The sequence below is a fragment of the Bos mutus genome, chromosome 18, assembly GCF_027580195.1.
Source record: "Bos mutus isolate GX-2022 chromosome 18, NWIPB_WYAK_1.1, whole genome shotgun sequence".
Classification (NCBI taxonomy): Eukaryota; Metazoa; Chordata; class Mammalia; order Artiodactyla; family Bovidae; genus Bos; species Bos mutus.
Window position 1 is genome coordinate 4,453,474 of NC_091634.1, and position 70,949 is coordinate 4,524,422.

At 46.2% G+C, this 70,949-nt stretch overlaps 6 protein-coding genes across 8 annotated transcripts in view; 5 read left to right on the forward strand and 1 right to left on the reverse strand.

Annotated features, from left to right (window-relative positions):
* The first annotated feature begins 12,046 nt into the window (after positions 1-12,046).
* Positions 12,047-12,955, forward strand: LOC102267616 (vomeronasal type-1 receptor 4). Its single transcript, XM_014480436.2, has one exon. It carries the CDS (start codon positions 12,047-12,049, stop codon positions 12,953-12,955), a length of 909 nt encoding a protein of 302 aa, XP_014335922.2.
* A 4,516-nt stretch (positions 12,956-17,471) lies between these two features.
* LOC102267322 (vomeronasal type-1 receptor 4) lies at positions 17,472-22,360 on the forward strand. The gene is given in 3 exon segments (XM_014480435.2): positions 17,472-17,513; positions 21,465-22,137; positions 22,140-22,360. Coding segments are annotated over 3 exon segments (936 nt in total).
* A 4,426-nt stretch (positions 22,361-26,786) lies between these two features.
* On the forward strand, positions 26,787-36,799 carry RFPL4AL1 (ret finger protein like 4A like 1). The gene is given in 4 exon segments (XM_070388322.1): positions 26,787-27,015; positions 27,018-27,306; positions 27,422-27,770; positions 36,548-36,799. Coding segments are annotated over 4 exon segments (1,119 nt in total).
* A 10,952-nt stretch (positions 36,800-47,751) lies between these two features.
* Positions 47,752-48,682, forward strand: LOC102264886 (vomeronasal type-1 receptor 1). The gene is given in 2 exon segments (XM_005902692.2): positions 47,752-47,964; positions 47,966-48,682. Coding segments are annotated over 2 exon segments (930 nt in total).
* A 15,164-nt stretch (positions 48,683-63,846) lies between these two features.
* LOC102264598 (vomeronasal type-1 receptor 4-like) lies at positions 63,847-64,930 on the forward strand. The gene has a single exon (XM_014480434.2). The coding sequence runs from the start codon at positions 63,995-63,997 to the stop codon at positions 64,928-64,930; it is 936 nt and encodes a 311-aa protein (XP_014335920.2). The 5' UTR covers positions 63,847-63,994.
* Positions 64,931-68,254: 3,324 nt separating this feature from the next.
* Positions 68,255-70,949, reverse strand: part of EPN1 (epsin 1) — a 10,905-nt gene continuing 8,210 nt past the window's right edge. For all 3 annotated transcript variants that reach the window (XM_070387143.1, XM_070387140.1, XM_070387142.1), the window contains 5 exons: positions 70,221-70,524; positions 69,922-70,032; positions 69,727-69,813; positions 68,915-69,172; positions 68,255-68,839 (listed from right to left, as the gene is read on the reverse strand). In XM_070387143.1, the coding sequence (XP_070243244.1) occupies positions 68,631-68,839; positions 68,915-69,172; positions 69,727-69,813; positions 69,922-70,032; positions 70,221-70,524 (969 nt within the window). In that variant the 3' untranslated portion in view covers positions 68,255-68,630. The remainder of the gene's footprint in view (positions 68,840-68,914; positions 69,173-69,726; positions 69,814-69,921; positions 70,033-70,220; positions 70,525-70,949) is intronic.

Consider the following 70,949-nt stretch of genomic DNA (forward strand, 5'->3'; position numbering starts at 1 on the left):
CAGCTTCAGCATCAGCCCTTCCAATGAACACTCAGGACTGATCTCCTTTAGGATAGATTGGTTGGATCTCCTTGCAGTCCAAGGGACTCTCAAGACTCTTCTCCAACACCACAGTTCAAAAGCATTAATTCTTCAGTGCTCAGCTTTCTTTATGGTCCAACTCTCACATCCATACATGACTACTGGAAAGACCATAGCTTTGACTAGACGGACCTTTGTTGACAAAGTAATGTCTCTTCTTTTGAATATGCCATCTAGGTTGATCATAGGTTTTCTTGCAAGGAACAAGAATCTAATTTCATGGCTGCAGTCACTATCAGAGAAGGCAATGGCACCCCACTCCAGTATTCTTGCCTGGAAAATCCATGGACAGAGGAGCCTGGTAAGCTGCAGTCCATGGAGTCGCTAAGAGTTGGACAAGACTGAATGACTTCACTTTCACTTTCCACTTTCATGCATTGGAGGAGGAAATGGCAACCCACTCCAGTGTTCTTGCCTGGAGAATCCCAGGGACGGGGGAGCCTGGTGGGCTGCGGTCTATGGGGTTGCACAGAGTCGGACACGACTGGAGCGACTTAGCAGCAGCAGCAGCAGAAGTGATTTAGCAGCAACAGTCACCATCTGCAGTGATTTTGGAGCCCAGAAAATAAAGTCTCTCACTGTTTCCATTATTTCCCCATCTGTTTGCCATGAAGTGATGGGACTGGATACCATGATCTTAGTTTTTTGAATGTTGAGTTTGAAGCCAACTTTTTCACTCTTCTCTTTCACTTTCATCAAGAGGCTCTTTAGTTCTTCTTTGCTTTCTGCCATAAAGGTGGTGTCATCTGCATATCTGAGGTTATTGATATTTTTCCCGGCAATCTTGATTCCAGCTTGTGCTTCTTCCAGCCCAGCATTTTGCATTATGTACTCTGTGTATAAGTTAAATAAGCAGGGTGACAATATACATCCTTGATGTACTCTTTTCCCAATTTGGAACCAGTCTGTTGTTCCATGTCTGGTTCTAACTGTTGCTTCTTGACCTGCATACAGATTTCTCAGGAGGCAGGTAAGGTGGTCTGGTATTCCCATCTCTTGAAGAATTTTCCAGTTTGTTATGATCCACACAGTCAAAGGCTCTGGAGTAGTCAATAAAGCAGAAGTAGATCTTTTTCTGAAACTCTCTTGCTGTTTTAATGATCCAGGAGATGTTGGCAATTTGATCTCTGGTTCCTCTGCCTTTTCTAAAACCAGCTTGAACATCTGAAAGTTCATGGTTCACATACTGTTGCACAAACAAAACCTTGTATACACCAGGATCCAAGAGAAAGGAGCAGTAACCCCACAAGAGACTGACCCAGACTTTTCTGTGAGTGTCCAGGAATCTCTGGCAGAGGCATGGGTCAGCAGTGGCCTGCTGCAAGGTCGGGGGCACTCTGTGTGGCTGTGTGTGCACGGGACCTTTTGAAAGAGGTCACCGTTATCTTCATTGAAAGTGAAAGTGAGGTCGATCAATCGTGTCCAACTCTTTGCGACCCCATGAACCGCAGCACACCAGGCCTCCTTGTCCATCACCAACTCCCGGAGTTCACTCAAACTCATGTCCATCGAGTCGGTGATGCCATCCAGCTTTAGCATCAGTCCTTCCAATGAACACTCAGGACTGATCTCTTTTAGAATGGACTGGTTGGATCTCCTTGCAGTCCAAGGGACTCTCAAGAGTCTTCTCCAACACCACAGTTCAAAAGCATCAATTCTTCGGTGCTCAGCTTTCTTCACAGTCCAACTCTCACATCCATACATGACCACTGGAAAAACCATAGCCTTAACTAGACGGACCTTTGTTGGCAAAGTAATGTCTCTGCTTTTTAATATGCTATCTAGGTTGGTCATAACTTTCCTTCCAAGGAGTAAGCAGAAAGTTGGATTAAAGATTTATTGAGCATGGTCTGGCCCATCAGAATAAGACTCAGTTTCCCCCACAGTCAGTCTCTCCCATCAGGAAGCTTCCATAGGCTTCCTTACCTTCAGAGGGCAGACAGAATGAAAACCACAATCACAGAAAATTAATCAAACTGATCACATGGACCATAGCCTTGTCTAACTTGATGAAACTATGAGCCACGAAAGTAGTACCTGCATGAAGAAGGGGGGGACTTGAATAAATAATCCCAAAAGACTCTTCAATGTCTATTTCCTTACCAGCACAGCCCTACTTCGTGTAGTCAACTAAACAGAACAAGCAAGGTATTAATAAGCTTATTGAATATGAAAACCTAGCTATAAAAAAGCAACTGTGTGCTTAACACATGACCAGTTAATCTAGTGTGTATTAGGAAAGCACTGTGAAAGTACTGCTGCTGCTGCTGCTGCTGCTAAGTCACTTCAGTCGTGTCCGACTCTGTGCGACCCCATAGACGGCAGCCCACGAGGCTCCCCTGTCCCTGGGATTCTCCAGGCAAGAACACTGGAGTGGGTTGCCATTTCCTTCTCCAATGCATGAAAGTGAAAAGTGAAAGACACTGGCGATTGGCTTATGCCCCAAACAGCCATCCCACCAGGGTGCCCTTCTGGACCCCAAAGCTTCCCAGGGACCACCAGTTCAGGACCACCCCCACCCTGGAGCTGCCCCCTCCCCTTGTCACCGAATGTCCCCCACACAGCGGCTCAGTGGGCAGCGCAGGGATCTGCAGACCCTTCCTCCTCTTTCCCAGGCCTGCAGGCCTGGCCTGCTCCACGCCCCAGACAAGAGAAGACTCAAGACAGTGGTTACTGAGCGGCGCCCCCCCGCCCCCGCCCCGCTCAGCCAGGCAGGAGCAGTGGAGCTGGGGAGTGGCCGGCAGTGACCCCTGAAGGCAAATGGCATTCTGCTGAGGGGCCAGCCGAGGCAGCGGCAGAAAAGGGCAGGAGAAGGCACTCCCTGGTCATCCTGGGCACCCGCGGGGTCTTCAGAAAACATGCCCTCCCGTCTCTGCAGGCTCCCCCCTGCCTCAGAGTCCAGCAAGTGGGTCCAGAGCCTACGGGTGGGCAGGAGGAGCCGGCACCTGCAAGGTAGAGGGGATGGAGTCAGTGGAGGCCTCAGCCCACCCCAGCAGCCCTCCCCCCTGCCAAGCAGCCCTCCCCCCTCACCTTCCAGCCCTCTCCCTCACCTCCCAGCCCTCCCCCCTCCCTTCCCAGCCCTCCCCTCCAGACCAGCTGCTCCTCAAGGCTCCAACAGAGGGTCAGTCTTTGTGGTGGCACTGGCAGCCCAGCCCAGACCGTAGAGCTGCAGACCTTGTAGCGCCTGTCCCTTGGGAAGGTGGGCAGGCGGTCCACCCTGGCCAGACCTTGCCCTGGGTGGCGCCCCTGAAGAGGGCCAGCAGGATCTCGCTGGGGCAGCGTGTTCCACCCTGTGCGGCATGTGGGTGCTGTCACTGAGACTCCAATGCAGATGGAGCAGCCAAGACACAGGTCCACCTGGGCACATAGGTTGGCCAGAGAGGGCTCCTTGGTGGGCAGGGACTGGACCCTGGCAGTGCCCTCTCTGATCCTGGCCTGGTCCTCTTCAGGAGTAGTATCTGAGGTTTAGCTGTCCTCTGGGTCTGTTCACCCATGGTGACAAATCTGGGACAAGAAGAGCAAGGACCAAGTTTGGGGTGGAGGGCATGCAGGCCAGGTGACACACACCAGCCTCTCCCACGGGCAAGGGGCCCAGGAAGTAGAAGCAGGGAGAATTCTGCTGACTGGACAGAAGGTTGTCAGGTCCAGGGGAGCTGGGCCCCACTGACCTCGACCCAGCCAAGGCAACCCCGCCCCCCACCTCTGAAGGGTCTCAAGGGTCTTGCCTATGGAGAGTCACCTGGATGGATGGGAAGGAGGTTGCCTGGCAACAAGAGACCTGGAAACCAGGGGGAGCCAGTGATGGAGCATCAGCCCTGAGTCAAAGAACTCACCCACTGGGAAATGGAAACCTCCATAAGAGAACCAGAGACCTCAAGTCAGGTGAAAAGTGAAAGTGAAAAATCGCTCAGTCGTGTCTGACTCTTTGCAACCCCGTGGACTGTAGCCTGCCTGGCTCCTCTATCCATGGGATTCTCCAGGCCATAATACTGAAGTGGGTTGCCCGTTCCCTTCTCAGGGAGATCTTCCCAACTCAGGGATCAAACCCAGGTCTCCCACATTGCATTCAGATTCTTTACCATCTGAGCCACCAGGAAGACCCCCAAATCAAGTGGCTGTCCATAAATAAGGATGGCTAGAGCCAGCTGGGGACCAGGGTCCAGAAATCTGCGCTTCTCCTGGCCCAGCCCTGAGTCAGCCCTCCTGGCTCTGCACTAATTAATAGAAGAAAAAAAAAAGAAGAAGAAGAAAGAAAGAAAATAAAAAATATGGGCAGGAGACCTAAAACAGACATTTCTCCAAAGAAGACATACAGACAGACATACAAACACATGCAAAAATGCTCAACATTGCTCATTATCAGAGAAATGCAAATCAAAACTACAGTGAGGAACCACTCAGAATGGCATCATCAGGGATTCCCAGCGGCTCAGTGGTAAAGAACTCCCCTGCCAACGCAAGACACACGGATTCAATCTCTGGGTCAGGAAGATCGATTGAAGAAGAAAAGGACAACCCACTCCAGTATTCTTGCCTGGAGAATCCCATGGACGGAGAAGCCTGATGGGCTACAGTCCATGGGGCTACAAAGAGAGACTCTATGGATGTTAACAAGAGAATAGAGAAAATAAGAGGGTGGAGCCCAGAAAATATGCAAAATAACATAAAAGGTGCAGGAAAGCCAACTGCAACCAAAAGCTTTCCTGCCCAGAATGTCAAATCTGGGGGCAGGGCTGGGGAGTGGGGCGGGCGTGGGGGGGTTTGCCCAAAACCAAAATTTATGAATATGTTTTTTTTCTATTGCAACTTTTAAGATTTTCTTTTACCAACACCCTTTATTAATTTGACTATGGTAATGTCCACAGATGCTTCTCTTTGGCTTTCTAGGCTGCAGTCCATGGGGTCGCTGAGGGTCAGACATGACTGAGCGACTTCACTTTCACTTTTCACTTTCATGCACTGGAGAAGGAAATGGCAACCCACTCCAGTGTTCTTTCCTGGAGAATCCCAGGGACGGGGGAGCCTGGTGGGCTGCCGTCTATGGGGTCACACAGAGTGGGACATGACTGAAGTGACTTAGCAGCAGCAGCAGCAGCAGTATTTAGTTAGTTAGTTTGGGCCGTGCTGAGTCTTCGCTGCCCCTCTAGCTGTGGTGTGCGGACTTCCCGCCGTGGTGGCCTCTCTTGTTGGGGAGCATGGGCTCTAGGGCACATGGGTGTCAGTAATTGTAGGGAATGGGCTTAGTTGCTCTGCATGGAAGATCTTCCAGGACCAGGGATCGAACCTGTGTCCCTTGCATTGCCAGGTGGATTCTTAACCACTGGACCACCAGGGAAGCCCTTCTTTGCTTTTGTACTTAGAAAAGTTGGTTGAGTTTCTACTATTTTTTACCAAAATTCGGACGTCTTCAGTTGTTAGTTCTCCATTTCTGGCCATTTTCCTGTCTTGACACCATCTGTGACTCCAATGACATGTATGTCATTGATGTTGATAATACTTGATATTATCCTACAGACACTTTTCCCTCCCCACAGACATTTTTAATTTTTATTCCATCTTTTAAAACATTTTAAATTGTAGTAAAGTACACACCCCAAGGAAATTTTAAGGTACATTTTAAGTATACCATTCAGTGGAATTAGAGAGCATTCATATTGTAATCATCGCTATGATCCACGCCTAGAACGTTTTGTTTTGCAAGACTGAAACTCTGGGGACTTCCCTGATGGTCCAGTGGTTAAGGATCCACTTTGCAGTGCAGGAGACGCAGGTCCCATCCCTGGTCGAGAAACAAAGATCCCACATGCCTCAGGGAGACTAAGCCGGGGCACCGCAACTACTGATCTTGGGCGCCACAGCTAAAGAGAGCAAAGACCCGAGGCAACCGAAGATAAATAAGCAAACATGTTTTCAAAAGCAATAGAACAAGTTTCATGGCTGTAGCAATATAATTACTGTAGCCACATTAAAGAAAGTAAAAAAGAAACTATGTCAATTATTTTCACATCTTAAACTTTGTCCGCTCAAGCTATAATCAGTTCTGGAAAGATCTTGACAAAGATCAAGATGTTAAATCCCCTCTATGTTAAATCAGGCTTCCTTGGTAGCTCAGCTGGTAAAGAATCCACCTGCAATGCAGGGAAGCCCAGTTTGATTCCTGGGTCAGGAAGATGCCCTGGAGAAGGGATAGGCTACCCACTCCAGTATTCTTGGGCTTCCCTGGTGGCTCAGACGGTACAGGGGGAGGCCTGGGTTGAAACACCAGAACCAGGAGTGTTAGTATTTCTGTTGGTGTCTTTGCGACTTAGTACTAGTGATGGTAGTGACCTAGGTCCACAGTATCTCTATGGGTTGGGATTCATGGGGACAGAACCTCACAATGAATCATTTTCAACACATTATAAACATTCTCATACACATTTTCCCCAGACAGGGACAAGGTCGTACACTTCACAGAAGCAGTAGCTGTCTGACTTGCCTGGCTTCTCTTGACAAGCCCATGGCTATAAAATGTGGACTTGTTCACTGCCCAGAGAGCATCAATGCGCTGCAGGAGGAGCCCACTGTGGGGAGGTTTACATGTCCTTTTGGCGCTAGTGGTAAAAAAAAAAAAAAAAACTGGCAATGCAGGAGATATAAATGACACAGGTTCAACCCCTGGGTCAGGAAGATCCCCTGGAGGAGGGCAACCCACTCCAGTATTCTTGCCTGAAAAATCCCAAGGACAGAGGAGCCTGGCAGGCTACAGTCCATGGAGTTGCAAAGAGTGAGACACGACTCAGGGACTGAGCACACACACATATGTCCTTTCTGCTCTGTGATCTCTCAGGATGGAGACATCAGATTCATTTCCCAGAGAATATTCACAATTATCAGTTGATCATTTCTCTTTTTCTCTCTTTCCTTTTTATTTTTGAATTATGAAAGTATGATAACACATTTACAGGAGATTTGGAAAATACAGAACAAAGTTACATATGGTTCTACTATATATTATGATCATTTTTAAGTAGATAAATTATGAGTTTTAGTTGGAGTTTCAATATCAAACTGTCAAAAATTAATAGAATGAACATACAGACAGGTACAAAGATATAGTAGACCTGAAAAGCACTATAAACCAATTCAAAGTAAGTAAGATTTATACAATTTTCACACAACAGCAGGATACAAATTCTAGTCAAGTTCCCATAGACTATAAAATAGGAGACATTGGAACATATCCAGGGACATAAAACAAGGTGTAAAAATTTCATGATCTAAAGGTTCAATTGATCATTTCAATGATCAATTTCATGCATTCTAATGTTAATCTCTCTATATTTCCTATCAATGCTTTTTTAAATCCCTTTCTATATGTCCAGGAATGCTTTTTTCCAGTACTAATGGCCCAGAATGTGGTGAGAGGCTGGAGGTTCAATGAGAGACTTAAGGAGGGGGCTCCGTGGGTGACTTGGAACCAAGGACAAAGTCCTTGCAGAGTCATGTGGACGTGAGGGAGACCTGAGGATTCTGAGGAGGGAAACTCTGGTTTCAAAGGGGGCATTTTCCAGATTAAACAGACCTGAGGCCATAAATAGAAAGGGCTGTGGAACTTCAACTCAGGAGAAAGCCCAGCCTCTCCTCCAGACCCCATGCTGATGATCTGTGTGAACACATTTGGAACAGCTTGGAAAAGTGAGACCATGAGGGAAAATGCCCAACAGGAGACACAGTGAAGGGAGCCCCACTGCTCTGTGAGTGTCCCTCCCCTGGCTGTGACTTTCACTGTAAACTTGGGCTCTCCCACGGGGAACACAGAAAACTCTCCCTGCCCTCTGCTCAGCTGCTCACGGGGACCTTCTCAGTAATTGCCAGGAGTTGTCAGTAGTCCCCAGGCGTGGGTGAGGGTGATGAGCACTGGGGGTAAGATCTGCCCCTCACTGGAGACGCCCCAGACTCTCCATGCAGACAGTGTCACCTCTGCTCCAGATGACATGATAATGGCTCCTCTGTGGGGAGAGCGGGCCCAGGGACCCTGTCCCTATAACTGGGGCCCATCCTGACTGACACTTCCCTGCACAGAGTGTGGCGCCAAGTGCAGGCAGGTGAGTGCTCCCTTGTGTTCAGTCTCAGGGCAGGAAACAGGAGAGCTGGCTCTCAGCAGGAGAGGAGCTCAGAGCTGTGTTGTCAGTGCCTTGGGCAGGACAGGTGCTCCCCTGCCTTGTCCTGAGCTGCCCTGTCCATGCCCTGGCTGGCAGGTGGAAGGTGGGAATGTGCTGGGGTGTGTATCTGAGGGGGACCAGAGCTGTGAGTTCACTGCAAATCCCTGTGTCCTGGGGTCCCTGACAATGAGGGGAAAGGGAGGGGGGGTCACTGTGGAATCTGTTCCAAGTCCCTGTATGACCAGAGCCCTGGGCGTCTCAACCACATAAAAAATTATCTAGAGACCTCCTCAGACCTAATAGATTAGGGTTGAGTGTGAATAAGGTGGAATAATGATGTGCAGAGTTTGGGTTAGAACCTGAAAGTCCTGAAATAAGATCCAGTGACAGACACATACACACACAAACAGAAATACAGAGAGAAAGGCCGCCCTGTAACAACCTTCACATTTTCCTTCACGGGATGCAGTTGGCTCAGTAATTTCTGCCATAGTATCCTGTCTCGAGTCTCTCTGTGTTCTGTATTATGTATATCAATGTTGCTCATGTTTTTCTCCCTCTAATCAAACGACAAAATGCGCTCAGCCTCTTTAACATGAGGAGCAGGGGAAAGAGAAAAAAATTTTTGCACTGAGATAGAATCCAGTTAACCTCCAGTCTGCCAAATGAGTATAAAGGTTGCAAAGTAAAGTTTTTTGAAAAGATTAGAATTAGGAAGTAAAGCAGTTTCCCCTATGGTAATTCAACATTATATTTGGAAATACAGCTATCATCTGATGTGTGTATCTGCAGATATTCATATGTTGAAAACCTAAACCTTAAAGATACTGGTGTTAGAAGATGGAGCCTTTGGAAGTGCTCATATTAAGTGGGTGGGCGTTTGTGAACAGAATTCCTACCTTGTCAAAACTCATGGAAACTGACCTGCCCGCACTGGACTTCCCTCCACCCCCCCAACACCTGTGGGTGCAGAGAGGCTCCTGGGGGGCTGCAGGTTCTGGGATGTGTGTTCCTGACTCAGCACAAGAGACCTGCTCTGGGTTCATTTCTGACTCTGGCTGTGGGGGTGCCCCGTATGTGACTGTGTGGGGCTGGGGGGTCATGGGTCATGTGGGGTCAGGTATGTCCTGCAACCTGAGTCGTGGTTGCTGGTGTCAAGGAGACACCTCCCCTGTGGGGTTGGTCTCTGTATCCAGGAAATGTCCAGGTAGGAGATCTGACCACATCACTGACCCCAATAAATACTCAGCCCTATGGGAAGGAGATCCAACCAGTCCATTCTGCAGGACATCAGCCCTGGGTATTCTTTGGAAGGAATGATGCTAAAGCTGAAACTCCAGTACCTCATGCGAAGAGTTGACTCATTGGAAAAGACTCTGATGCTGGGAGGGATTGGGGGCAAGAGGAGAAGGGGACGACAGAGGATGAGATGGCTGGATGGCATCACCGACTCAATGGACGTGAGTCTCAGTGAACTCTGGGAGTTGGTGATGGACAGGGAGGCCTGGCGTGCTGCGATTCATGGGGTCGCAAAGAGTCGGACACGACTGAGCGACTGATCTGATCTGATGGGAAGGAGGTCATGGGCCATAACTGATTATTGAAATTGCAGTGTATCTGAAATGTACATCATGATTTAATATATGTACACATTGTGAGGGAGTCCACAGTTGACTGAATTGATGCATCCATCACCTCACATAGTAAGTGTCATCGCCTGTAGTCACCAGGTTCTACATTACTCCTCAGTCTTTGTTCATCTTATAACTGAGAGATTGTACCCTCTTCTCCCCTTTCCCCCAACCCCAGTTCCCAAGCAACCACCATTCGACTCTCTTTCTATGAAATTGAATTTTTTTTCAAACTCTACCTATAAGTAATAGAAGGCAGTGTTTGTGTATGAATATTTCACATACCAAAGTGTCCTTGAGTTTTACCCACGTTGTTGCAAAAGGAAAGATTTCCACCTTTTTAACCTGAGTAATATTTCACTGTGTAATATCCCACAGCTTCCTAATCGGTTTATCTATCAGCAGACCCTTGGGCTGTTTCCATGTCTCGGCTGTTGTAACAATACAGCAATGAACATAGGGGTTCATTTACAGATATTCATCTTTACAGATATTACTTCAAGATCTGATTTCATCTTGTATATATACTAGAAGCCCAATTGCTGGGTCATATGGGAGTTCTGGTTTTAACTTCTCAGGAACTTCCATAACATTCTCCACAGAGGCTGTACCCGTTAATATTCCCACCAACAGTGTGTGAAGTGTTCCTTTTTGTCAAGATCCTTGCCAATGTGTTATCTCTTCTCTTTTGGAAACTAGACACTCTAACAGGTGAGAGATGCTATCTCATTGTAATTTTGACCTGATGACTAGAGATGTTGAGCACCTGTCCACGTACCTTTAGGCTCTTTGTATGCAGTCTTTGAAAAAAAAATCTGTTCAGGTCCTTTCCCCATTTTAAACTGGATTATTTGGGGTTTTGCACAATATTATTTTACATTTTGGATATTCATTCATTCATGGATATGTGGATTGCAAATATCGTCTCCTATTGCATAGTTCCTTTGCCCTGCAGAGGCTCTTATATGATAAACTCTCACTCTTTTGCTTTTGTTGCTGTGCTTTTGTTGTCAAATCCAAACCATTACAGCCAAGATCAATTCAAGGAGCTTACTTCTTTCCTCTAGGAGTTTGATGGTTCCAGATCTTACATCCAAGTTTAATCCAGTTTAGAACATTTTTGTGTGTGGTGTAAGATAGTGTCCAGATTTTTTTTTTTTGGAATTTTAAATTTGGATATAATTGATACAACATTATGTCTGTTTCACAGGTACAAAATAACAATTAAATATTTCTCTACATTGCCAGTTGATCACGGACAGTCTAGTTTACATCTGTTATACATGTAGTTATATTTTTTTATTCGACCAGAATCTGTAAGGCTTTCTCTCTCTCTTTTCATCGTTAGATGTGGATTTCCAGTTTTCAAACACCACTTTGAAGGGACTAACATTAGTCCATTGCATACCCTTAGTGCCTTCGTCAAAAATTAATTCACCAGAAGTGTATGGGTTAATTTCTGCGCTTTCTGTTCTGTCCCATCAGTCTGTCTATTTTATGCATATTTTATGCAAATTTATGTTGCCATAAATTTGACATATGGTTTGAAATGAGGAAGTTGGATGTTTTGTTCATCTTTCATGTGATGCTTTGACTATTTGGGGTATTTTTTGGTTGTATACAGATTTGGGGATTTTTTTTTTTCTGTTTCTGTGAATACTGGCATTGGAAATAGTTGAACTGAGCCAACAATGTTGCTGAACAAGGCAGACATGTTTTCTAAGTTTATAGATCTTACATGAAGATAGAAGATCAGGTTATACAAGTAAATAGAGAGCTGTTGTATAACATAGGGAGCTCAGCTCAGTGCCCTGTGATGACCTAGAGGGGTGGGATGAGGGGATGGGAGGGAGGCTTTAGAGGAAGGAGATATAGGTGTATTCATATCTGATTCACATTGTTGTACAGCAGAAACTAACACAATATTTTAAAGCAATTAACCTCCAATTTAAAATTAAAAAAAAATAAAAGTAAATAGAAAAAATTCAGAATAGTGATGGTGAATGATTTAACTGGTATCAGAAGTATGTTATCCAGGTAAAGTCATTTCTCTGGACTATGACAGTGTCTTCCTTTTCAGGAGAAATAAAATGTGGGAATCTTTGTCCAACGGTGATTATGTAAGAAGACTGCTGATGGCATCACCAGCACAGCCTACTTTCTGCTCCAGGACACTCTGACATCCTCTCCATGTCTTTTCACAAAGATGCCCTGAGAACCACAAGCCAGACAGCCCTGAAAACCACGTATCTTATACAGATAGGAGTTGGATCTATGGCCAATATCATCCTTTTCTTTCACAATATCTCTCCGATCTTGCTTGGCCACAACCGGAGACCCACACCCACAGTTCTTGCCCACATATCCCTAGCCAATCTTTTGTTTCTTCTGTCCTCTGGAATTCCCCATATAATGACAGGTTTTGTTTTGAGAAACCCTCTCTCCAGTCTTGGGTGTAAGTTTGTGTATTACATACAGAGGGTGGCTCGCAGCACCGCCCTGTGCTCCACCTGCGTCCTGAGCACCTATCAGTCCTTCACTCTCACCCCCAGGAGATCAGAGTGGGTGATGCTCAGAGGAAGGGCCCCCAAGGTCACTGGTCCTTCCTGCTGCACCTGCTGGATGTTCAGTCTCTTAATGTACATCTACCTTCCTGTGAAAATCACTGGTCCTCAGGACACAGACAACTATACTGATTCCCAACACAATTGGTTCTGCTCAGTCTCAGGTAATGTCATAGGCTTAGGTTACTTGTGGCCCGTCTCTGATGCTATGTTTATTGGCCTCATGGTCTGGTCCAGTGGCTCCATGGTGCTTTTCCTGCTCAGACACCGCCAGAGGGTGCAGTATATCCACACCCCCACTGGACACCACAGATGCTCCCCGGAAACCAGAGCCGCCCACACCATCCTGATGCTCATGGTCACCTTCGTTGTCTTCTACCTGCTGAATTACAGTTTTGTTTTCCATATCAGTGCCTCTTTAGATTTTCGTCTGTGGTTGCTCCAGGTCTCTAATGTCTTGGTTTCTTGTTTCCCCACTATTTCCCCCTTCCTGCTGCTCCTGAGGGATCCTAGAACGCCTAGGTTCTGCTCTTGAGTCATTAGAATGTATGAATAAAGTGCTAAATATCTAGTAGACACCTTCAATAGTAACCGTAATTATTCTGTAAGTCCTCAGTATCCATTTTTTACTGAGATATAACTAACTTATATCTTTACTAACACATAGCATTGTATTAGTTCCAGATATACAACATGATGAATGTGCATTTGTATATGTTGCAAAATGATCACAATAAGTCTAGCTAGTTGCATCCCCTCACCTTCAGAGAAGATACAAATTTTTTTCTGGTGACACAAACTGCCAAGTTTATTTATTTAGCTAGTTTTTGTTATTATTTGGCTGTGTGGCATATGGGGTAATAGTTCCTGGACCGTCAATTGAACCAGCTCCCCCTCAGTGGAAGCTCATAGTCTTAACCACCAGTAAGTCCCTGTGATGAGAACTTTGAAGATTGACTCTCTTGTTGTTGTTCAATCGCTCAGTTGTATCTGAATCTATGAGACACCATAGACTGCAGGATGCTAGGCTTCCCTGTCCCTCACTCTCTCCCAGAGTTTGCTCAAATTCATGCCCATTGTGTGGATGATGCCATCCTACCATCTCATTCTCTGTTGCCCCCTCTCCTCCTGCCCTCATTCTTTCCAGCATCAGGCTCTTTCCCGATGAGTCAGCTCTTCACATCAGGTGGCCAAAATACTGGAGCTTCAGCATCAGTCCTTCCAATGAATATTCTGGGTTGACTTCCTTTAGGATTTCCTGGTTTGATCTCCTTGCAGTCCAAGAGACTCTCAAGAGTCTTCTCCAGCACCACAATTCGAAAGCATAAATTCTTTGGTGCTCAGCCTTCTTTATGATCCAACTCTCATATCCCTTTATGACTACTAGAAAAAACATAGCTTTGACTACACAGACCTTTGTTGGCAAAGTGATGTCTCTGCTTTTTAATATGCTATCTAGGTTTGTCATAGCTTTCCTTCCAAGGGGCAATCATCTTTTAATTTCATGGCTGCAGTCACTGTACGCAGTGATTTTTGAGCACAAGAAAATAAAAAATAAAAACTTCCACTTTTTCCCCTTCTATTTGCCATGAAGTGATGAACTGGGCACAGAAGAATTGATGCTTTTGAACTGTGGTGTTGGAGAAGACTCTTGAGAGTCCCTTGGACTGCAAGGAGATCAAACCAGTCCTAAATATTCATTGGAAGGACCGATGCTGAAGCTGAAGCTCCAATACTTTGGCCACCTGATGGGAAGAACTGACTCATTGGAGAAGACCCTGATGCTGGGAAATATTGAAGGCAGGATGAGAAGGGGACGACAGAGGATGAGATGGTTAGATGGCATCACCAACTCGATGAACATGAGTTTGAGCAAGCTCTGGGTGTAGGTGATGGACAAGGAAGCCTGGCAAAGCTGTAGTCCGTGGGGTCACAAGGAATCAGACATGACTGAGCAACTGAACTGAGCTGAGCTGATGGGACTGGATGCCATGATCTTTGATTATTTTTTCAAGTATGCAATGAATATAAATACTATATTCACCATGTGGTACACCATATCCCCTTGACTTGCTTGTTTTATAACTAGATATTGATAGCTTTTAATGTTTGTACTCAATACCAAATTTTTACAGAATTTCCAATAAACTGAGAAGGTTCACTTAGGAGATTTGAAAGTCAATCCATGAAATTATGAGCTCGAAAAATGTACACACCATTATTGAGGAAACCATTTCTGCCTTAACCAATGAAGCACTCTGAAAGAAATGTCCTTTCTTCCAGAACATTTCAAGAGTTTCCACAGACTTTATCTCCATGTGTTGTGGCTAATACCTGACACACATTGGCACAGAATCCAACATTGGTCTCCATAAATATTACTCTTGTGTGGGTGGAGATTTGATTTTTTAGATAAAGGTAACACACAGGAAAGTAGAGAATGTGTTCTTCTGTATTACCTTGTAAATTTAGTTCACTCCTATTTCTCCAGTATGCTATAGTGTTACACAGAAAATCGATGTTATTCAGTGTCTTGCTTCTTCTCTAAAACTGGATTGTTTACACGGTGGACCCTCAATAAATTTAATAGATAGGATGGATGACATAATCTGAAGGACAGACTAGAAGCTGTCTTCTTTTTCATTTGTCACTTGAATACATAGTGTTCATGATTGCATTTTGCAAACTTGAGATTGTTTCTATTTGTCTTATTTTCTGGGTTTTTTTGGGTCATTTTCTGTTGTGTTATTTTTAAGTTCCAATTTAAAAAATCAATGTGCTAAGGTATAACTATTTTTCAGTGATATTTTGGACATCACATATGGATCCATCAGTCCTGTATATATATATATATGTAATTACTGACAATTAATGCTATGATTGTAGCTGTCATGAACTAGTTGTGTCTTATATAAAATAAGAAATGAATAGAAAGTATAGTGTATACATGTATCAATATGATTGCCTTTTCCAAAGCTTGTAGTTCTTTTTTGTGTTTCTTTCTTATCTAAAAATATCATAATTTTACTGTTTTTCCTATTAGAGAATATAAAAAGCTAATAAAACATGATCAATAATAAAGGTATACTTAGCAACAACCTCCTCTTAAACACTAAGGAATTAAATGCCTATGAACTGTTTTTATTTTTTTAAATGATTAGAGGTAATTTCAAATCTGCTTCATTTTCACACTATTATATATAAAACAGGTAACTAATAATGACCTACTGTGTAGTAGGGTACTGGTGTATAGTTTTCGGCCAGCTATTTGACTGCCCATTCGGATCTTTTCACTGATTCTCAAGAGGTGTCCTTAATCACCCAAGAAAGAAGATGATTTACACTGGGGATATCATTTGCTCCTCACTGGAAATGCCCCAGACTCCCCATGCAGTCAGTGTCACCCACACAGCAGGTGACATGATAATGGAATCTCTGTGGAGAGACCAAGGCTACAAACACCGTCCCTATAACCATGACCTCAGGTGCTCGGCGCTCATCCTGAGTGACACGTCCCTGCACAGAGCTCTGAAGCAAAGACCAGCCAGGTGAGTGCTTCCTTCTGTTCAATCTCAGGGCAAAGACTGGGAGAGATGTTGCCTTCAGCAGGAGAGGGACTTAAGACTTAACTCACACTGGGCGGGACAGGGGCAACACAGCCTCACTTGAGCATCCACATCCATGCTCTGCTGGGTGGAGGGTGGCTGTGAGCCCAGGAGTGTCTTAGGCTGGGAGCAGGGCCAGAGCGGTCCACTGCAGATCCCTGTGCCCTGGAGTCTCTAAAGATGAGAGGAGGGATTTGGTCTCTCTGGAATGTGTGCCAAGCCTTGGATGATCCAGTCACTGAGCTCCTCTCTGTTGTTAACAAAGACTCTGCTCATTGTAGCAGACCTCACAGGTCTATGCTTGCAGGGGAAGGAGTCCCCCTGCCCCCTTTCTCAGATCATCTCCACCTGGGACCTTATTCCAGGCTCCTTTAGTCCCGTTACCCACAGCTCATGACGATGCCTCTAAACAGCTCACTCTCAGCTCTCCCTCAGCACTGGGCTACACACCAGCTCTAACTTCAGGGCTCACCTGTGATGAGTTACACACTCCTCTGTCAACACAACAGAATTAACTCCTGTTGCTTCCACTGTATTGTAAGCAGTTTTATGCACATAAGTAAAAAAAAAAGAAAGAAAAGAAAACCAAGACAAAATGAGGAAGCTATTGTAGCAGAAAGTGCTCAGAACCAAAGGAGAGACAGAACTGCCTTTAAATTGTTTTTTTGTGCAAGCACAGCTGTGTCATCAGAAAAGTTGCTGGAAAATAAGGCTTTTATGGGTTCTCTGTTTTCTTCTAAGAAAGGTTACTTCCAGCTTGTCCTGTTACATGGAGAGTGACCTGCTCACACTGGTCCCCCCACACCTGTGAGTCGGCAAGCACTGGGATATGTGTTCCTCTCACAGCACAAGGGCATCTTTTGCGGGTTCATTTTTTGGTTCTGGCTGTGGTGGTGCCCCATGTGTGACTGTGTGGGGTTGGGTGTCATGGATTGTGTGGGGGCAGGTGTGTCCTTCTGCAATTCTGGGTCACGATGGTGTCAGGGAGGCACCTCCTCTGTGGGGTTGACCTCTGTGTGTCCCACAAAATGGCAAACAGTAGCTATGACCACATCACTCACTGCAATAAATACTCAGCCCCATAGAAAGGAGATCATGGGCCATGTGTGTGGGAGGAGAGATGCAAGAGGATGAGGGGAACTGCATGTACTTAGGAGTCACTGTGATGTAGGGAGAAATGAGTGGGGTTTCAGGCAGGATCCTATGAGGATTCACTGTGCATGAGACTCATGTTCGAGCTTTTGCCAATAAAGAAAATTCAATGGGATTCATGGAGCAGCTCCATCACGAGGGCCAGGCTCAGGGCACCCCAGGATGGGCCACCGCAGCCTGAAGGAGGCTGGACGGGGATACAGAGCAAGTAGAAGTCGTGTGTGCTCACACAGGGAAGGACGCGCAGTTCAAGCACTGTCCAGCTCCACGTGCCAAGAGGTAGCTCTCCACGCAATGGTCGGGGCACGTGTCCAGGCCCACACCTCGGAAGCAATCGTGAGACCACGGCTACACGTGTCCAGGCCTGCGTTCAGGAAGCTAACGCAAGAGGAGGGACAAGCATCCAGGTCCGGGGCCGGGAGCTGTCGCAAGAACTGAGGTAACTGTCCAAGTCCTGCCTTGGGAGCTGTCGCGAGAGCAGAGGTGGTGCCTGGTCCCGGCTGCGGCGCACAGCAGCTCCAGCACGAGGAGCCGCCGCCAAAGGCCCAGAGGGCCGGGAGCCACGGTGCTCGTCGGCGGCCTCTGCATCTGCCAGGATAGTATTTCTTGTTTCCAAGAGCTCTCGATTTACCAGGAAGAGAGAGCAGAGAGGAGGAAACGAACAAAAAGGTATGAATCTCATCTTGAGGTGAAGAGAGTGAGTCAGTTGTGACTACGGAGGGGCTCACAGGAGCCAGGAGCAGGTGGAGCCAGGAGGCTGAGCCTAAAGGACGAGACCATTGAAGTGGCGGGAAGAGGGGCGACTAGGAGCTGGGAGGGGAGGCCAGGACGCGCTTCCTGCTTTGAGCGGAAGTAATGCCATGGCTCTAGTGGGAAAAGGAGCGAGGGCGGCCGTGGGGTTAGAAACGCCTTAGGTGCCCGAAGTCACTGTTTCCTCCTCACGTTGCTTCAGGTGCTCAGTGACAAGGGGAATGTTCATCTTTCAAAAACCAACTCATGGTTTCCTTGGTAGTTTCTACTTCTTTTCTGGTCTTTATTTCATTCATTTCCACTGTTTTTCCCTTATATATCTGCTAACCTTTGCCTTAGTTTTGGGTGGGTGGTTTGGTTTTGTTTGGTTTGGGTGTTTTTTTTGTTTGGTTGGTTTTTTTTTAATGTGATTTTTGGTTTGTTTTTGTTCTTTCTGGTATAAAGTTATGTTTATTAGAACCTTTTTTTTCTTAATCTCATTTGTTGTTAAACCATTCCTCTTAGAACAAAGCCTGTGCTGACTCCCGTAACCTTCGGTTTGCTGTGTTCCCACTCCACTTGCATCTCAAGGTATTTTATTTCCATTTTTATTTCCGTTTGGATTTTCTTTGACCACAGTTTGTTCTGGAGTGGTTGTTCATCTCCATGTATCTGTGATTTTTCCAGCTTTCATGCTGTTATTGGCGCCTTATTGCATATAATTACCGTGGAAAAAGACACTTCATGTGATTTCGGTGTTAAATCTGTTAAGACTTGTTTGGGGGACTTCCCCGGCATTCCAGTGATCAGGACCTCACTTTCCAAAAGAGGGTGTAGGAGTTTGATCCCTGGTCAGAGGTCTAACATTCTGCATGTCTCAGGGCCAAAATCAAGACATTAAAAAGAAAGCAATATTATAACAAATTCAATAAAGACTTTTTAAAAAAAGACCTGCTTGAGTCCTAATATGTGATGTGATCTGGTGAATGTTCTCTGTGGTCTTGAGAAGAATGTATATTTTTCTGCTCTTGGATAGATTGATCTGGTTATGTCCATAAAGTTCAACTGTGCTAATGTGTAGCTAACTCCAACATTTCCATGTTGGTTTTCTGTCTGATGAGAGTGTGAGTATTGCAGTCCCCACTATGATTATGTTTCTTGCTTTAGATATGATGTTTGCTTTATTGTTTAGATGCTCTGAGGTGAGTGAGAACTTATATATGAGGCTTGTCTTGTGCACCAGCATGATGATGACTATTGCAATCTTAAAAGACTACAACATGGTATAAATGTAATATTCATATGCACTGGGAAGCCAAAAAATTGTGTGACCCACTATATTATGACATTGAATTTATTGCTATGGTTTGGAACCAAACACAACTTCTCTGAATTACATCTGTATTTCTGCTGTGAACCTCACTATTTCTTTCCTTTGGGCTTAATTCGTTCTTCTTTTGTAGTTCCTTGAGGTGTAAAGCTATTTTGTTTGAGACCTTTCTTCCTTTTTCATATAGACATTTATCACTATCAACTTAGCTCTTAATCTGCTTCCCATAGGTTTTGTTATCTTGTATTTCCATTGTCATTTTCTGAAGATGTTTTATTTTTGATTTTTCATTTCATCCATGTAGTTTAATCTTCACACAAGTATACCAGCTCCAAGTAAATATAATATGCCTAGCCGCTGTTAACAGAGAAGGCAATGGCACCCCGCGCCAGTACTCTTGCCTGGAAAATCCCATGGACGGAGGGCCTGGTGGGCTGTAGTCCATGGGGTCGCTAAGAGTCGGACACGACTGAGCGACTTCACTTTCACTTTCACTTATTATTGAATTATCCCATTTTCTTTAATAATTTGTAGTTTCATATCATTGTGGTTGAAAAAGATGCGTGAAATGATTTCGGTCTTAAATATGTTAAGACAAATGGAGAATGGACCATATACACTTAATATATTTTCTGTTGCTGATGGATGGTGAGTCTGTTAAGTTCATGTGGTCTCATGTATAGTTTGAGTTCAATGATTCCTTATTGATTCTCTATATGATTAATCTATTGCTGAGACTAGGAAATTAATGTCCATATTATTACTGTGTGTTGTATATTTTTCCCCTTGATTTATGTGAACAAGTCCTTAGTATATTGAGGTCCTCCAATGTTGGGCTTACAAATATTTACAGTTGTTCTATTTTATTAATGAATGGATACTTTCATCATTATATAATGACTTCCTTTGTCTGTTTTTACAGTTTTTGCCCTTTAGTCTATTTTTGTCTGAGATGACTATAGTTATCCCTACTTCTTTTGGTTTCTACCTGCATAGACTATCTTTTTCCATTCCTTCTCTGTAGGTCTATGTGTGACTGTGAAAACTTCAATTCTACATAACATGGTCCTGTGGGACTCCAGTAGGCTGAGTACCCTTCACTGTTGGGGTGGGTTATTAGAGGGTCCACCCCTTTGGGGGCAGCCACAGAGGTTGGGGCATGAAATGTGTGTGGACAAGTTCCTTCCAGGCACAAGCTGAAGGCTTGGCTTCATTTTTTGAATCAAACCAGAGAGAGAATGTGGAAGCAGTGGCCACTTGTTCTTTCAGTCTCCTGAGAGCCTCCCAGTCAGCCGCTCGATGCAGTGCTTAAATGCCAGATCCTCAGGCAGTAGCTGATAGAGAGTGCAGTCAAACTCCAGCAGGGTGATGGTGTTAAAGCCTATTCATGCTGCACTGATCCTGGGGATGTGGCCGTGGTGGGTGCTAGCAGGTCATTTCACAGCTACTTTTTTATTTTCTTAGCCCTTTGAGGCTCCACAGTGCCCATCCACACTGGCTACCAGAGCTAAGTGATTTGAGGGAGCTAACGTGGTTCAGGTCCTTACTTCTCAGAGAAGCAAGTAGTTGCGTGTTTCATTGTGATTGGAATGCACTGCGCTACACGTGGGCTCATGGTGAGCAGGTGTCCCAGACGTTCCCACCTGTTTTGATGTGGGTGTTTTCAAAGTCATCTGATGTGTGCAAGTCATTCAATGATTTCCTGAATTTCTCTCAAAGGAATTGATCCACGTGTAAATATATTCACTGTGTCCATGGGAGGAGCAAGCCTCTGTGTTGCCATCTTGGTGAAATCACTCAGTACATTCTTGTAATAAGTGGGATGATCATGAATCCTAAAGTGGTAGAGCACATTCTTATCTCTGTCTTCTGTCACTCATATACCTGATACATATTATTTAATACCTATGATGGGTCATCAAATGTTGTTGAACAAGACAGACATGGTTCTTGAGTTCATGGACCTTACATACAGGTGGAGAACAGGATATACAAGTAAATAGGAGTAAATAAAAAATTATAATGGTGAAACTTGTAACTAATGTCAAGTGTATGTTCTCCAGGTAGAACTGATTATCTGGCATATGAGAGTGCCATTTTTCTCAAGAGAAGTAAAGAGTGAGAGTCCCTTCCCAGTCTTGGTTCTGTAAGAAGACTGCTGATGTCATCACCTGCACAGCTTCCTTTCTGCTCCAGGACACTCTGAAATCCTCTCCATGTCTTTTCAGAAAGATGTCCTACGAACTGCAAGCCAGGAAGCTCTGAAAACCACCTATCTCTTACAGATGGGAGTTGGGTCTCTGGTCAATGTCATCCTTTTCTTCCAAAACATCTCTCCAGTCTTGTTTGGACACAAGCAGAGACCCACAGACACTATTCTCACCCACATGGCCCTGGCCAATCTCTTGGTTCTTCTCTCCTCTGGGCTTCCCCACACAATGACAGCTTTTGTTTCAAGTAAGCCCCTGTCCAGTCCTGGGTGTAAGCTTGTATATTACATACACAGAGTGGCTCGCAGCACCACCCTGTGCTCCACCTGTGTCCTGAGCACCTATCAGTCCTTCACTCTCATCCCTAGGAGAGAAGGGAGGTCATTGCTCAGAAGAAGAGCCCTCAGGGTCACAGATTCTTCCCATTGGATCTGTTGGATATTCAGTGCCTTAGTGAATAGCTACGTTCCTGTGAACATCACTGGTCTACAGGACACGCACAACTATTCTGATGCTCAAGGCAGGTGGTTCTGCATGTCCTTGGGTCATAAATCAGGCTTTACCTTCTTGTGGTCTGTCTCAGATGCCATATTTATTAGCCTCATGATCTGGTCCAGTGGCTCCATGGTGCTTCTTCTGCACAGACACCACCAGAAAATGAAGTATATTCACACCCCCACTGGACACCACAGATGCCCCCAGAGACCAGAGCCACCCACACAATCCTGATGCTGGTGGTCACCTTTGTCATCTTCTATGTGCTGAATTCTATTTTTGCTTTTTGTATTAGTGCTTTTCACGATTTTCGTCTATGGTTGCTGCAGATCTCTAGTGTCTTAGTTTCATGTTTTCCCACTGTTTCCCCCTTCCTCTTTCTCCTCAGGGATCCTAGAGCACCTAGATTCTGCTCCTGAATTATTAAAATGTATTGTTAAAGTGCGAAATGTACAGTAGACAGCTTCAATAATGAAAGTAGTGACTCTCTTCTGTAACTATTTCCTCAGTAATAGTGTTTCTCCAGTATAATTAGTATATAACATAATGTCAGTTCCAGTTGTGCAGCATGATGAATGGGAATTTATATGTACTGCAAAATGGTCACCACAGTGTCTGATTGATATGAAGCCTGCATAAAACATTACAAATGTGTGGAACTGTATAGTCTAAGAAATTCCTACGTATTCTGTAAAATGGTCAACAGTGATTCTGAGCATAGTATAAACACTTTAGGAACTCATACAATGGCTACAAAAATCAAAGAGCACAAGTTTAGAGCCCTAACCCTGTGCTCTGCAACAAGAGAAGCCACCATAGTGAGAAACCTGCACACGGCAACTAGAGACTAGCCTCCATCACAGCAACGACACAAAACCCAGGCGTAGCAACAAAGACCCAGTGCAGCCAAGAATAAAATACATAAATAAAAATTTTTAAAAGAAAGAAATGTATCATTAAAAAAATACAAACTCTTTTTGAGGAAATCATTTCCTTGATGGCCAGTTCAGCTCTCTAAAAGAAACCTTCTTCAGGAGTTTTTGCAAATTATTTTTTCCATATGTTGCATCTAATACCTGATGTACATTGACACATAATCTATGTTTGTCTAGATAAATATTACTGTAGGGTGGATGGAAATATTTATTTCATGGATGAAGATAATAAATACAGAAAATGGAGGTGTTCTGTATTACCATATACCTTTATTCACTTGTATTTTCCAGTATGCTGTAGTGTTAATTCAGAAAATAAATGTTATTCATATGGGTTGCTTCTTCTTTCAACCTGAATTTTCTTTACGTGATTGACCATCGATAAATTTGGTTGATTGAAAGGATTAAGTAACATGAAGGAGGGAGTAAAAACTGTCTTTATATTTGTCACTTGAGTGTTTATTATTCATCACTGAAAATCAGAAACTTGGGTCTTAGTTTTCAGTTTTTCCTGTTTTTTTTTCCTCTTTTTTTGCCTTTTATTTGGATAGTCTAGTGTTTTGTTTTTTGCATTCCATTTGAAAAGTATATAGTGTTATGGTATAACTACTTTTTTATTGGTTTGATTTTTGCAGCTATTGTATGAGTTCCTAAAGTGTTTATATTCTGCTCAGAATCACTTTTGACCATTTTACAGAATATGTAGGAATTTCTTAGACTATACAGTTCCACACATTTGTAATGTTTTATAGCACTGCTTTTATAAATGCTTACTCTCGATACATATTATTACCCACAGTTAATGCTATGATTTTTGCCGTGATAAGGTAGTTATCTCTAATGCAACAAGTCTGGTAATACCAAGTGTTGAAAGGATATGGATCAAGAGGATTTCTTTTTTTCTCTCTTTTTTATTTTGTTTTTTAATTATAGTCGACATGCAATGTTATATTTGTTTCTGGTGTACATCATAGTGATTCCACATTTATTTACGTTATGAGTTGATCGCCGCAACTCCCGTTACCACTCCTCTCTGCAAAGTGTTGACTGTATTCCTTATGTTACAGCTCAGTGACTTATTCACGTCATAACTGGAGGTTTGTGCCTTAATCTGTCTCATCTGTTCATCTGTTTCATCCAACCTCCAACTTCCTCCTTCCTGAAAACCACCAGAGTATCTGCCTCTATGAGTTTGATCTTGTTTGTTTTGTTTTCTTTTGCAGACGCCCCATGTAAGTGAAGTCACGATATTTGTCTTTCTTTATCTGACTTATTTCACTTAGCATAATAGGTCTAGGTTCATCCATGTTGTTGCAGATGGCAAAATTTCATTCTTTTTCTGGCCAAGTAATATTCCTTTGTATACCACATCTTCCTTATACATTCGTCTGTTGATAGATACTTAGATTGTTTCCATTTCTTAGCTATTGTAAATAATGCTGCAGTGAACATTAAGGTGTCCATATCTTTTTGAATTAGTGTTTTTGTTTTTTGGAAATCCAGGATTGGAATTTCTGGATTGAATGGTAGTTCCATATATAATTTTTTGAGGAATCTCTATTCTGCTTTTCACAGTGACCACACCAGTTTACATTCCCACCAACGGTGCACACGAGTTGCCTTTTCTCCACATCCTCACCAACACTTGTTATTTGTTGTCTATTTAATAATAGCTTTTCTGACAAATGCGAAGTGATATCTCATTGTGGTTTTGACTTGCATTTTCCTGATGACTAGTAATGTTGAACACTCATTATTACTGCTTTATAATATTCCATTCATTACTTATTCTAGTGCTGATGGGTATTTGAGTCTTTTCTGGCTTTTTACCATTGTGAGACATGCTGCAATGAACTTTCTTACACATGTGTTCTGATGAATATGTATAAGGGTTTCTCTGGGTTATACAGCTGATCTGCATGAAGAATATAAATGTTCACGTGACAAAATAATGTCGCGTTATTTTCCAAACATGTTGAAGAAGGCTTCTCAGGCTGCCTGAGATGCTGCGTTTCCCCTGCTGACTGATTCAGCCCCTCGTACTGGGCCAGGTGCTTTGCCACAGCCAGGTAGGTTCAGCTGAGGGGCAGAAGGTCTGAGTCTGACCAGCAGCACCCAATGGAAAAAGACATTGGTCCATAGAGGTCGATTATGATTATAAATTTACATGTGGCCACGTTAAGTGTCAATTTTTTACAGTGTCAATTATTTTAATATCATAACTATTACCATTTCAAGTTGTAATCAGTTCTGAATAGTTCTTGACAAGATGGTTTAAAATCTCTGTCTTAATACTTTCTTGAAATTGAGTGTGTGTGTTACACCCACAGCCCCTCTCAGTTCAGATGAGCCCACTTAAGGAGCTCAATAGCCACAGGGAACTGGAGCATCCACACTGGACAACCCAGATGTGGACACTTTCACCAGCTCCACTAGAAGTCTGGTGGTGAACCACATCCTTCATGTGGTTCATATGAAACCAGCATTTCATATCTCAGAGCCAGGACCATGAGTATTATTTCTGTTTGCATTTTCATTACCTAGTAATGAAATTACTAGGTACACAGTAGGGTCACAGTAGCTCTATGTGTTTAAATATGTGGGGGCAGATTCCAAGGATGAATAATCATTCAACACATTAAATCATTATCATGCATATTTTCTGCAGACAGGAACTACAGTTGAACACTTTAAAGAGGCAGTGGCCGTCTTATCTGCCTGCCTTCTCTTCTCAAGCCCATGTACCTGAACTGTGGACAAGTCCGCTGGCCACAGTGCATCAACTCCCTGCAGAAGGAGCACAGTGGGGATGATTAACTGTACCACTTCTGCTCTGTGGGCTTCAGAAGGATGAACTCAGGACTATTTCCCAGCTTAGGAAACTGGTCCCCAAGAACCAATTGTAAATTGATAGTTGCTATGATCAATTTAAAGTATTCTAATGTCCCCTCTCTATTTTTTCTAATCGGTAATAATTTTTAACCCACAAAACTCTGGAGATCCCAATGCAATTGTTCTTCCTGGTGTTTCTACCCTCAGGCTCTACACACTGATCCCCCATCAACCCAAGGACAGAGTGCATGTTTTCCTGCCCCAGGTCTTGTTCCCAAGGTGTTTCTTTCCATCGTGAGTCTCTGCCCCCATAAGCTTTGATCCCCTCTATTCACTGTCCGAGTCTTCAGTCTTTGAGGCAGTGATGCCCCTGGTTTTCTCACCTCTTTTACAGATACAAGAATTTTTCCTCTGTTCAGTGTTTTTTCTTATTGTTAGAACAGAGTGGTGACTTTCAAGATCCATGCATGAAAAACCAGAAACCAGAAGTCCATGACTGGTTTCTTAACTTATATTGGGTTGAGGAATTCTGATGATATATGAGTTCTCCAATGTTGACAGCTAATTCAATTGCAGCCATGTTAAAATTAGTTGGACAGTCTTATAACCTAAGTGATATTTTTGTATTTTATTTTCTTAATACATTTTTACCATAGGCAGGATAATCATGAGTTCTGTAGGTGGTAGACTATATCCTTGACTCTATCTCCTGTCACATATTCATATACTCAGTACGTATTATTTAACACCTGTCAGAGATCAACCATATTGCTGAATAAGACAGACATGATTCCCAAGTCATGGGAAACAGATATAAATACAAAACAGTAATGGTGAATAATACAGCTGTTATGTGCTTGTTCTTCGAGTTGAGCCCCTCCTATAGGGTATAAAAGTATCTGCTTTCTCGGAAGAAAGAAGAGTAAGAATTCTTTTTTATTTTGAGAATTCTTTTCCAGTGCTGGTTCTGTAAGAAGACTGCTGATGTCATCATTAGCACAGCCTCTTTTCTGTTCCAAGACACTCTGGCGTCCTCTCCATGTCTTTTCACAAAGATGCCCTGACAATCCCAGGGGACATGGTTCTGAAAACTATCTTGTAGTTACAGACGGTGGTTGGGGCTCTGGTCAATGCCATCCTTTTCCTATACAGCATCTCTCCAATCTTTCTTGGCCACAAGAAGATATCCACATACGTGATTCTCACCCACATGGCCGTGGCCAGTCTCCTGGTTCTTCTCACTCTTGGCATTCTCCACACAATGGCAACTTTTGTGTCAAAGAACCCCCTGTCTAGTCTTGGATGTAAACTCTGTATCACTTACGGAGAGTGACTCTCAGCACCGCCCTGTGCTCCACCTGTGTCCTGAGAACCTATCAGTCCTTCACTCTCACCCCGAGGAGAGCAGAGTGGATGATGCTCAGAGGAAGGGCCCCCAAGGTCACTGGTTCTTCCTGCTGCACCTGCTGGGTGCTCAGTCTCTGAATGTGCATCACTGTCCCTCTGAAAACCGCTGCTCCACAGAACACACACAACCGTAGTGATAACCAGGGAATGCGGTTTTGCTCATCCTCAGTTCCTGCCGATGGCCCTGTCTACTTGTGGTTCATCTCTGATGCCGTGTTTCTTGGCCTCACAGAACACACACAACCGTAGTGATAACCAAGGAATGCGGTTTTGCTCATCCTCAGGTCCTGCCGATGGCCCTGTCTCCTTGTGGTTCATCTCTGATGCCGTGTTTCTTGGCCTCATGGTCCAGTCCAGTGGCTCCATGGTGCTTCTGCACAGACACCGCCAGAGGGTGCCGTATGTTCACACCCCCACTGGACACCACAGATGCCCCCCAGAGACCAGAGCCACCCACACCATCCTGATGCTGGTGGTCACCTTTGTCATCGTTTACATACTGAATTCCATTTTTTCTTTTTATATCGCTTCATTCTCAAATATTCATCTATGGTTGATACAGACCACTCATATTTTGGTTTCACATTTCCCCGCTTTTAGCCCCTTTCTGCTTATCCTTAGGGATCCTAGATTTCCTAGATTCTGCTCTCATGTTGTCAGAAGTCATGGCTGAAGTGCAAATGTGTAGAAGATAGCTTCACTAATAGCTGAGATCACTCTAGTCTGTGACTCTTTACTCAGTGCCGTTTTTATTGATATAATTAACATAAAATGTTATAGTAGTTTTAGTCGTACAATATAACGATTCTATACCTGTATATGTTGCAAAATATCACCTCAGTAAGAACAAATTGCCGTTTTCATACAGAGACACAAAAATTATTTTCCCTGTAATGAGGACTTTTAAGATTTACTCTCAGCAAATTTAAAACCATGCAATACAGTTTATTATCTATAGTCACTATATTGTATATTATATCCCTGTGACTTATTTTACAACTGAACATTTGTACTTTTTGATGTTTATAATAAGTACCAAATTTTTACATAAAGTCCAACGAACATGGAAGATCAGTGTACTAAGTTGCTGCGCTGGTATATTTGATAGTCCACCCATCAAATTATATCAGCTTGAAAAGGATACTTCAGATTTTTGAGGAAACTGATTTCTCCCTCAATCCATCCAACTGTCTGGAATAAATCTCCTTTATAAAGAAATATTTAAAGTATTTCCACAAATTTTATCTCAGTGTTACTGTGAATAATACCTGAAATACACTGGCACATAATCCAGTATTGGTCCAGATAAATTTTATTCCAGAATGGACAGAGATTTTATTTCAGTGAAGAAGATTGTTTAAAAACTGGGAAAAGGAGACGGTGTTGTTCTGTATTACCTTGAATCTTTGTTTAACTCATGTTTCTCCAGTCAGCTATAGTCTTACACAGAAAATCAGTGTTCTTCAATGGATCGCTTCACCTTGAAAGCTGCATGTTCTTTATATGGTTGAGTCTCAGTAATCTGGTTGATTGGATGGATGAAGTCATATGAAAGAAGGAGTAAAAACTGCCGTCTTTTATATTTGTCACTTAAATGTGTAGTTTTCATCTAGTCTCAGTCGTCTTCTGTTCTCTTAGGTTTTTACTCTCTTTGTTTTTCCTTCCCCCCTTGTTTTGTGACAGACTGTTGTTTTTAATAACTAGTTCAGCATTTTCTTTATTTTTAAAAAAAATTTATTTATATCAATTGGAGGCTAATTACTTCACAATATTGTATTGGCTTTGCCAATATTGTACTGGCGGATCGACATGAATCTGCACAGGTGTGCACATGTTCCCCATCTTGAACCCCCCTCCCACCTCCCTCTGGGTCCATCCCAGTGCACCAGCCCCGAGGTTTAAAATTAGAGGATAACTACTTAACAATATTATGATTTTTTTGCCATACATCCACATGAATCGGCCATAGGTATACGTATGTCCCCTCCTCTTGAACCCCCCAACTCCTGCCTCCCCATCCCACCCCTCTAGGTTGTCACAGATCACCAGCTTGGGGTTCCCTGCGTCTTACATCAAACTCCCACCAGCTATCTGTTTTGCATACGGTAACGCACATGTTTCACTGCTACTCTCTCAACTCGTCCCACCCTCTCCTCCCCCGACTGTGTCCTAAGTCTCTGCTCCGTGTGTGTGTCTCCATTGCTGCCCTGCAAATAGGTTCATCAGTACTATCTTTCTAGATCCCACGGTGATGGTGGTTTTGTCACTAACTCATGTCCAACTCTTGTGACCCAATGTACAGAGGAGCCTGACAGGCTACAGTCCATGGGATTCTTGAGGCAAGAATACTGGAGTGGGTTGCCATTTCCTTCTCCAATATTCCATACATATGCATTAATATGTGATATTTGTCTTTCTCTTTCTGACTTACTTCACTCTGTAAGGTTCATCCACCTCATTATAACTGACTCAAATGCATTCCTTTTTATAGCTTAGTAATATTCCACTGTGTATATGTACCATAACTACCTTATCCACTCATCTGTTGATGGACATCTAGGTTGCTTCCATGTCCTAGAACTGGTCTTTAGTTGCTTTACAATGTCATGTTGGTTTCTGCTCCACAGAAGTGAATCAGCTATACATATATCTCCTCTCTTTTAGATTTCCTTCCCATTTAGGTCACCACAGAGCACTGATAGAGTTTCCTGTACTATACAGTAGGTTTTCATTAGTTATCTAATTTAACATTGTATATACATCAACCCCAGTCTCCCAGTTCATCCCACCCCGCTTTCCCCTCTTTGGTGTCCATATGTTTGTTCTCTATATCTGTTCTGATTTTAGTAGTGTATTTAAAATAAATAACCAATAGGACCTACTGTATAGCACAGGGAACTCTGCTCAATATTCTGTAATAACCTAAATGGGAAAAGAATTTGAAAAAGAATAGAAAAATAATAAAAATGAATTCATATTGAGTTATCGAATGAGAGGAAACAAAACGATATTTAGGGCTTCACCAGAGGCTCAGCGGTAAAGAATTCGCCTGCAAGGCAAAAGACTCAGGTTGATCCCTGGGTCGGGAAGATCCCCTGGGAGAGGATGGCAACCCACTCCAGTGTTCTTGCCTGGAAAATTCCATGGACAGAGGAGCCTAGGAGGCTACAGTCCATGGGGTTGCCAAGAGTCGGACATGACTGTCGTGACTGAGCACACATGCATGCAAACCTTATTTATCCTTCTGAAACGTCCTGTTTTACTTAACAGTATATCAAGGATATCTTTTCACTTTAATACATAAGTCTTTTTCACCTTTCTAAGGCAAAAAATTTATTTGATAGTGTTAAGGTGTAAGTACTTTCTGTTGCTTGTGGTAGCCATTGTATATGGGTTCCCAAAGTATCATAGTCTGATCTGACTGCTTTCAACCCTTTCAAAGAACATGTAAAAACTTTTAAATAGTATAATTCTACAGGTCTTGTAATGCTTTTTGCTATTTTTTTATGTTTTCATCAAAGAATACAGATTCTTTGGAATGTGTATTGGAAGTCAGTTTTGAGAAACCAGGGTGCACTCGGCAGGGTGCACACTGCCGAGACTGTCATTGCTCTGGGGCCTCTCAGCACAAACAGCTCATAATTCGGTTTCATGAACGCACTCACACATGCAGATATACCTAGCTACACTCAACACATACACATTTTTTTTATCCAAGCATAGTTGATTTACAGTATTGTGTTAGCTACTGTGTTTAGAGTGGATAACCAATGGGAACCTATTGTATGGCACATGGAACTCTGCTCAATGTCACGTGGCAGCCTAGATGGGAGGGGAGTTTGGGGGAGAATGGATTCATGTACATGTATGGTTGAATCCCTTCACTGTTCCTCAAACTATCACAACACTGTTAATCAGATTTACCCCAATACAACAGGTGTTGGTGTTGAGAAAAATAAAAAGATGCAATATTGTTTTAGCTTCAGCTGTACAAAAAAAATAATTCAGTTATATTTAGAATGGCAAAGTCAGGATTTAAACATACATACATATAATAGTAATGAGTAAATGTAGAAGGAATGATGTAGGTAGAACGTGATTGGAAACCACCATAGGAAAAAAAAATATAGTTGTTTCCTAGCTTTTAAAACTTGTCTGGTGTTTTCTCATAACTGGATTCAACAGATCACTCTACTTCGGCCCCTAAGCCAGTTTTGGTGGAGTTCATTTCAGTCCTGACGTCATGCCATCCAAAGGCTGCGCCAGTTTCTGCACTTTCCCGTCTCTAGAGAACATGCTGTGTTGGGCCAGCTAAGGACTGGTGCTGGTTCTGCAGCATCCTCATGTGGCCGTGACAGACGGGCCTCTCTTGGTTCCACACACCATTTTACTGGAACCAGAAGCACTGAAGTTCCTCTTCGTTCTTGTACTAGCACTCCTGCAAAGCACACAGCAGAAGTGGTGTGTGAGAGTGTGTGAAAGAGAGGGTGTGCATACTGGGAAGCACAGTAGAGAGTCCGTGACTGAGACCACGAGTAAGATTGTGAGGGTGTGTGTGTGAGCGAGAGGGCGTGTGTGTCTCTCCCTGAAGGAGAGAAAATAGGAGACAGAGGAGAAACAGTTCTGAGAAGCTTGTGTGGGTGCATGCATAATCGTGTCCAACTCTTTGCGACCCCACGACTGTAGCCCATCAGGCTCCTCTGCCCATGGGATTCTCCAGGCAAGAATACTGGAGCGGGTTGCCATTTTCTCCTTCAGGAGATCTTCCCGACCCAGGGATTAAACCTGCATCTTTGGCATCTTCTGCGTCGACGGGTGTATTCTTTACCACTAGCACCACCTGGGAAACCCTTTAAGAAGCTTAGTTCCTGTATTTCATAATCTCTTGTGACCCGGGAAGAGCAGCTGCAAGTGTGTGGATCCCAGGCTCTTCCATTGTCTCCAGCCTCCTCCCGCCCCACCAGCAACACCAGCCCTGATTCTCCGTCCTGGAGCTCTGGCACCATCTGCTGGGCCAGGTGCCCTACACTGCAAGGGAAGACACGTTCCGCTTCTCCCAGTCCCTGGGCTAGCCACGTGGAGCTGCCTACATCTCAGTTCAAGCAGAGTAAGATTCAAATTCTGCTCCTCATTTGCCCTAGACTCATTCCAGATGCTCCATAGTGACATATTTCTGTACAACACAACATTTCCATCACCTCACAAAGTTCTTCTCCACCCAACACCAGATACAGTTAACTCTGTGTAACAGAAAAGAGGGTGCCCAACTATGCATCCATCCTACACTCTCTCTCTCACACACACATGCACACACATACACATGGGAACACGAGAGACCTGAAACTCTTCTGCATCAGCAGCAGGACTGGAATCCCCTTGTTTGGGATCATCTTTCCCACTTCAGCCCCTGAAGACAAAGATGCTCAGGGCAGAGCGACACAGACAAGTGCACACCCCTCCTCTCCATGTCAATCTGCTCCACGCTGCCAGCTTCATAATGTGAATACCCAGGTCCCCAGAAGATGTTTGCTATTCAAACAGTGAGATTAAGACAGAGAATGGAGTAGGTACAGCTCGGATGTAGGAATCAGAGCAGGGACCCAACCACATACCCTACGGTGCCTTTTTTAACATTCTGTCTTATGCACACTCTCAAATAATTATCATTTTTCTCTATAATGTTTGGAGTTAATGATGGTTGATTCAACTTACCTTTTCTGCTGGAGTGAGAAGATTTGAAGCTGTCGAATGGAACATTCTAGAAGGCAGCACATAAGTGATTCAGCCACAGTTGTATCATGAGCTTCTCCTCTCATTCCCCTTTGAGTGTATGGTGGTAACTGTTGCAGGGTTTCCCCCCCATAAATGCCTCAGAGTTGTATCTCTTAACACTAACACCAAACTGTCCCTAGCCAGGATATAATTATCACTTAAATTCTCCAATGGAGGGACGTCCCTGGTGGTCCTGTGGATAAGACTCTGAGCTTGCAATGCAGAGGGCGTGGGTTCGATCCCTGGTCACGGAACTAAGATCCCACATGCCGCATGGCACAGCCAAAAAGTAAAAATTCTCCAGTGGAAAGAACTGCTGGATCTGCTCAAGGTAGATGATGCTTAAAAGTAAACAAGGAGCTTGAGGTATGGGTGGGTGAGTGGGTGATTACCCTGTTGTCTACAGTTTGTATGCTTGAAAACATCCATTAAGGGAAGGGATATGTGTATCCTTGTGGCTGACTCATTTTGCTGTTCAATAGAAACTAACACAACATTGTAAAGCAACTATACTCCAATAAAAATTAAGTTTAAAATAAATAAAAATTGTATTTAAAGGAGAATTTTTTAACAGTACTCTTGGAAATTCTAATAATATTCAAACAGGAAAAAAAGATAACATGGCTGAAACAAAGAATTAGCCCTAGCATGAGAACAAAAGCATGAAAACATACTCAATATGAAACGAAGGACAGCAAGAAGAACAGTTTCTCAGTGAAAAGCCTGAGGAGTGTGGGATTGTCCCAGGGGCTGGGGCACCATGAACTCTCAGATGGGGTGGGTTGTGGGCACTGGAATTCTCACAAAGTACAACAAACTAGTTCTTGGGGGCAAACTTTTACTCAAAGACTCAGATAGTAAATATTTTTAGGTTCACAGGCCACATGGTCTCTGTCACAACTGCTTAATGCTACATTTGTAGGTGGAAGCCACCTTAGACAGTATGCAGACAGAGGTGGCTGCTTTCCAATGGATGCGTGCTTAGTCCCTTCTTCAGTCGTGTCCAACTCTTGGCGACTCTATAGACTCTAGCCCACCAGGCTCCTCTGTGCATGGGATTCTCCAGGCAAGAATACTAGAGTAGGCTGCCATGCCCTCCTCCAGGGGATCTTCCCAACCCAGAAATGGAACCCCCGCCTCTCATGTCTCCTGCATTGGCAGGTGGGTTCTTTACCACTAGCGCCACCTGTGAAGCCCCTCTGCATTCCAGTAAAACACAACAAAACTTTCCAATAAAATTCACCGTTTACCTGTGCCATCAGGTTGACATTATGGATACAAAGGATTTTGAGGTTGAAAAGATGGCCTAAAATGGGGGATTTTACAGACGACAAAGACCTAGGAATATAATTAGAAAGAAGCATGGAATTTAAGGTCCTTGAAAACAGACTCCTGATCCATTGGTGACACGGTATTTTGGAGACATGAAAAAGCACTGAGGAACCAGCCCAGTTGGAAATAATGAAATCCCTGATGCACCTTCAATGGTCCCTCTAACGCCTGATTTAACTTTGACTCTGAACTAAAATTTCCACGGGAAATACAGAAAACTTTTTTCTGACAGCTATTTGGATATCATTTGTTGTTGTTCAGTTGCTCAGTTGTGTCTGACTCTTTGCAACCCCATGGGTTATAGCAGGCCAGGCTCCTCTGTCCTCCACTATCTGCTGGCGTTTCCTCAAACTCACATCTATTGAGTCGGTGATGCCATCCAACCATCTCATCCTCTGTCATCCCCTTCTCCTCCCGCCTTCAGTCTGTCCCAGCATCAGGGTCTTTTCCAATGAGTCAGCTCTTCCCCTCAGGTGGCCAAAGTACTGGAGTTTAAGCTTCAGCATCAGTCCTTCCCATGGATATTCAAGGTGAATTTCCTTCAGGACCCACTGAATTGGCAATATTTGTTTCCTATTAGATTAAAAATAGCACTTTGAAGATACAATTATCTTTTTTGTGTGTGTTAAATCTCTGTATGACTGGAGGATAAAGAAACCTAAGGCCAGAATTAAATCACAACCTGATTGGATTAGCAAAGAATGGGCGTGAGATGGGAGAAGCCATCTCTTATAAAAGCCCCTGGAGGTGGCTCACTGCAGAACTGAGCTGTGAGAGGGGGCAAGCAGCTGGACCTGGCTGAGTAGAGGTAAGTCTGTCTTAGGAGCGTTCATTCTTGTATTTCTGTTCTACAGAAGGCAGGGATTTGGAAATGTATTCAAATTGGAGAGTTACCTGAGGCACGGTGTGTGCACTTGGAGACACACAGGACCAGGAGACACACCTCCAGGAGAACAGGCAGAACTTAGATGTTCAGTATCCAGGCTGGAGAAGTAATAAAGTCTTCACTGTTGTTGTTCAGTCACTCAGTCGTGTCCAGCTCTTTGTGACCCCATGCCAGCCTTCCCTGTCCTTCACCATTTCCCGGAGTTTACTCAAACTCATGTCCATTGAGTCGGTGATGCCATCCAACCATCTCATCCTCTGTCAACCTCTTCTCCCGCCTTCAATCTTTCCAGCATCAGGGTCTCTACCCACGAGCTGGCTCTTGGCATCAGGTGGCCGAAGTACTGGAGCTTCAGCATCAGTCCTTCCAGTGAATATTCAGGGTTGATTTCCTTTAGGGTTGACTGGTTTGATCTTCATTATCCTGAGTCTAATCAGAGCTTGGTAGACTCTGTGAGATGAACTTTCAGCCACATACTGGTTCCACCTCTCAAGTTCCTCTGTGAGTTTTTGCCACATGCAGTTTGGATAGGTGGAGAGTCCAGGGTGACCCACATGTGTGATTCTAAGTTCATTTTCCAGTACACACATAAACAAAGGAGAAGCAGATAAATCTAACCAGTGTTAAAAGGCAAAGTGTCATCATTGCAACATCATTTTTTAAATCTTTTTGGGTTTTTTATGTTAAAAGACAAATTACTCTTTATTGCATTGACACTAGCATCCCTATTAGTCTTATTTTTTTATTGAAGACTAGCTGATTTTCAATGTTACTTTGAGGTACAGCACAATGATTCAGTATTTTTGCAAAGTATTCTCTAAGTTATTACAAGGTAATGGGTGTACATCCCCAGTGCTATACAGTATGGTCCTTGTTTATCAATTTTACATATAGTAATTTCTGTCTGTTAATCTATAGTACTGCCCTCCACCCAACCTCCCCTCTGGTTACCACGCATTTTTTTTTCTATATCTGTAAATGTGTTTCTGTTTTTCATATGTTTCCATTTGTATTGTTTTCTACTCTCCACATAAAAGTGATATCATGCAGTGTTTGTCTCTCTCTGACTGACTTCACTGTGCATAATATCCTCCACGCAGCCAAAAATAAATAAATAAAATTGTAGAGATTTATATTCTCTATCAGGCTTCCTTGGTGGCTCAAAAGTAAAGAATCCACCTGCCAATGCAGGAGACTTGAGTTGGATCACCCTGTTGGGAAGATCCCCTGGAAAAGGAAATGGCAACCCACTCCAGTACTGTTAACCTGGAGAATCCCATGGACAGAGGAGCCTGGCGGGCTACAATCCATGGGGTCGCAAAAGAAGCAGACATTACTGAAGTCATATTCTCTATAAGACAAAAATTCTGGGGAAAAAAGTGCCCCAGGGACTAGTATCCATTCAGCTCACGGAAATTCCCGTCTCATGCATGTTTCCCCAGAGAGGACCCAGGGCTGAACACTTCTTTAAAGCGAGTAAATGTGTGGTCTGCCTGACGTACCTGGACAACCCCAGATACTTGAAATGCGGCTTTGGCTGCTGCTTCCGCTGCCTGGGTTTGCTGCAGAAGGTGCCCGGCGCGGAGGGCTTGCTGTGCCCCAACTGTTTGGTGGTCTCCCAGAAGACTGACCTCAGGCACGCGCTGCAGCTCGGAGCACTAGTGTGCAAGGGCAAGGCCTCGAGCCCCAGCTGAGAGCCGTCCCCCAGAGGAACCCAAGGATCCGCAAGTTCTGAGGTAAGGCGTCTGTGTACCGCGCCCCAGCCAACAATCACCCGGGGCAAAGCGCCTTTTCAACAGCGCTCAGCGAGCTAAGGCCTCGCTGAGGGCCTCGCTGAATTCTGCCGCCTGAAATGTTGATTCTTTCCAACCAGCAAGTGTTCTCCTCCATTAGGTGTAGATAAGAGCTATCTGTAGATTTTTATTTTTTAAGCAAAGACACATTTAGGCCATGCCTTAGTCCTGTGTGGCCTTCGCAGGTGGTACTAGTCATAAAGAATCCGCCTGCCAATGAAGGAGATGCCCGGGAGGTGGCTTCCATCCCAGCATGCGGGAGATCCCCCTGGAGGGAGGGAATGGCGACCCCCTCCAGCATTCTTGCCTGGAGAATCCCGTGGACAGAGGAGCCTGGTGGGCTACAGTCCACGGGGTTGCCAAGAGTCCAACACGACTGATCGATGGAGCACCTCCCACAGGATGTGGCAAAGCCCCAGGTGACTGTGCACAGTGCGAGTGGACAGGGCGTACTGAGGGCACGAACGCCCAGCTGAAGGGAAAGGAATGTGTGCTGTGTGACCGGAGGTCTCAGTCCTGTCTCCTGCGCTCCCGCCCTGGCTGGGACCTAAGGTGCCTGATTCCGGCTCGGGACTCCTAGGGAAGGGGAATGACCACAGCTCAGCTGCGTCTCTTGGGTTAGCTCCGAATGCCAGGGCTGACCTGCCCAGCTATACAGAGAGTGCCCAGGCTCCTTCCACCTGCTCCACCCACTCCCTCTCCTCCTGTGAGGGGTCCTATCATCCCGTGGGCTGTGATGACTGTGCTCCAGTGCCCCTTCAAACCTGCATGTCATCAGGAAAGCAGCCAGCTGCTTTGTGCACACCCGTGTTTATGATAGGGAACTGGAAAACCGCACGTTCTCTCCAACGGTCAGAAAGTCTCAGCATCTCCCAAAGAGCCGTGTGAGGAGGGAGCCAAGCGGAGTCGTTGGCCTTTGCGGCAGAGAGTTTATTTCTGAGTCTTCTGTGGCCCCATCAAAAGCAGAGACATTACTTTGCCAACAAAGGTCCGTCTAGTCAAGGCTATGGTTTTTCCAGTGGTCATGTATTGATGTGAGAGTTGGACTATAAAGAAAGCTGAGTGCAGAAGAATTGATGCTTTTAAACTGTGGTGTTGGAGAAGACTCTTGAGAGTCCCTTGGACTTCAAGAAGATCCAACCAGTCCATCCTAAAGGAGATCAGTCCTGGGTGTTCATTGGAAGGACTGATGCTAAAGCTGAAACTGCAATCCTTTGGCCACCTGATACTCAGAGCTGACTCATTTGAAAAGACCCTGATGCTGGGAAAGATTGAGGGCAGGAGGAGAAGGGGATGGCAGAGGATGAGATGGTTGAATGGCATCACTGACTCAATGGACATGGGTTTGGGTAAACTCTGGGAGTTGGTGATACAGGGAGGCCTGGTGTGCTGCGGTCCATGGAGTCATAAAGAGTCAGACACGACTGAGCAACTGAACTGAAATGTGGCCCCATCCACACAGTCACATCAGGACAGGTGGGTCGAGGCCCCCTCCTCATTACTTGGTTAGGCGGAGATGTTGCCAATGCAGCTAGTCCGTCCACCCCGGCCCTCTGAGCCTGGCCGCATAGAGTTCTGGGTCTGAATCACTACATTATCCAAGCCCATCCTTTCCCGTGTCCACAAGAATCCCTTCCTGTCTTGACTTCCAGAGTTAACCCCCTCATCCAGAGACCTCTGACACGTCTTCTTATATTTTCTACAACTCAGAGAATGGGAAGGACTGAAATGCAATTGCTTGTTGTTCATTTACAGAGAGGGGAGATGCAAAAAGAAAAAGATACATTACTATTCCAACATTATTCTGGGGCACGTCAAATCACCACCATTCAGGTGTATATTCAGTGTCTGTATTTTGACAAAGTCTGTCTCATTTGGACAATTTTGAGGAAAATCAACACCCAGGGACTTTTTTTTTTTTTTTTTTTTTGGACGCATATCATGTTCTAAACAGAAGGAAAGTCTTGAACCAAATAATCCAATTAATGCAAAGAGAACATGGGCATGAATGAGAAAGACCGGTTCCATTTTAATCATTCAGTTTATACATGGAATTGTATCTCTTTAACCATTCAGTTTATACGTGGAACTATCTCATCAGGCTCAGGGGAGCGTCGGCAGGAGCCCTCTGCTTGGGTGAGAAGTGCAGAGTTACGGAAGTGAAGTGAGTGAGCCACGGGACCCCCCAGAGGGCAGGAAGTGCAGTGCCCAGTGTCCCTGCCTGCTGACCTTTCTGCCCGCCGTGGACGTGCCCTTGGACGTTGACACGGCCACCACGCACCTCATCATTTCTGAGGACCTGAGAATTGTCCGGGCGGGTTTACAAGCAGCAGAAGGAGCCGAGACCTGAGAGGTTCACCGCACCACTTGCGTCCTGCGCTCCCCGCGGTTCACCTCCGGCGCCACTCCTGGAGGTGGAGGCGGGGTCCGGCCGAGGGGACCTGGGCGTCGGCCGCGAGACTGCGCGCCGCCGAGGGGAGACGCGGCCGACTGCGGGCGCGGCTTCTGGGCCGTGAGTTTGAGAAGGAGCCGTGTTCTCCGCCTGCACCGAGCCTTCCTGCACCGCGCTCACGGTGAGCCCCCGGCTGCACCGAGCGGGCGTCTTCCTGAATGTCGGGGTCGTTTCCTTCTACCACGTTGGCGAGGGGTCCCATATCTTTACATTCACTCAAGTTCCCGCTGCGGGGCCGCTGTGTCTGTTTTTCTGTGCACAGCATCCGAGCCAGGACGACCAGAGCTTCCTGAGGATCTACCCTGTGAGTCTGGGCACTGGCGGTCCTCGCTGAATCCGGGGCAAAGCGAGTGACACCGACCGCCGAGGCGCGGGGAGAGGACTCTCGTGTGCGCGTGGCTGTGGCCGGGATGTCCCCGGTTGCTGCCCACGTGGCGCAAAAGCGCAGCAGAGAATTACAGAACAGTTCATGAATCACTAACACAGATTGTATGAGAGAAGCTTACATTTCCAGAAGTAGTGTTGTGGTTTCCGGACTTATTTCTATGTCAATTATTGGTTTTTGGTTGGTTTTTCTTTTCAGATCAAGTTCCAAATGTTTTCTGTTAATTTTCTGTAAGCCTAACCTAGTGTGTGATGGAGGTTCTTTATATGATGGAAACAAGATGTGTTTCACGAGTCAAAATGTGTGCATGCAATCAGTTTCATTCAACAGCTGAAAAACACACATTCATTTCAGGTGCACATTGAACTAGGCCGCATTCCGTTTCTACTGCACGTTGCTGAGCCTTCTGACCCCAGCAGGAAGGACCCACCTGGCCATGAGAGGAGGCCTGGCAGGACCTGAGAGGTTGATTAAGTCAGTGGGGAAAAGTCACCATCTTGCCTAAAATGTGAAGCTGTGATGATAAAGAAAATGAAGAAGACCCTGCCAGGGTCAGTTCACTCCTCTCAGGACAGAGTCTCTGTCCAGTGCTCCTAAATGGACACAAACTGCCCGGCACTGAGCTGACCTCCAGAATATTTGCTGAGTTAACAGATGCCTCCGTACTGCAGACCTTGTCTTTCAAATCTGTCTTTTGGAGAAATCGGAGACGTGAAGAAGAAATTCCATCAGGTGGACCCACCTCAAGTCCACTAGGTTCGCCTGTGGCCTCCACGTGCCCCCACTGCCACTCAGCTCCCCTGCAAGGGGATTTTATTGAATATGGTTCCCATTTCCTCCTTATTTACGTCCCACCTCCTTAATCCCATCAAATGTTGACTTATTTCTGGAATAAGTGAGGTTTTATTAAGGATGGGGGCTTCCCTGATAGCTCAGCTAGTGAAGAAACTGCCTACAACACAGGAGACACAGGAGACGGAGGCTCGATCCTGGGATCAGGAAGATCCCCTGGAGGAGGGCATGGCAACCCACTCCAGTATTCTTGCCTGGAGAATCCAATGGACAGAGGAGCCTGGCGGGCTACAGTCCATGGGGTCACAACGAGTCGGACACAAGTGAGCGACTGAGCATAAGCTATAATCAATTCTGAAAAGTTCTTGAAAAGGTAGTTTACTGTCTCTCTGTCTTAACAGATGCTTGACGTCCAGTGTGTGTTTACAATCAGAGCATCTCTCAGACGAGCCCGTTTCAGGTGCTTAGTAGTGACATGGGACTGGAGCTACCTTAATAGCTAAATCAAGACCCTTTCACCAGTTCAGTGAAGAGTCTGATGATGAACCATGTCCTTCATGTAAGCAGCATCTCATAGCTCAGGACCAGGACCCTCATTACCTAGTACTAGGGACAGCACACAGTAGGTTCTCTGTGTTTAAATGTGTGGGGGCAGGTTCTGAGGAGGAATAATCAGTCAACACATTAAATCATTATCATGCATATTTTCAGCAGACAGGAACTACAGTTGAACACTTTAAAGAGGCAGTGGCCGTCTTATCTGCCTGCCTTCTCTTCTCAAACCCATGTACCTGAACTGTGGACAAGTCCGCTGGCCACAGTCGTCAACTCCCTGCAGAAGGAGCACAGTGGGGACGATTGATTGTACCCCTTCTGCCTCTGGGCTTCAGAAGGATGAACTCAGGGTTATTTCCCAGCTGAGGGACCTGGTACCCAGGATCCAACTATCAACTGATGATTGCCATGATCAGTTTAAAGTATTCTAATGCTGTTGTTCAGCCACTAAGTCAAGTTGGACTCTGTGACCCCATGGACTGCAGCATACAGTCTAATGTCACCTCTCTGTTTGTTTTCATCAGTGGTATTTCTTAGTCCCTGTGAGTCCAGAAACCTTTCCTGCAGTCATGGCCCAGGACACAGGGACAGGCTGGAGGTCCAATGAGAGGCTCAAGGAGGGGGCTCCATGGGTGACTTGGAACAAATGACAAAGTCCTTCAGAGTCACGTGGACACAAGGGAGACCTGAGGACTCTGAGGGAAACTCTGGCTTCAAACGGGGCGTTTTCCAGATTAAACAGACCTGAGGCCATAAATAGAAAGGGCTGTGGGACTTCAACTCAGGAGAAAGCCCAGCCTCCAGGTCCCATGCTGATGATCTGTGTGAACACACTTTGGAACAGTTTGGAAAAGTGAGACCATGAGGGAAAATGCCCAACGGGAGACACAGTGAAGGGAGCCCCGGTGCTCTGTGAGTGTCCCTCCCCCAGCTATGACTTTCACTGTAAACTTGGGTTCTCCCACAGGGAACTCAGAAAACTCTCCCTGCCCTCTGCTCAGCTGCTCACGGGGACCTTCTCAGTAATTGCCAGGAGTTGTCACTAGTCCCCAGGCGTGGGTGAGGGTGACGAGCACTGGGGGTAAGATCTGCCCCCCACTGGAGACGCCCCAGACTCTCCATGCAGACAGTGTCACCTCCGCTCCAGATGACATGATAATGGCTCCTCTGTGGGGAGAGCGGGCCCAGGGACCCTGTCCCTATAACTGGGGCCCATCCTGACTGACACTTTCCTGCACAGAGTGTGGCACCAAGTGCAGGCAGGTGAGTGCTCCCTTGTGTTCAGTCTCAGGGCAGGAAACAGGAGAGCCGGCTCTCAGCAGGAGAGGAGCTCAGAGCTGGGCAGGTGGAAGGCGGGAATGTGCTGGGGTGTGTATCTGAGGGGGACCAGAGCCATGAGTTCACTGTAAATCTCCTTCTGAGATTACTTCCACATCAGCGTCCTCTGATTTACTAAGAAGCCCATCAAAGTCAGTCTGGAATTTCTGCGACAGTGTTTTGGTCTCCAGCATTTCTTCCTAATTTAGGATTCCCTCTCCTGCTCTCGTTGCCCAGCTGTTCTCGCACCTGTCTGCTTTATCCACTAGAGCCCTCAGCACAGTGATCGTAGCTGATTTAGGTTCCTGGTCTGACCATCCAACTTTCCTGGCATGTCTGCATCTGATGCTCGCTCTGTGTCTTCAAACTGCTTGGGTTTGGGGGGTCTTTTGTTTGTTTTTGCCTTTCAACGCGCCTAGGAGTTTTTTCTTGTTATCTGGATGCATTGTAGTGGGTAAAGAGAGTGCCTGTTAATAAACCTTTGGTGATGTGGTGGTGAGCTGTGGGGATGACCTCAGAGAGACGGCAGTGAGGGGTTCTGAAAAGAGATCTTCGTTCCCTGCCCAGGAATTGAACCTGGGGCGCCTGAATGAAAACCAGGAGTCCTACTTGCCAGAACACCAGGGGCCTGAGGCTAGAAGCAAAGTGACCCTGGTTCTTTCCCCCATTAGAAAGCAAGAAAAAAAAAAACAGGTATAAAGTTCATTATTAGAGACACAGCAAAGCATGTGCGTGAGCACACGGAGAAGAATTTGTTTAAGACAGAAGTGGGGTGAGATCCACCCAGAGAAAGGGTGTGGGCGTCCTGAATGAGGAGCACAGAAAGAGGTGACGGAAACCCCTCATTTAGGACCATCCTTCCAGGTCTTTGTCTGACCTTTAGCTTTAGTCCATCAGTCATGTCCAACTCTTTGTGACCCCATGGACTGCAACCCACCAGGCTCCTTGGTCCATGAAATTCTCCAGGCAAGAATACAATGGAGTGGTTGCCATTTCCTTCTCCACGGGATCTTCCCAACCCAGGGATCAAACCTGGGTCTCCTGCATTGCGGGCAGACCCTTTACCATCTGAGCCACCAGGAAGCCCGTGTATAACTATCACCACCATCTATTCCCAAAACTTCATCATCCCAACAGACACTTGCTACTCATTAAACAACCTTCTTCCCCTCAGTAGAGCTGAGGGGTTCTGCTTTCAGGTTCAATGAGTTTGCCTACTCCAAGTAACTATTATAAGTGGAATCATATTCTGTTTTTCCATCTGTGCCTGACTTGCTTCATTAAGCATGTTTTCAAGGTGCATGTGTGTTGTAGCATATATCAAATATGCTACGTATTTCCTTTTCACAGCTGAATACTATTCCTGTGCGATATAGGATGACATTTTGCCTATCCACTCATCTACTGATGGACCCTTGGGCTGTTTCCACTTACTGGTTACTGTGAACGATGCTGCTGTGAATGGTGGTGTGCACATACGCCATGTGTCTTTAGAAATCCAGTTTCATTGTGAACACAGCTATGCTCACCTGTTAATATATTGTCCGCGGCTGCCTTCCCAGCTGCATAAAACATGGAGTTGCTCAGTTGTATCTGGACCTACAAAACCTAAAATACCACTATCTGTCCCTTTACAGAAAAAGTTTGCTGATCTTTGGTCTATATGATGGGATTTCACTCAGAGAAAATGGGATTCAACTATAGTGGAATTTTTCTCTTTGAAAGAAGGAATGATTTCTGAGATTACCAAATGATGGTATTTACTAGCAAAAAGGACATTTGTCAGTAGGTCTTTAAAAACTCCACAAAAACAAACAAACCAAACTTCTGTTAGTCTAAATTCTAAATAATTGCTGTGGTTACTGTACGATTTCATATTATATACTTAAAATATTGTCTTTCTTTACCTTTGGCCAATTACCTTGTCTCTTTCTTTTTTAAAAAAATTACTTTACAATATTGTAGTTTTTTGCCATACGTTGACATGAATCAGCCATGGTATACATGTGTTCCCCCATCCTGAACCCCCCTCCCACCTCCCGCCCCATCCTATCTCTCTGGGTCATCCCAGTGCACCAGCCCTGAGCACCCTGTCTCATGCATCGAACCTGGACTGGCAATCTGTTTCATATATGATAATATACATGTTTCAATGCTATTCTCTCAAATCATCCCACCCTCGCCTTCTCCCACAGAGTCCAAAAGACTGTTATATACATCTGTGTCTCTTTGCTGTCTCGCATATAGAGTTATTATTACCATCTTTCTAAATTCAATATATATGTATCAGTACACTGTATTGGTGTTTTTCTTTCTGGTTTACTTCACTCTGTATAATAGGCTCGGGTTTCATCCACCTCATTAGAACTGATTCAAATGCATTGTTTTTAATAGCTGAGTAATACTCCATTGTGTATATGTACCACAGCTTTCTTATCCGTTCGTCTGCCAATGGACATCTAGGTTGCTTCCATGTCCTGGCTATTATAACCAGTGCTGCAATGAACATTGGGGTACACATGTCTCTTTCACTTCTGGTTTCCTCAGTGTGTATGCCCAGCAGTGGGATTGCTGGGTCATATGGGAGTTCTATTTCCAGTTTTTTAAGGAATCTCCACACTGTTCTCCATAGTGGCTGTACTAGTTTGAATTCCCACCAACAGTGTAAGAGAGTTCCCTTTTCTCTACACCCTCTCCAGCATTTATTGTTTGTAGATTTTTGGATAGCAGCCATCCTGACCAGAGTGAGATAGTACCTCACTGTGGTTTTTTTATTTGCATTTCTCTGATGATGAGTGATGTTGAGCATCTTTTCATGTGTTTGTTAGCCATCTGTATGTCTTCTTTGGAGAACTGTCTGTTTAGTTCTTTAGCCCATTTTTTGATTGGGTCATTTATTTTTCTGGAATTGAGCTTCAGGAGTTGCTTGTATATTTTAGAGATTAATTCTTTGTCAGTTGCTTCGTTTGCTGTTATTTTCTCCCATTCTGAAGGCTGTCTTTTCACTTTGCTTATAGTTTCCTTTGTTGTGCAAAAGCTTTTAAGTTTAATTAGGTCCCATTTGTTTATTTTTGCTTTTATTTCCATTACTGTAGGAGGTGAGTCGTAGATTTATGTCAGAGAGGGTTTTGCCTATGTTTTCCTCTAGGAGTTTTATAGTTTCTGGTCTTACGTTTAGATCTTTAATCCATTTTGAGTTTATTTTTGTATATGGTGTTAGAAAGTGTTCTAGTTTCATTCTTTTACAGTGGTTGACCAGTTTTCCCAGCACCACTTGTTAAAGAGATTGTCTTTTCTTCATTGTATATTCTTGCCTTCTTTGTCAAAGATAAGGTGTCCATAGGTGCTTGGATTTATCTCTAGGCTTTCTATTTTGTTCCATTGATGTATATTTCTGTCTTTGTGCCAGTACCATACTGTCTTGATGATTGTAGCTTTGTAGTAGAGCCTGAAGTCAGGCAGGTTGATTCCTCCTGTTCCATTCTTCTTTCTCAAGATTTCTTTGGCTATTCGAGGTTTTTTGTATTACCATACAAATTGTGAAATTATTTGTTCAAGTTCTGTGAAAAAATACCATTGGTAGCTTGATAGGGATTGCATTGAATCTATAGATTGCTTTAGGTAGTATACTCATTTTCACTATATTGATTCTTCCAATCCATGTACATGGTATATTTCTCCATCTATTTGTGTCTTTGATTTCTTTCATCAGTGTTTTATAGTTTTCTATATATAGGTCTTTTGTTTCTTTAGGTAGATATATTCCTAAGTATTTTATTCTTTTTGTTCCTTGTCTCTTTCTTGACACCTGACTAATCCCTGAACCCTCCCCAACATGCATGGGCAACATTTTGCTAAGACAGATCCCACCGCAAAGACCTGTGGGTGCAAGTCCACCCTTATTAGGCCCTCCTCCCTTTTTGGCCCCTGGGAAGCCTTCCTGCTCTTGTACAGACAGGGAAGTCTTCTTTGACCTCAGGTGTGGGCACAGTATCTCTTTACCCCTTTACCCCAGAAAAGCTTCTGCCACTAGCTTTTTCCTTGGAGTGTGTGCATGAGAATAAACCTTCGGTTTTACTCCACTCGACGAACACAGGCTGTCCAGCCCGGGGGCCCCTCTATCTCCTTTCTAAGGGAGAAGGGATGTTCCACCTCCTATGATGAGGTCTCAGTTGGTCCCTGAGCCTGTGCCTCTGGACTGTGAACCCCCTGTTTCTCCATGTTTTTCTCACCCTTGGACAGGACAGCACAGATAGAGTGGGCTGGAGCTGGGGATTTCCCTTCCCAGGTGAGTCAGGCTCTGTGCAAACCCTGCTGGTTAGGCTCTAGGTAACTACCTTCCCAGGAAAGCAGATTCAGTTAAGAAGAACCCAGTGCTCTGATGTATTTGAAAATGTTTGCTTTCCTCTCCCAGTAATGGAAGCAGAAGGGGATGGATTTCTCTCTGATATCAACTGAGGGAAATATCACCAGACTCATAGAACTGTGGGATGAGTGGTCCTCCTGGAGATTCTAACTGTCAGACTCCTACACACTGAATCCCCATCGATCCATTGTTATGATGAAGGATTTCCTACCCAGGGCTTCTTCCCGAGGGCTTTCTGCTCAGGAATCTCTGCTCCAATATGTCTTGATTCCTTCTCTTCCCCGCTGTCTCTTCCCTAGTGGAGGCAATGATTCCCCTGTCTCTCACCTCTCTTACTGATCCAGGAATTTTCAGTCTATTCAGTGTTTTCCTTGTTTCTAGGACATAGAGGTGACTCCCAAGCTCCTCACATGAGGATCTAGAAAGTGCAGGTCCATAGCTGATTTTTTAAGTTATACTGTGTGTGGTAATTCTGATGAAATATGAGTTTCAAGTGTGAATAACTGACTCTCCTGCAACTGTGTTTAAATTAGTTGTGCAGTCTTAAAGCTCACCGGCATTGTGCATTTTCCATTTCTTTCTTAATACATGCTTACAATACGCAGGAATGTCTCTAAGGGGTTAGTGTATCTGCTAGTCTGTCTCCTGTCACATCATCATACACTTAGTACAGATTTTGTAACATCTATTATGCATCACACCATATTACTGAACAAGTGATGTGGTTCTTAACTTCATGGACCTGACCTGCTGGTGGAGAATAAGGAAATGCCAAAACAATAGAATTAAATATAATCAGAGTAAAAAGTGTAACTGGTATCATGCATGTGTGCTCCAGGTTGAGCCCCTCCTGTGGAGCATGACCGTGTCTCCCTTCTCAGAAGAGGAGAAAGGAATTCTTTCCCAGTGTTGGTTCTGTGAGAAGACTGCTGTTGTAGACACCCACACAGCCCCTTTCCACTCCAGGCCACTCTGACGTCCTCTCCATGTCTGTTCACAAAGAAGCCCTGAGAAACGCAGGGGAGGCGGCTGTGAAAACCATCTTTCTGCTCCAGGTGGTGGTTGGGGCTCTGGGCAATGCCATCCTTTTCTCCCGCAGCATCTCTCCAGTCTTACTGGGCCACAAGCAGAGACCCACACAGATGGTTCTGCCACATTTGGCCATGGCCAACCTCCTGGTTCTTCTTTCCCCTGGCATTCCCCCACATAATGGCAGCTTTTGTGTCAAGGAAGTCCCTGTCCAGCCTTGGGTGTAAGTTTGTGTATTATATACAGAGGATGGCTCTTAGCACTGCCCTGTGCTCCACTTCTGTCCTGAGCACCTATCAGTCCTTCACTCTCACCCCGAGGAGACTGGAGTGGGTGATGCTCAGAGGAAGAGCCCCCAAGTTCATTGGTCCTTCCTGCTGCACCTGCTGGATTCTCAGTCTCTTAATGTACATCCCTGTTCCTCTGAAAATCGCTGGTCCTCAGGACACACACAACTATACTGATTCCCAAGGCAATTGGTTCTGCTCAATCTCAGGTACTGTCACAAGCTTTGGCTACTTGTGGTTCATTTCTGGTGCCGTGTTTCTTACCCTCATGGTCTGGTCCAGTGGCTCCATGGTGCTTCTCCTGCTCAGACACCGCCAGAGGGTGCAGTATATTCACACCCCCACTGGACACCACAGATGTCCCCCAGAGACCAGAGCTGCCCACACCATCCTGATGCTGGTGGTCACCTTCATCATTGTTTACATACTGAATTCCACTTTTTCTTTTTATCTCACTGTTCTTGTAGAGTTTCGTCTGTGGTTGATGCAGACTTCTGATGTCTTGGCCTCATGTTTTCCAACTGTTTCCCCCTTTCTGCTGCTCCTAAGGGATCCTAAAACCCCTAGGATCTGCTATGGAGTCAATAGAAATAATGCTTAATGTGATAAATATCTAGTAGATGCCTTCAATAATAACCAATTCTCTTCTTTAAGTATTGAGTGACTATTTTTATTAAAGTATAATAAGTGTGACATTATATCACTTCAGGACTTACAACATTATGATTGAATATTTGTATACATTACAGATGATGAGTTCAATAAATCTAGTTAACATCTACCCACCTCTACACGGTACTATACTGATGAAACTTTTTTCTTGTGTTGAAACCTTTCAAGATTGATTCTCTTACCACTTTTCATCATGTGACACAGTATACTTAACTATTGAATCATGTTGTACATTACATATCCATGACTTACTTATTTTATAACTAGAAGTTGCTACTGTTGAAGTCAGTGCTATGCTGTGCTTAGTCGCTCAGTCATATCCAACTCTGAGACCTCATGGGCTGTAGCTCATCAGGCTCCTCTGTCCATGGGGATTCTTCAAGCAAGAATACTGGAGTGGGTTTCCATTTCCTTCTCCAGTGATGGAATATTACATAGCCATAAAAAAGAATGAAATCATGCCATTTGCAGCACCATGGATAGACCTCAAGAGCACTATGCTAATTGAGATAAACTGCACAGAGAAAGACAAGTACTGTGTGACAGCTTCTGTGCGTGGAACCTGAAGAAGCTGAACTCAGGAGCAGAGAGTGAGATAGTGGTTTCCAGGGGCCGGGAGGTCAGGGGAATGAGGAGATGTTGGTCAAAGGGCACTGAGTTCCAGTTATAAAATGAGTAAGTTCTGAGGATCTGATGCACCGCCTGGGGCTGGTACCTACAAGTGCTGCACTATACACTCACCTTATCCTAGAAAGTCAGTGAGAGAATACATCTTCCATGCTGTCACCACCAGCTGGGAGAAAAGTTAATTCTCTGAGGCGATGGAGGTGTCAGCCTTCCTGTGGTAATAATTTCACAGTCTATTCCTGCATCAAAGTACCATGCTATACATCTCACACTCACATATTTTCCATGTCAGTGATATCTCAGTAAAGCTTCCTGAACCAGTCAAGATGCTGGGGCTTCCCCGGTGGCCCAGTGGTTAGGACTTCGCCTTCCATCACAGGGGGCGCGTGTTCCATTCCCGGTCAGGGAGCTAAGATCCCACATGCCTCTCGGACAAAAGTGAAAAACGTTAAGACAGAAGCAATACTGTAAGAAATTCAGTAAGGACTTTAAAAATGGTCCACATTGTGGTGAGGGGGGGGGGGGGACTCTTTAAAAAGAAATAAAGGCCCTGTGACGTTCTCCGTGCTTCCTGCTAGGGGACACACCACATCTGCCTGTCCCAGCCCTGTCACGGGCTGCTGACAGGTGTCTCCATGTTACACGGACCATGGGCCTTGCAATCGGTCAGCGAGTTCTTTGCTGGGAGACGTCCTGAGACTGTCCTAATATGCGGCTGCTCATCCCGGCACACCTCCTCAGCTCCCACCCCAACACCCTCCCGAGTCAAAACATACGCAGTGGTCTCATTTCAGCCTTCAGCATTTACTGGTAGGAGTCTGTTGAAGGAAGAGATTTCCCTTCACCCATGTGTGTGTGCAATCATTCACTCTTTCCCTCATTCATTTTTACTCAGGCCAGATAAACTCCTAAAGCAGAGGGGCCCCAGCAGCCTCTGAAAGCGTGAGGAGAGACGCGGATGCTGAAGGGCTCTTTGTTTTATTTGGAGGATAATTGCTTTACAATGTTGTGGTGGCTTCTGCCATACATCGACAGGAATCGGCCATAGGTATACACATGTCCCCTCCCTCCCACCTCCCACCCCTTAGGGAGCACTGGGTTGAGCTCCTCGAGTCTTACGTCAAACTCCCACTGGCTCTCTGTTTTACATACGTTAATGTGTATGTTTCAGTGCTATTTTCTCAAATCATCCCACTCTCTCCTTGCCCTGCTGTGTCCACAAGCCTGTTCTCTCCATCTGCATCTCTATTCTTGCCCTCCAAATAGGTTCATCAGTTCCATCTTTCTAGATTCCATATACATCTATTAATATGTGATACTTGTCTCTTTCTCACTCACTTCACTCTGTGCAATAGGCTCTAGATTCAGTCACTGCACTAGAAGTGACTCAGTGTGCTCCCTTTATTGCTGAGTAATACTCATTACACACACACACACACACACACACACACACACATATATATATACCACAACCTCTTTATTCATTCACCTCTCGATGGACATACAGGGCTCTTAAAGCTCACTCTAGTCCAAAGCAGGAGAGGAGACACGTTGAGCAGAGGCTGAAGTGTTCAGCATCCTGGTTGTCAATCAGTTTTTGGCCATTGCTTGTCCTGTGTCATCTGGGGTGGATGACCACAGCCCACACTGAGCCTCCTGGGGGCCTAACCAGTGCCCAGTGAGCATCTGTAGGACTGGGTTGAATTAAGCAAGCTGGCGGTGGGTTTCATCCCCAAGTCACATAGCAGAGTCACCTTGCTTGCTTAAAAAAGCAAGCACTTTTCTAACTCAATCTACACAAACGTTATGATGAGCAACAGCTTGTTACTGGGCTTCCCTGGTGGCTCAGTAGTAAAGAACCTGCCTACCAATGCAGGAGACACAGGTTCAATCCCTGGGTCAGGAAGATCCCCTGGAGAAGGAAATGGCAACCCACTCCCGTGTTCTTGCCTGGAAAATCCCACGGGTGGAGGAGCTTGACAGGCTACAGTCCATGTAGTTGCAAAAGAATCAAATACAACTGACCAACTGAACAACAAAAACATGAGTTAGTCATAATTCCTCCAATTAAAAACCTAACTCTAGGGCTTATCCTACCCTTCCCCTCTTCTGTGCTTATAAATAGTCCACCAACAGTGAAGAACCTGGACCACATCCCCGTCAGTCTATGTATCATCTGTTGAAAGGTGGCTTAGATGCTTATTAACCCAATGCCTAACCACCCTGCCTATCTTTGGTCTACATTGTTGGATTAGCCAATAAGTTCATTAGTGTTTTTCCATACATCTTCCAGAAAAACCCAAATGGACTTTTTAGCCAACCTAAGACATAACTGAAGAGAAAAATCTAATACCTTCGTGTAAGGAGAATAGCTACTGTGAATAGGAAGATTTTGTTCCAATTATAGCCATTTGTGCTGTATATAAAAACATTCACCCACTCAGGGTCCAAGATTGCCGGGAGAAATATCAATAACCTCAGATATGCAGATGATACCACCCTTATGGCAGAAAGCAAAGAAAAACTACAGGGCCTCTTGATCAAAGTGAAAGAGGAGAGTGAAAATTTGACTTAAAGCTCAAAATTCAGAAAACTAAGATCATGGCATCCAGTCCCATCACTTCATGGGAAATAGATGAGGAAAGAGTGGAAACAGTGGCAGACTTTATTTTGGAGCGTTCCCAAATCACTGCAAATGGTGACTTCAGCCATGAAATTAAAAGATGCTTACTCCTTGGAAGGAAAGTTATGACCAACCTAGACAGCATATTAAAAAGCAGAGACATTACTTTGCCAACAAAGGTCCATCTAGTCAAGGCTATGGTTTTCCAATAGTCATGTATGGATGTGAGAGTTGAACTATAAAGAAAGCTGAGTGCTGAAGAATTGATGCTTTTGAACTGTGGTGTTGGAGAAGACTCTTGAGAGTCCCTTGGACTTCAAGGAGATCCAACCAGTCCATCCTAAAGGAAGTAAGTCCTGAATATTCATTGGAGGGACTGATGTTGAAGCTGAAACTCCAATACTTTGGCCACCTGATGCAAAGAACTGACTTATTGGAAAAAACCCTGATGCTGGGAAAGATTGAAGGCCTGAGGAGAAGGGGATGACAGAGGATGAGATGGTTGGATGGCATCACCGACTCAATGGACATGGGTTTGGATGAACTCCAGGAGTTGGTGATGGACAGGGAGACCTGGCGTGCTGTAGTTCATGGGGTCACAAAGAGTCGGACATGACTGAGTGACTGAACTGAACTGAACAGTGTCCAGGTAAGTTTCCCCAAGAAAATTCTGGTTTGGGGAAGAAGTGGAATCACAGAAGTAAAGTGAATGAGCTATTTGCGCCTTTGCAGTAAATGTGAAGAGGATGCCTATAGGGGTGTGGGGTTTGGGGTCCTTGACCTGAAACGTGACAGTGGACAGGACTTGGGTGTTGACAGTTCCTCATCCTAAATGGTGACTTGAGAAGACTCTGAGTTAGCCCTAAAAGAAGAATGAAGACGTGAACAGACCCAGTAGGAAGCAAAAGACAGCAAAAGAGAGCAACTTCGCAGTGGAAAGCCTGTCGGAAGCCCATGGGGATGTGTGGTTGGCCCAGGGCCGGGGCGTTTCGGACCATCACGTGGGGTGGGTGTTGGCCCAGGGCCGGGGCGTTTCGGACCATCACGTGGGGTGGGTGTTGGCCCAGGGCCAGGGCGTTTCCGACCATCACGTGGGGTGGGTGTGGGGCAGTAGAAGCACTATATACAAGGAGGCGCTTGAGGCAAATCTCTTTAAATATATGTTTATTTTTTTAATTATGAAAGTATGATGACACACTTACAGGAGACCTGGAAAATACAGAACAAGGTTACATATAGTTCCACTATATATTACAATTATTTTTAAGTGGATAAATTAAGATTTTTTATTTGGAGTTTCAATATCAAAAATTAGTAGAATGAATATACAAAGAAGTAGAAAGAGTAGATCCGAAGAGCACTGCGAACCAATTCAACATAATTAAGATTTACATAATTTTCACACAGCAACAGGGTACCAATTCGATTCAAGTTCCCTAGACTGTGAACCAGGAGACACTGGAATACATCCTGGCACATAAAACAAGGTGCCAAAATCTCGTGGTCTGCAGGTGCTGACGTCACAGAGTCTGTTCTCTTACCACTTGGATTACGTTAGAAACCAACGTCAAAAGATATTTGGAAACAACCCACATATTTGCTGGGGGAAACTGAGGGCAGGAGGAGAAGGGGGCGACAGAGGATGAGGTGGTTGAATGGCCTCAGTGGCTCAATGGGCATGAGTTTGAGCAAATTCCAGGAGATGGTGAGGGACAGGGATGCCTGCTGTGCTGCAGTCCATGGGGGCGCAAAGAGTCAGAGACGACTGACTGACAGGACAACAACACGTATTTTCAAGTGCAGTGTGACATTTACCAAGAGAGATCTTTGACTTGGCCATCAAAAGGCAAGTGAGGCAGATTTTTATAAAGCATCAGCGAGTAGGTGTTTTAGAGTCACGGGCTGCGTGGTCTCTGCCACACCTATCAAGGCCACCTTTGCAGGTAGACGCTGCCCATAGACAATGTGAAAACAGGTGTGACTGCGTCCCTACGAAGCACTCGAATAACTGTCCCAATAAAAGGCACCGTCCTCCCGTGGAGGCCTGGGGGCATTAGGGATCCACAGCATTTTGAGGTGGGAAAGATGCCTTCAAAATGGGCTGCTTTCCAGATTAGAAAAAGAGCTCCGGCCGTAAAGAGCAGGAACCATGGAGTGTGAAGTCACTGGAGCCAGACTCCTGACGGGGATGGAGCTCAGAGCTCTGACGAGATGACGCCGCCCCGAGGAGCACGCCCAGGAGAAAGCGCAGGAAGGAAGTGACTGGTGCACCTTCGCTTGTCCCTTTAACGCCCGATTATGCTTTCTCAGCTTTGATTTTCCACAGAGGACACAGAAGTGTTTTCACCTGTGGTCTGGCTGTTCGGTTAGGATCTTTAATTGCTTAATCACTCGAGAGGGGGATGAACAGCATGGGGGATAAAACCGACTCCTCATGGGACACGCGCCACACTCTCCATGCAGACAGCGTGGCCGACCCAGCCACTGCGGGGGTGGTGGCGTCTGTGGGGACAGCAGGTCTGGGGGCCCTGCCCCTGTAACTGTAGACTCACCAGCCCCTGGCCCACCCTGGTCGACAGTTCCCTGCCCAGAGCTCTGGATCCAGGTCCGGGCAGGTGTGCGCTGCCTCGTGTTCAGTCTCAGGGCAGAAAACAGACAGGACAGAGGAAGTCTCCAGGGAGAGGACCGTGGAGCTGTGTCTGGGCACCGACCTTGGGCAGGAGACGTGCTGATCCTGCCTCTGCGTGTCCACACCCAGGCTCCAGCTGGATGAGGGGGCAACTTAGGGAGCAGAGAGGGGGGTTTTCAGTGGGGTCCTCAGAGGATTTAGCATAAGCGAGCTTCAAGTCAGGACTTTTGCTGAGAAAGAAGGTTTTTAAAATGAGATTCACTGCGGCTACAGTAGAACCTAGCATTCTGGAGTCCCAGGGAGTCTGCAGGGAATCATAATTCAGAGGAGAGCTCAGACAGATGGATGTCTGCATTTCCTCCATCTGCTGTGGGAGATGCTGGGGAAGAGCCAGAGGGGAGGCCCCCCAGGTGCAGACGCTGAGGGTAGAGCATCTATGAGGGGAAGAGAGCAGTGCCCGTCCTCCCATGGCTCTCAGGGCATTGGGGACAGGGGACAGAGGAGGAAGAGAAACAACAGTGTGCGTGTTGTTATGAGACTAAGAGCAAGGCTTGGTGGTGGTGACTGAGGATGGCCAGCAGGTGTGGATGACCCGGTGAAACCAGCTGACTGGAGTACGAGGAGCAGCGAGGCGAGTGAAGTGGTGGGAGAGGGGGTTCCAGGAGGAGGGGGAACAGGAGTTGCTGTGATGAAGCCAACGCGTGTTTCTTGCTTTTTTTAAGCTAAGTAAGTTCAGCTGACTTAGAAAAAGGATGCAAGGACAGAAAAAGGATGCAAGGACAGCAGAGCTGCAAAACAAAATGAGTTTCCTGAGCGAGAACGTCCTCACATTCCTGCCAGGGGTAAGTAACGAAACGAATGTGTTCTTCTCAGAAAACCAACTCTTGGTTTTGTTGACCTTTTCTGTTGTTTCTCTGGTTTCCATTGTGCTCACTTCTGCACTAGGCTTTGTTATTTCCTTCCTCCTGCTAGCTTTGGGCTTAGTTTGTTCTTTTTAGTTTTGTGACATATAAAGTTTGACATCTTTTGTTTTTTCCTTTTGCTCTTATTACTTCTATTTTAAAATTTTAAGAAACAATCTTTTCTTTATCGGTAATTAGAAATTACTTATTTCAGTAACTAGAGACAATGCATATAAGTTTATACTGATACCCACAGAACCTTAATCTTCCTTAGGAAATTTAGCATTACTGTGGCTTCTTTCTTTCTAAAATGTTTTTCAGAAAATGAATCCTCTTGAAGAATGTTTTGTATTATACAGACTAGTTTATGTTATGTTGGAAAGTTACATTTCAAACAAAAATGTTTTTAGTTGAACACAATCCCAGCGTTTGCTGTACTGGTCAGTAGTATCCAGTATATTCCTGTATATAGTTCCAATATCCCATATATGTTGTTCCAGGATCCAGTATATAGTCGTTATGCTAAAAATCTCCCTCTTAACTTTTCCACCTTACGAAACTGGTCCCTACAGAACTCACCTAAAAAAAGGTCATTATTTTCTCTCTCCTCAGCTACTAGTAGCCACCATTTTACATTAATGTTATATATATTTGACGACTTATATGCCACATGTGTGTGGAATTCTAAAGCACTTGTGTGTGTGTGGCGGGTTTATTTCACTGGAATATTGTCTTCGGGTTTTATCCATGTTGTTCCTTCCTTTTAAAGGCCGAATAATATTCCATTGAGCTTTTACACTGTATTTTATTTATCCATTGATTTGCGTTGTTCTCACCTCTTCGCTGTTGGAAAAGTACCGCTATGGACATGAGTTTGCAAATGTCTCTTCAGGTCTTTGCTTTCTGGTATTTTGGACATGTCCCTAGTATTTGGATGATTTGGTCCCGTGGTGTTTCTAGTTTCGATTTTTTGAGGATCTGCCATGTGTTTCCCATAGTGGTTGCTGCATTTTATAAAGTTAACAACAGTGCACAAGTGTTTGAATGTCTCCTCCTCCTCCGAAGCAGTTGTTATTTTCTGGGTTTTTTCAAGAGTATGCTAATTTGTGTAAGATAATGTCTTATTTTGGTTTTGTTTTGCATTTAGCTAAAAATTCATCATCTTAAGCACCTTCTCATTTTCTTGTTGCCCATTTGTGTATCCTTTTTAGAGAAATGTCTATTTAAAATCATTTGGTCGTTTGTTAATCAGGTTGTTAAGTGGCAGGAGTTCTTTATATATTTTAGATACATTTAATATATTTATTAACACCTTATCAGATATGTGACTTGCAAGCATTTTCTCCTGCTTTGTAAGTTTATTTCACTCTGTTGGCTGTGTCCTTTTACCAGTTTTGAGGCTGACGTGGTCTTATTTGGGGTTTTTTGTTGGCTGTGCTGGGTCGTTGTTGCTGCATGCAGGTACTTGGAGATGCTGCCCACACCATTCTGATGCTGATGGTCACCTCTGTCACCTGCTAATTACTGAATTCTGTTCTTGCTGCTTGCGTCATCGCTTTAGTGGGACGTCACGTATGGTTGGTGCAGGCCTCTTCCATTGTGGGCTGCATGTTTTCCTGCCCTTTGCCCCTGGCTGCTGATTTCTAGACACCCTCGAGCTCCTTGTTTCTGCTCTTGAAATAATTTAAATGACTGCTGAGAATCTATTGATATAGTCAGTTTCAATAACAGCCATGTTTACATTGTTGAGTAATAATTCACTGAGTAACAGTTGTTTACATAAAACCCACAGTGATCTTTTATTTTTTCATTTTCAGTTGAATTATAATTGTCATAAAACGTTGTGTACATTGATGGTGTACAGTGTGTTGCTTTTATATACTTGTATATTGCAATGACTACCACCATAGGATTAGTTCAGGGCTTTAGCCCATCAAATAATTATCATTTCTTTTTTTATGGTGGTAACAGTTAAGATCTAGTCTCTTAGCAACTTTGAAACTTATAATACAGTATTGTTGACTATAATCACTACTCTGTGCAAAATCTCTGCAGAACTTATTTATCTACTCACTCCAGTTTATACCCTTAAATACACATCACCAACTTCCCACCCCACCCCCAACCCCTGCCTCTGGTAACCACTGTTCTACTGTCTGTTTTTATGAGTTTGGTTTTTTAAGATTTCACATATAAGTAATAACATACTGTACTTAGCTTTGACTTACTTCACTTAGCTTAATGCCTTTAAGGTCCATCTATGTTGTCACAAATAGCACGATTCCCATCTTTCTAATGCCTGGATTATATTTATATGTATATGTAATTACATAGAGAGAGAGAGAGAGAAAGAGAGAAGAGAATGGCAATGCACTCCAGTATTCTTGCTTGGAGAACGCCATGGACAGAGGAGCCCGGTGGGCTGCAGTCCCTGGGATCACACAGCTGATTAACTACCGCTCTCACTGTCTCACTTTCATATATATACATATATCTCACAGCTTCATGCCTCTGTTGATGCACACTTCGGTTGTTTCCATTTCTTGGCTATTGTGGGTAGTGCGGCAATAAGCGTATGGGTATAGATGCCTCTTCAAGCTTCTGTTTCCATTTCCTCTGGATACATATCCAGCCTGAAGTAGAATCATATGGTAATTTTATTTATGGAGGAACCACCATATTTCTCACAGTGGCTCTACCAATTTATAGCCCCGATAATATACAAGGGTTTATACCAATAAACTAATAATATACATCAGTTTATACCAGTAATGTACAAGGGTTTCATTTTTTCACATGGTCACCAACATTTGTGTTCTTTATGAGAGCTGTTCTAACAGGTGTGAAGTAATATCTCACTGTGATTTTGTATTTTTTCCTGATCAGTGATGCTGAGCATCTTTTCATGTGCCTGTTGGCCATGCAGACACATCTTTGGAAAAGTGTCCATCCACTTCCTTTGCCCATTTCTTTTATTGGGTTATATTCTCCCACTTCATAGATTCTTTTCATTTTGCTGTTTCCCTTGATGTGCAGAAGTTTTTAACACTGATGTAGTCCCACTTGTTCATTTTTTCTTTTTGCTTCTGGCGCGTTTGCTTTTGGTGTCATATCTAAAAAATCATTGTCATGACTGATGTCAAAGGGACCTTCTTCCCTATGTTTTCTCTCAGGATTTTATAGCATCGGGTCGTACACTTACATTTTTAATTCATTTTGAGTTAATTTTTGTGAGTTGTGTACAATAGGGTTACAATTTCATTTTTCTCCATTTCTTTATTTAGTTTTCCAATACCAGTATGTGGAAGAGATTGCCCTTTCCTCAACAAGTGTCTGTCGCTGCCTTGTCAAACGTTCCTTGACAGGAGACGTGTGAATTTACCTCTGGGGTCTCTGGTTTTGCTTTGGTCTTGTGTCTGTTTTTTGTGCCAGTACCACACCACACACAGTTAATAATTCTAGCTTTGTAGTAATTAACACAGTAACTGTGATGCCTCCAGCAGTGTTCGTCTTTCTCATGATTGCTTGGGCTATTTGAGGTATCTTGTGGTTCTATACAAAATTTGGGGAAACTTTTTTTCTATTTCTGTGAAAGATGCCATTGAAATTTTGTTAAGGATTGCATTGAATCAATAGCTGACTTGTGTACTATGGACACTTTAATAATGTCAGTTTTCCAATCCATGCTATGGATCCTAAGATGCTATGTCTTCTTCAATTTCCTTCATCAAGGAAGTTTAGTTTTCATCAAGACTTTATCAAGTCTCATAGTTTTCATTTGTAGAGAGCCTTCACTCCTTAGTTCAACGTATCCCTAAGTATTTTTTTTCAATCAAGGAGGTGGTTTCAGCTGAAGCCTGATCCCACAGGGGCTGTGAAGTGTGGATGGAAACATAGCTAAAAGCAAGGGTGTGTGGACTCTAGTTCAGTGGGACATTGGCTGGGGGCCTTAGGGGTGGGTCAGAGGGCTCACCCAGTGTGTCCACGTGGGAGAGCTGCGGTCGGCCTGGGCAGGTCTCCAGAGTCTCCTGAGCCAGTCCCTGCAGGTGGGGCTTCGTTTGCCATCCAGGGAGAGGGAATCCATGTGTAGGTCCAACCAGGGCACAGTTTGTAACAGTTGTGTTTGGTTGCTCACTGTTTTCTTTGATATGCTCAGAGTCAGTGATGCCTGGCCAGGTTTAGGTGTGCACTGGGGCAAGGAGCTGTGAGGCGGTCAACTGGAGCATTCAAGACAGCACGGAGGAGGTCCTGCCACACTCGTATCTTGTTGTCATCAGTCGCTCAGTCCTGCCCGACTCTTGCCACCCCATGGCTGTAGCCCGTCAGGCTCCTCTGTCCATGGGATTTCCCAGGCAAGAATACTGGAGTGGGTGCCATTTCCTCCTCCAGGGGATGTTCCTAACCCAGAGATCAAATCCACGTCTCCTACATCAGCAGGCGAGTTCTTTACCGCTGAGCCACCGGGGAAACCCATTATATCATGAGTCTCCCCCTAAGTTCATTCGCCTCTGAACATATTGACTGCATGCAGCAGTTTCCCGCTGAATATGTCACGGTGTATTTCTCAACGGCAGCATCAAAGTTCCAGCTTAGAGGACAATTATTTTAAATTCTCCAGGGAAAGGACATATGAGGGGGCTGTCAAAAAACTAGATCCATCTCCGTGTAAATGACAGTTGAAATCAGACAGGGTGTTCCCAAGGTGTATGTGAGTGGGGTTTTCTTACTATTGGCTGTAGTTTTGTGTGCTTGAAAACGTGGGTTCCAATTGTATTTTTAGGGATCAAGTAGTGTCTTTGAAATCTGCATATTCAGAATAAAATAAAACAAGTTATCTGGTGAAGCACAGTGTGAAAGAATTATCCGTAAGATTAGATTTTAAAGCCTGACACCTACTCAGCAGGAAACCAAAGACAGCAGGAGTGTTTGGGATCCAGTGGGCAGTGTGTGGCTGTCCCAGGGCCGGCTGCACCAGGGGCTTTGAGGCAGAGTGGGAGGTGGAGCTGGAAGCCCCACCACCTTCACCGAGCTGCAGCAGCAGAGTCAGAATGTAACTGTTTTGGGCTGTTGAGTCCCACGTTCTGCATCACACATACTTTCTGTTGTCATTGTAGTGTGGGATCATTGTAAGGCGTCCCTGAATTCCAGTAAATTTTTATTTAACAATCAACCAGCATTAATGTACAGTGTTTGTTTTTCTCTTTCTGACTCACTTCACCCTGTATGACAGACTCTAGGTCCATCCACATCTCTACAAATGACCCAATTTTTTTCTTTTTTATGGCTGAGTAATATTCCATTATATATGTACCACCTCTTTTTCATCCACTCATCTGTCAATTGACATTTAGGTTGCTTGGTTATTACAAATGGTGCTGCTATGAACACTGGGGTGCATGTATTAAAATAATACTTGATGTTGTTCAAAGTGACGAAAGGAAGCATTTTAGGTGATAAACTTTAACATGTCATGAAATAGCCCCCCCATTCAAAACACTGCAAAATACAGCTGAAGGAAAAGGAGACTTTTATAGAATAAAGAATAAAGAACCAGCCTGTAAGATGAAAAACATTTGATGGTCTGGGATCACATGGTGGAACTCGTTTGGTGTGAGGAGAAACCAAGAAATGTGTACAGTGCTCAGGGGTTGGCTGACTGGACACACTGCATTTCTGGTCCAGGGAAACACTTACAGGGATGAGATTTATCTAAGTTTTTTTTTTTAAACTTTACAAATTGTATTAGTTTTGCCAAATATCAAAATGAATCCGCCACAGGTATACATGTGTTCCCCATCCTGAACCCTCCTCCCTCCTCCCTCCCCATACCATCCCTCTGGGTCGTCCCAGTGCACCAGCCCCAAGCATCCAGTATCATGCATCGAACCTGGACTGGCAACTCGTTTCATACATGATATTATACATGTTTCAATGCCATTCTCCCAAATCTTCCCACCCTCTCCCTCTGCAACAGAGTCCATAAGACTGTTCTATACATCAGTGTCTCTTTTGCTGTCTCGTATACAGGGTTATTGTTACCATCTTTCTAAATTCCATATATATGCGTTAGTATACTGTATTGGTGTTTTTCTTTCTGGTTTACTTCACTCTGTATAATAGGCTCCAGTTTCATCCACCTCATTAGAACTGCTTCAAATGTATTAAAAAGAATACATTTACCTAAGTTTTGCTTTGCTGACAGGTCACCCTGGGTAGGAAAAGCGCCATCACAGACCTGGACAATTATTTCAACATTAACAAAAATAAAACTGCTGCCAGGATAAATTGTTCACCTTTCCTTGTGGTGAACTCCGTGTGTCCTCAATAAAATCTCACTTATTCCAGAAATAAATTCTGATGGGATTGAGGAGGAGAGGTGGGATGTAAGTAAGGAGGGAGGAGGGACCGTCCCCCATAAAAGCCCCCACAGGGGCCTCACTCCACAGCTGAGCGGTCAGTGGAGGCCACAGGAGAACCTAGTGGCCTGGAGGTGGGTCCAGTTTATGGAATGTCTTCTTCACATCTCAGATTTCTCCAGAAGGCAGAGTTGAGAGAGCAGGGTCCACAGCACGGAGGCATTTGTGAATTCAGCAAGTGTCATGTGAGGTCAGCCTGGTGCCCGGCAGTATGTGTGCACTTAGGGACATGTGTGCCCCAGAGCAGAGGGATGTTTGAGTCTCTACACAGGCAGGACAGCGGAGTCTCCACTTTCTTCAGTCACCAGAGCTTGACAGGCTGCATTGCTGTTCAGTTGCTCGGTCATGTCGGACTCTGTGACCCACTCTTTGTGAGCCCACCAGGCTCCTCTGTCCATGGGATTCTCCAGGCAAGAATACTGGGTATTTTAACATTTGGGTATATTATTTTGAATATGACATGCCTGCAAATATGGTTTGGGGAGAAGGCATTTATCCTCTTTGGGGTTCTGTGGGCTTCCTGGATCGGTGGTTTGGTGTTGACATTGTTTTGGGGGGAAATTCTCATTGTTGCTTCAAATATTTCTTTTTCTCTATCCTGCCTTCTGATAGTCCCACTGTGCACGTGTTCCACCCTTGGTACTTCTCCCACAGCCGTTGGATACTCCATTTTGTGTTAAGTCTCTGTCCTGGCCTTGCAGTTTGCAGATTTCTACCGATAGACCCTCAAGCTCAGACACTCTTTCCACATCTACTAACATTCCCTCCAACCTACTAACAAGCCCATCAAAGGCATCCTTCATTTCTGAGACAGTGCTTTGGTCTCCGGCATTTCTTCCTAGTTCTTCCTTAGAATTCCCCTCTCCTGCTCTCATTGCCCAGCTGTTCCCGCACGTGTCTGCTTTATCCACTAGAGCCCTCAGCACAGTGATCATAGTTGATTCACCTTCCAGGTCTGACCATCCCAACATTCCTGCCGTGTCTGCGTCTGATGCTCGCTCTGTGTCTTCAAACTGTTCTTTGCCTTGTAGTATGCCTAGGAATGTTTTCTTGATATCTGGACATAGTGTACTGGGTTAAAGGAACTGTTAATAAACCTTTAGCGATGTGGTGGTGAGGTGTGGGGAGAGGGCAGCGTCCACCTCCTACGATGAGGTCTCAGTCAGTCCGTGAGCCTGTGCCTCTGGACTGTGAACCTGTTTCTCCATGTTTTTCTCCCCCATGGATGGGACAGCATGGCTAGAGTGGGCTGGATGCTGGGGATTTCCCTTCCCAGGTCAGTCAGGCTCTGAGAAGACCCCGGCTGCTTAGGCTCCAGTTAAGTCTCTCCTGAAGGCAGACCTTGTAAGAAGAACCCCACACTCTGGTGTATTTGAAAATGGTTTCTTCCTCCATTCCCCACTGAAAGCACAAAGGGAGTTTTTTCCCCATCAGTTATGTTGCAGCATTTCTCGTCCTGGCAGGCCTTATTCGCAAGGTGTCTCCATCATGAGTCTGCTCCAGAATCTTGAGCCCCGCTAGTCACTGTCCGTCTCTCCAGTCTTGGAGGCAGTGGTGCCCGTTGTCTCTCCTCTCTTCATGATGCAAGAATTTTCTTCCTATTCAGTCCTGTTGGGATGGAGTGATGACTTGAATGAGCTCCTTGAGTGAGGACCTGGAAAGCTGAAGTCCATGAAGTCCTGAAGACTCATTTTTAAAAGTTATTTAGTGTCCAGTAAGTCTGATGAAATAGGAGCTTGCTATAACTCACTTGCACACTCTGTTAAAATTAGACCGTCTTATTAGCTCAACTAAGGGGTGTGGAGAACATCCTTGCATATGTGTCCTGTAACACATTCATATACTCAGTACATGTTATTTAACACTTATTATTGGTCAACCGTGTTATTGAACAGGACAGACCTGGTTCCTAAGTGCATGGACCTTACCTTCAGGTGGAGGATCAGGATATACAGGTAAATAGAAATAAATACAAAGTAATCATAGCGAAAAGTGTAAGTGGTGTCATGTATATATTCTCCAGGTTGAGCTCCTCCTGTGGAGCATGACAGTGTCTCCCTTCTCAGGAGAGGAAAAGATGAAGAATTCTTGTCCACTGTTGGTTCTATGTGAAGACTGCTGGTGTCAGCACCAGTTCAGCCCCCTTTCCGCTCCAGGCCACTTTGACGTCCCCTCCATGTCTTTTTACAGAGATGCCCTGAGAACACTAGGGGAGGCGGCTGTGAAAACCATCTTTGTTTCAGGTGGTGGTTGGGGGCTCTGGGTAATGTCTTCCTTTTCTTCCACAGCATGTCTCCAGTCTTGCTTGACCGGAAAAGGAGGCACAGATGTGATTCTCACACACTTGGCCCTGGCCAGCCTCCTGGTTCTCTCCCCTGGCATTCCTCACACTGCCATTGCAGTTTTTGTTTTGAGGAAGCCCCTGTCCAGTCTTGGGTGTAAGCTTGTGTATTATATACAGAGAGTGGCTCGAGGCACCACCCTGTGCTCCACCTGTGTCCTAAGCACCTATCGGTCCTTCACTCTCACCCCCAGGAGAGCGGAGTGGGTGATGCTCAGAGGAAGGGCCCTCAAGGTCACTGGCCCTTCCTGTTGGGTCTGCTGGATGCTCAGTCTCTTAATGACTAACTCTGTTCCTGTGGCAGTCACTGGTCCACAGGACACAGGAAATGATACCGACAATCAAGGGAAGTGGTTCTGTTCATCAAGTCCCAAAGCAGCCATTGGCCTCCAGTGGTCCACCTCGGATGCCGTGTTTCTTACCCTCATGGGCTGGTCCAGTGGCTCCATGGTGCTTCTCCTGCTCAGACACCGCCAGAGGGTGCAGTATATTCACACCCGCACTGGGCACCACAGATGCCGCCCAGAGACCAGAGCCGCCCACACCATCCTGATGCTGGTGGTCACCTTGGTCAACTTTTACAAACTGAATTCCACTTTCAAGTTTTACACCACTATTCTTCTGGAGTCTTGTCTGTGATTGATGCAGGCTACTCTTATTCTGGCTTTGCTTCCCCACTTTTAGCCCCTTCCTCTTGATCCTTAAGGACTCTGCATCTCCTCATTTCTGCTCGTGAGTTGTTGAAATCACTGTTGAAAGGTTTGCTGCTGTTGTTCAGTCACTAAGTGGTGACTCTGTCTCTTTAAGACCCCACAGACTGCAGCATGCCAGCCTTCCTTGTCCTTCACTATCTCCCAGAGTTTGCTCAAACTCACGTCCATTGAGTCAGTGATGCCATCCAACCACCTCATCCTGTCGTCCCCTTCTCCTGCCCTCAATCTTTCCCAGCATCAGGGTCTTTTCTAATGAGTCACGTCTTCACATCAGATGGCTAAAGTATTGGAGCTTCAGCATCAGTCATTTCAGTGAATATTCAGGACTGATCTCCTTTAGGACTGACGGGTTTGATCTCCTTGCTGTCGAAGATTAAATGTATAGAAGTCAGTTTCTGTACCATCCATGATTGCTGTATTTAGTCATCTACCACTTACCGTTTTTATATTTTTTTGTTATTAAACATGCCTAACACCATACTTACGACTTTAACCATCCTCAAGTGTATAATGCAGCGGCAATCAACACACTCGCAATGCGGGCAGCCATCACCACCACCTAGACGCTTGGTATCATTAAAACAATCACTGGCCCTTCTCTCAGCCCAGACCGTCCTCTGTTCTACTCTGTCTCTACAGATTTGCCTGCTCCAGGTACTCCATGTACGCCGAGTCATAGTGCTGTTTGTCCTTCTGTAGGTGCCGTGTCTCCCTAAGCATAATGTTCTCAAGGTCGTTCCACCTTGTGGCAGATACCAAACTTCCACATTTTATGGCTGGAATCTAGTCTGTTCTACGTACACACGTTTCATCGACCTACTCAGTCACTGATGGACACTTGTGCGGTCTTGTCTGCTGGCTGTTGTGAATAGTTAACATGGGTGTGTAGGTCTGTCGCGTCCCTGGTTTCAGCTTAGTTTCATGTACACCTGGGAGACACAGCTGGGTCCTGGCTATCTGTGTGTGTGACCTTTGGAGAAATCACCAAACATTTCCACAGCTACTGCTCGATTTCTTAGTCCTACCAGCAATGCACAGGCGTCCCAGTTTCTCCACATCTTCTCCAGTATGTGCCATTTCCCAGTTGACTGTAGCCACCCTAGCAGCTGTGAGGTGCTATCTGTGGTTTTCATCAGCTCTTCCCCAACAGCTAATGATGCCGAGCACCTTTTCAAGTATTTGCTGGCTGTTTGTCTGTCTTTGGAGAAATGTCATTTTTCAAGTCCTTGCACATTTTTGTATGGGGTTGTTTTTGTTGTTCGTTTGGGGGAGTATTTTATACATTCTGAATGTTGAATCCTTTCCAGTGTCAGATTGGCAAGTATTTTCTCCCAGTCTGCAGTGTTAGGTTGCTGCTCTCCGCAGGGGGCAGCTCTTGGAGACCCGCAAGTTAGTCTGCAGCTGGGGCTGTGTGGCATGCTACAGGTAAAGGGGGTCTGACTGGAGCTCCAACTACATCCATCCATTTCTAGCACCTCGCTTAATTCTCATTTTTTAAACAATCATTTTTTGTCTTTATAATGATTGAAGTTATGTGTGCTCGGTCGCTCAGTAGTGTCCAACTCTTTGCAACCCCCTGGACCATAGCCCACCAGGCTCCTGTGTCCATGGACTTCTCCAGACAAGAACACTGGAATGGGCTGCCATTCCCTTCTCCAGAGGATCTTCCCCACCTAGGGATCAAACCCTGGCCCCCTGCATCACAGGCAGATTCTTTGCCTGAGCTACAGGGACATCTGTAGGGTCCCCCCACCACATACGAACTAGCACCAAATGGTTCCTAGCCAGAGTGCAATCTCCAAAATTCTCCAGTGGAGGGGTTTGTGAGGAAACTGGATCTGGGGGAGGTTGGACAAACGTTGAGCAGAGACAGTAGGGGGCGGGTCCTCCTCTCTACAGTTTCCTGTGCTGGAAAGCGTCAGTTAAAACTGTATTTTAAGGAACACATTAAACAGTACTCAGGGAAACTCTTAAGTGATCAAACAAAAGTAAAATAAGCTGGAAGAAATAAAGAATTAGCCCAGGGGGCCTCCCTGGTGCTCAGCAGTAAAAAATCCGCCCACGAATGCAGGCGACGCAAGAGATGCAGGTTCAATCCCTGTGTCAGGAAGATACCCTGGAGGAAGGCATGGCAACCCACTCCAGTATCCTTGCCTGGATGAGAATCCCATGGACAGACTAGCCTGGTGGGCTACAGCCTGTGGGGTCGCAAACGGTCAGACACGACTGGACAACTGACCAGAGGAGAATAAAGTAAGAAGACACGCTCAATAGGGAATTTGAAGACGGCAAAAGAAACGTGTTTTTGGTGAAAAGCCTCTGGGATACCTACCTTCATCCTACCATCGGGGTTTGGGGGGACCAAGGGGCTTCATGTGTGGGGTCCAGGGCCTGTGGGGGGGGGGGTGTGGTTAGGGACCATGGCAGGTTCAGGGGAGGGCAGGTGAGTATGGGCGGTGTTGATGTGGGGGCCCTGGGGACAGGAAGCGTGTCCTGCCAGTCTACACTCACCGGAACCCCGCCCCGCTCCCCCGCAGACCACCTCCGGCCAACCTCCCGGAGCAAGTTCCCTGGGTCTCCACCCTCCCTGGGGCAGCGGGGTGGCCCCTCTTCCATCCGTCCCGGCACCGGGCGCGGAGATAGCTGTAGTGTCGAGGACCCGCCAGTCCCCCAGACGTCAGAGGGTGGTCCAGCGGGGCAGCCCGGGCGTCCGTGCAGGCCCTCCGGAACCCTGGAGGTCTGTCCTGCCCTCACCCAGAGGGGAGGCACCTCCTGGGAAAGGACGTGGGCCAGCTGATCTCGGGGCACCCGGCCCACGGGTCCCCGAAGCCAGAGCCAGTTGAGAGAACAGCTGCAGGAGCACCCCACAGTGGGACCTAGCCCCTCGAGTGCGGTGGGGTTCTCCCTGAAGCCCAGTCACCCGGGCGCTCTTTCTGGGGGCCCAGGGCCCTGCGCCCCACGTGGCGGGTGTGCATGTGTGCACACACGGAGTCCTCACCAACAACCCACAAGTCCAGCCCCGCTCTCGACACCGTCCACGCCCCACCTCCATCAGCTCTCCAGACGGCCAGGGGGCCGCAGCCCAACGACCCACGGAGCCCCTCCCACCCCCGACACAGAACCCCCCCCACGGCACCCGGAGTCAGGGAAATCGAGGCTCCCCCCTGCCCCTAAGAGGCAGATGGACTGCAAGCCCCGGGCCCCTGGGGGAAGGGGCCACAGGACCCATGAGTGGGACTGGGGGGCTCCATGCCCGTGAGAATCGCCATTTATTCCCGAAGTTGCCAAAATCATCACCGAGGATTCACCGAGGGGTGCGTGAGGGGAGGAGGCGGCTCAAACACTGATTGAGGGCCAGAGGCTGGGGGAGGGGAACTGGCGGGGGCCCCCCGCTGCCCCTCCCCCTTCTAATGCCGTGGGAAGGGTCCTCCTCCGGCCAGCACCCTCCCCAGCCGCGTCCAGTTTCTCTCAGGGAGGCGGGCGGGGGACACAGGAAGAGGCTGTAGTGTGAGTGGGCCCCAGGAGGGGGAAGGGCGCTGGGGGGGGGGGGAGGGTCCCCGATTCACATGCACTCACAACACTGGTCTCCCAGGGAGCAGAATGGGGGAGGCCCCTCCCGCCCCGGATTATAGGAGGAAGGGGTTAGTGTTGGGGGCCGGGGGTCCCGGAGGCATCATAGGGGGCAGGCCAGGGCCCCCGCCGAGGGGAGAGATGTACGTGGACGGCGCTCCGGCGACTGGGGGCACGGGGCTGATCCGTAGCTGGTTCAGGGTGAGCGTCGCGGGGGGCGCAGGCTGGAAGGGGTTGGTGATGGAGGGGCCGGTGGCCGGGGCTCCTGCGGGGAGGAGGGCGAGGCAGTCAGGGGTCTGCCCGCGCCCCCGCGCCCCCCAGTCCCCGCAGCTACACTCACCGCTTGGCAAGAAAGGATTGGAGGCCTTGGCCCCGGGCACCGCGGGGCCCGGCCGGCTCACCAGCGAGTCCAGGTCCACCAGAGCCGCGTTGGGGCCCAGAAAAGACTCTGGCGTCTTGCGCGTGGGCGGCGTGGGGGTCGGAGCGGCCGCGGGCGGGGGGCTCCCCACAGCCTCAGCCAGAGAGCCCCCGACCCCGCTCATGTCGAAGGCGCCAGGGCTGCGGGCGGGCACCTCTCCGGCAAGCAGCTCCAGCTCCCCTGAAGGGGCCGCAGAAGGGCTCAGGGGAGACCCTGAGACGCAGGGCCCGGGAGAGGGGCCCCGAGCCACCCGCGGTGGGCGTGGCCCAGGGGCCAGGCCTCCCCCTCAGGGGCGAGGAGGTGCAGGCCCAGCAGCGCGGACAGCTCCCAGGAGACCGGCACACACGTGGGGACCACCGGGGTGGGGCCAGGTGGACAGACTACCCTTCACCGGGCCTGGTTTTGTTTTTTTAAAGATAGCAGAACCCCAGCTATGTTGGGGAAAAGGCACAAAAAAAGCTGCAGAGAGGCGGAAGGACGAGCCCTGGGCCTGCTGCCTCCAAGTGAGCGTTGCTCGGACGTGGACAGAGCACAGGGGTCTCCCAGGAGCGAGGCGCACAGGCCAGGCCAGTGGGCAGCACGCCCGCCGTACGCAGAAACCCCAGCAGGCAGGTGAGGAGGGGGGCGCGGTTCCCCACCAAACCTGCCATCACGTCAAAGGACACGTGCTCGTCTCTGAACACCGGCGGGTGACCGTGCAATGGACGCCCAGCGCGGGCGGGGTGGGGGCTCACCTGTGCTGCTCCCAGAGGCCGGCAGGGCCGTGCGCAGGCGGTCGAAGTCAGAGAACTCGTCGGCCTCCGTGTCAAAGCCCCCAACCACTGCGTGGGGGTCAAGATGGCACTCAGCTTCCCTAGGACCCAGGACACCGGACCCCTCACACACCCAGGGATCTGCCCCCGCCCCCCCCGAAGCCCCCCTCCAGTTACCTGCAGTGCCATTGGTGCTGGGCTTGGCAGGGGACCCCCCCCAGGGGTCTGAGAAGGCCGGAGCTGGGGCCCAGGGGTCAGAGGCCGGGGGTCCGCTAACTGGGGCCCCACCTGGGGTCAGAAGGAGGCGTGTGAGGCGCCGGCACTCCCCTCTGCCCACCCTAAGCCAGGCGTCCCTGCGGCCGCGGGCCCGGCCCCTCCCACCTAGCCCCCATTACCCCATCCCAGAGGCCACCTCCACCCCCACAGCTACCAGTCCCCCACCCCCAGGGCTGCATACTGGGGGCAGGGGGTCTCACCATCAGAGCCCCCCCACGGGTCGGGTGCTGGTCCTTCTCCAGCCGCAGGGGCCTGGGTCCCCCCCCAAGGGTCAGCTGGGGGCCCTGCAGGGGCAGCAGGCCTCCAAGGGTCCCCAGAGGCCGGGGTAGGGGCTGGACCCCCCCAAGGATCAGCAGCCTGAGGGACAGGAGGTCCCCCCCAAGGGTCCGAGGCGGGGGCAGCTGTGGGGAGGGCAGCAGCCATGGACACAGGGGCCCCCCAGGGATCAGTGGCAGGAGCAGCAGCCGGGGCCGTGAAGACGTCAGCAAGATCCATGAGGGATGACTGCAGGAGAAAAGAAAGCGAGGGGTGAGGGGACTCCGGACCCAGAGGGCACCCCGTGGGGAGGGTAGAAAAAAGTACCCAGAAGGAGGAGGGGACCCCAGACTTCGAGAGGGGACCCTGGGGGATAGAGAGGGGATCCGGAGGTAGAGAGAAGTGCCCAGAACAAGAAGAGGGGTGGAGATGACCCCAGATCAGACCTAAAAATAAAGGACACCCTTTCTCTTTAGCAGGAGGAGAAGGGGGGAGGGAGGCGGCCCACCAGGAGGCTGAGCTTCCGCGGACTAGAGGGAAGTGGGGGCGGACGCCGCCGCCGGCTGCTCTGACAGGCTCTGCTCTGCCCGCCGCCTCCCCACCCCACACGGCCCCCAGCCCTCCTTCCTCGGGGCCCCGCCATCGCTCTCGTCACAGCCGTCAGCAGGCCCCCA

Excerpts from the sequence above, each read along its gene's own strand:
- LOC102264598 (XM_014480434.2), top strand. The coding sequence starts at position 63,995 with ATGACAGTGTCTCCCTTCTCAGGAGAGGAAAAGATGAAGAATTCTTGT.
- LOC102267616 (XM_014480436.2), top strand. The coding sequence starts at position 12,047 with ATGTCTTTTCACAAAGATGCCCTGAGAACCACAAGCCAGACAGCCCTG.